This window comes from Salmo salar, chromosome 03, assembly GCF_965601325.2.
Source record: "Salmo salar chromosome 03, fSalSal1, whole genome shotgun sequence".
NCBI classification, from domain to species: domain Eukaryota; kingdom Metazoa; phylum Chordata; class Actinopteri; order Salmoniformes; family Salmonidae; genus Salmo; species Salmo salar.
The window spans coordinates 47289374-47358497 of record NC_138293.1 but is presented as its reverse complement, the minus strand read 5'-3'; the positions used below and the strand labels follow the sequence as shown (position 1 = coordinate 47358497).

Here is a 69124-nt window from a genome sequence, read left to right as displayed (position 1 = left end):
ATCATTGTTAATTGGAAGAAGTTTGGAACTTCTTCCAATTAAGAAGAGAAGACTCCTCTTAGAGCTGGCCGCCCGGCCATACTGAGCAATCGGGGGAGAAGGGCCTTGGACAGGCAGGTGACCAAGAACCTGATGGTCACTCTGACGAAGCTCCAGAGTTCCTCTGTGGAGATGGGAGAACCTACCAGAAAGACAACCATCTCTGCAGCACTCCACCAATCAGGCCTTTATGGTAGAGTGGCCAGAGGGAAGCCACTCCTCTATAAAAAGGCACATGACAGCCTGCTTGGAGTTTGCCAAAAGGCACCTAAAGGACTCTCAGACCATGAGAAACTTGATTCTCTGGTCTGATGAAACCAAGCTTGAACTCTTTAGCCTGAATGCCCAGTGTCACGTCTGGAGGAAACCTGCCACCATCCCTACGGTGAAGCATGGTGGTGCCAGCATCATGGTGTTAGGATGTTTTCAGCGCCAGGGACTGGGAAAATAGTCAAGATCATGGGAAAGATTACTGGAGCAAATTACAGCGAGATCCTTGATGAAAACCTGCTCAGGATCTCAGACTGGGGTGAAGGTTTACCTTCCAACAGGAGAATGACCCTAAGCACACAGCCAAGACAACTCAGGAGTGGCTTCGGGACAAGTCTCTCAATGTCCTGGCCCAACCAGAGCCCGGACTTGAACCCGATCAAACATCTCTGGAGAGACCTGAAAACAGCTGTGCAGCGACGCTCCCCATCCAACCTGACAGAGCTTGAGAGGATCTGCAGAGAAGAATAAGAGAATCTCCCCAAATACAGGTGTGCCAAGCTTGTAGCGTCATACCCAAGAAGACTCGAGGTTGTAATCACTGCCAAAGGTGCTTCAATAAAGTACTGAGTAAAGGGTCTGAATACTCATGTAAATGTGATATTTAAGTTTTGTATTTTTAGTAAATGTGCAACTTTTTCTGAACAGTTTTTGCTTTGTCGGTATTTGTGTGGATTGAGGGAATAAAAACAAATTCTTTTAGAATAAGGCTGTATCATAACAATGTGGAAAAAGTCAAGGGGTCTGAATACTTTCCGAATGCACTGTACATATGACACTAGTAATGTAAAATCTGTCCCTCTTTGTTAAATTATGTTGCCACTCTGTTTACAGCCACCTGTCCAATGTCCCTGTTATTGAACTGTTCTCAAATCAAATCAAATGTATTTATATAGCCCTTCTTACATCAGCTGATATCTCAAAGTGCTGTACAGAAACCCAGCCTAAAACCCCAAACAGCAAGCAATGCATGTGTAGAAGCACGGTGGCTAGGAAAAACTCCCTAGAAAGGCCAAAACCTAGGAAGAAACCTAGAGAGGAACCAGGCTATGAGGGGTGGCCAGTCCTCTTCTGGCTGTGCCGGGTGGAGATTATAACAGCACATGGCCAAGATGTTCAAATGTTCATAAATGACCAGCATGGTCAAATAATAATAATCATAGTAGTTGTCGAGGGTGCAACAAGTCAGCAACTCAAGAGTAAGTGTCAGTTGGCTTTTTCATAGCGGATCTTTGAGAGTATCTGTACCGCTCCTGCTGTCTCTAGAGAGTTGAAAACAGCAGGTCTGGGACAGGTAGCACGTCCGGTGATGTCATCTGGATGAATACAGAAATCCTAGCGAGCTAATCCTTTGCTGCTGGAATATGTAATGCTTCACTTAGCTAATCATTCTGAATGTCCAGTTACTCTCACTCAGGTGAGGCTGGTGGGAGGAGCTATAGGAGGGCGGGCTCATTGTTACTGCTGAAATTGAATTAATGGACGGTGTCAAATGTAGAAACCACATGTTTGACTCCGTTCCGTTTGATTACAGCCATTATGACGAGCCCGTCCTCCTATAGCTCCTCCCACCAGCCTCCACTGCATTCACTATAGGGTGTGTAACCTGGTGTTATGCATTCCCATGTGTTGTGTCTTGTCCGTTTCATAACCACGTCTTTATAACTATTCAATAATGATGAGACCGTAGACAGGAATTATCTGAACATGCTCATCTCAACACACTTTACCCATGATGCTCTGCGTATACAACTACGGTAAGATTGGAGGTGCAAATGGTACAAACCTAATGCACAACAACTCCTCCCCTCCTACATGAACTGTCACGAGATTAAGTCAGTTTTCACAAGTCCAAGCATTTAGGTGTGCCCGCCTATCTCTCGTAGGGTAACGGCGATAACAATGTCTGTAGACTGTGATGTTGACACAGGCGTAGGCATGTGAGTAGCCTGTATTATAGTCTGGTCACACACTTGTGTGGGTGCAGCTGAGTCACTGTCCTTAGAACGTGACCGTGAGCCCCTAGGTGATGACTGCTGGGTCAGGATGTCATCCAGTGACAGTTAAGGGTCACTCACAACTGGTGATTCTGTCGATGTGGATTTACTCAACTAACTGATCTGTTTGCCTTTTCTATATATATTATGTCCTCTGTTGTCTGAAAGGTGTAGGACACAGGACCAGTCTGAGTAATGACTGTAGCAGGAACCCAGCTTGGTCCGTTGAGGTAGTTCCTAGCTAAGACTGTTCCTCCAGGATCAAAAGCTCCTGTGTTTGGCTCGCAGTTCACAACGTTTGAAGTGACGCTTCTGTTGGTGTCGTACTGCCTTCTTTGCAAGGTTTGAATAGGTTGAAGCTTGTACGTAGCTCTCTCTTTGTCACGATTCTCTAAGACAGAACCCAGAAGCAGACCAGGACAAGGTGAGTAAAATGAAGGTGAGTATTTATTGGTAGTCTTGATGTGTAATTTGAGTGATACAGGAGACAGAGCGGCAGCGGAGGTGAGTTGATGAGAGTAAATGGGTTGATCCAATGAAGTCACTGTATCCACCGACGGCCAGGCAAGGGAGTTGAATGTTCCGGGAGAATGACTGTAGACAGAGTAAACGGGAGTGAGTAACCAGTAACAAGCACAAAACAACAAAACTAGCTCAGGAAACATGAGGCTGATACGCTGGCACAACATACTGTTCGTTGCTAATGATCCGGCAGGGAATGGATGTCAGCTCAGGGTTTAAGAAGAGGTGAAGATCAGGACCAGGTGTGCAGAAGGTTGATGAGATGCAGGTGCGGGTAATAAATAGATCTCCCGCCTAACCTCGTTGCCTGGCAACCAGACAGGGTGCGTTCAGGAACCTTAGACAACACTCAAACAAAAACAGTCATCTCAGGCAGAAACAGACTCAGGAAGCGGGATTCCTGACACTCTTCATGAGTAGCGACACATGCGAAGACTTGGTGGCTGCATGCGGCGTGTTCCTGTAGGATAGCAGGAAGCTGTTCAAGCATTGGTGCAGTGTCCTTTGAACTTGAGGCGCTTTTAAGACCCGTTTCATGGTCTGTACGAACCTCTCCGCCAGCCCGTTGGTAGATGAATGATATGGTCTGGACCTGATGTTCTGTACTCCATTCACCTGTAGGGACTTGGCCATTTCTCTAGTTGCGGTCCGTTGTCGCTAACGAGTCGGATGTCCACTTGGAGTGACCTTGGCTTGACCACAGGTAGTGGTAACCTGGATAGTCCATCTGTGTTGCAGTGTCGTAGGGGTGTACTGACAACAACAAAGCCCACATTTTGCTTTCAGCAAGTGAAGGAATCAGAGTGTGCGGTCCAAAGATGCTCGTCAGCGGATGATCTGTAAGAAGGGTGAATTTGTTTTCATACAGATACTCGTGAAACTTGTGCACTCCAAAAACAATGTCTAGGGCTTCTCGTTGTATCTGTGTGTGTTTACTTTCTTCTTTGTTCAATGTCCTCGATGCAAAAGTGATCAGCTTCTCTTCACCGGAAGGCATGATACAGCTTGCAGCTAACATTCTAGTTGATAGTGTTATTTTGTGGATAGTGTATAGATGAACCACTGATCGCTCACAAATTGCTTGTATTTGTCTCTGTCCTTTGTCTATCTTCGATTATGTGTTATGTATGCACAGAGCCACAACCAATATTTCCTCCACGGGGATAATAAAGTAATTATCTTATAGGACACAACTGCTCCCACACCATAAGGATTAGCATCACAAGCTAGTTGGATGGGCGATGATGGCTTGAAGTGTGTCTGCTTCAGATCTCGCGAGTGTTTCCTTGGTTTTCACGAATGCCTCCTCGTATTGTTCTGTCCATTTCCATGTTTTGTCCTGATGAAGCAATGGATGCAGCGGCTTCAGCTTCGTTGTTAATCTTGGAATGAAGCATCAGTAGTAATTCAGTAACCCCAGGAAAGAACATAGTAGGCTGGAGTACTTTTGTCTCGGTGCTCTCAACGAATCATCTGAGGGTGATTCGTTGACCAGCCATCATTAACGTAGAGCACTGAATTGATTCACTTTATATGTGTGTGTTGTATTGACCTGCTCCCTTATTAATAAGTGAATAAAGATTTAGTTTAAGTATAACTCAGACTTGTGTGATAAGTTTGTCTCTCCTCATTTGATAGTAAAGAAATTAACCACCACACTTTCTCTTGCTCAACAGCATGAACATGTCTCTCTTTCATTGGAATGTCTCTTTCTTGTTTTCAGTCTTTGACGTTTTCTCGGAGCTCTTTGTGTCCCGCTGCGCCACGGTGGAAGCATGTGCCCTGATTTCTCTCTCTGATTTTGAGGTCAGACGACTTTCAGTCAATAGTCTCTCTTGTGTAGCTTCACTCTGTAGCCCACACAGACTAGTAGTCTGTCTTTTAATGGTGTCATTTATAACACCATTAAACTCAGTGCTCTGATGGTTTGTTTAGCAGAAACTATTGTCACTGATGCTCTTCTTCCTCATTTGTTCTGTGGAACCCAGATCTATCAGCAATAACTAGTGGTTTTGGTTTAACATTTAGAAAGTAACCTAGCCAACCCTGCGCGCACACATACCCACACTGACAAAGGCTGGGTTATCTTCCGACATGTTTTTTTTTTGTCCTTACGTTGGCTGCTGTGCGAGACGTCTCAGGAATGGAGTGAATGAGGACAGAGGAGAGGAGGAGGGGGATGAACTGAGCCAGTCTAGTCAACTGGACACACAGCCTCCCCCAGTTCTTCTGTTGTTTTTCTCTCTCCTTTTCCTTCTCTCTCCCTCTCTCTCTCTCTCTGTGCTGGCTGGCACATCATTAGATGTTATAACAGTATTCCCATCAGTCCGGTGTTTCAAAGCCTGTGCGCTGAACAAATAGTTTTTTCCTCAAACTGTTTGCTCCTCTAACAATAGACCTGTATGATTAGCTGGGTCAGTCTCTTACAAAGTCTGGGCCAATTTCTAATTTGTTCTGCCTGAACTGAGTGGGCAGATGTTGGCCATTTATATTGTTCTTATGCAAGCCAAGCTTATTGATCTACTGCAACTCAAACGAGACTTGGTTCAGCTAGGGAGAGTCTGGAACCAGGGCAGGCGTGACCTGCAGTCATGCATGTAGGGATATGAAGTGGGATGGATAACTACATTATGAAAGGGAGGAGTGGCATGCAGGCTTGGAATAAATCAATGAAACAGCCTGAAAGTGTTTGGACTTGCAGAGTTACAATACGTGTTTTTTTTAAATGTCATGTTAACCTAATTCAATAACGACATTTTGTTTTGAATGAATAAAGGAACTCCCAGACAGGTAAACGTTTTTGATCTCGTTAAATCTTGCATTTCCACCACCTCAGTCCTATGCGTTTGACTACTTATACATACATTGACTACATTGACTACTTATGCATAATGTACATGTTTTTTGTTTGTAGTCCTGCTTTCTGTCCGTCCATCTGTCTGTGCAGGGCCTGAAGCCCCAGACGCGGTCCGCTCCTCTCCAGGGCCTCAGCTGGAGCTCTGGCCACTAACTAAGATCATCTTCCAAGGTAGGCGGTCACACTTCTCACATGCTGAACAGTCAGCATTCAATTATTTATTTTTGTTATACATTTTTGTCTATTTATTTCCTTCATTATAGTGTCCTCAGCGAGATTCTCTGCCAAGGTGAGTTGTTTGACCTATGTATTGTATAAAATACCTTTTGATTCATGATTCACCTTTGTGATGATGATGATGATGACTATTAACCCCATGATATGTGCACTACCTCCAGGAGGCGTGCAGGTTGATCTACCGCCTCCGAAGGATGGATTCCTCAGCCTGTGGAGGGGCAACTCTGCCACCATGGTACGGGTCATCCCCTATGGTGCTATCCACTTCTGTGCCCATGACCAGTACAAGAGACTGCTGGGAGGATACTGCGGCTTCCAGGGCAAGGGAGTACCCATCCATATCTTAACTCATCTAGTCCAGAGCCTAGGTTTTTTCCTAGGTTCCTGCCTTCTTTGGAGTTTTTCCCCATCCACTGTGCTTCTGCCGCTGCATTGCTCTTTGGGGTTTTAGGCTGGGTATCCGTAAAGCACTTTGACAACCCCCCCCCCCCCCCAGCATGTAATATGTCTACTGTGTTCCAGAGCCCTGCCGCCTGTGCCAAGGTTACCTGCGGGTTCCATGGCCGGTACCACAGCTGCCATGCTCACCTACCCACTGGATATGGTATGAGCCAGGATGGCGTCACACCCAAGGAGATATAAGATAACTAGCCCTACCCCCTGAGAGCACACGCACGCACACACACAGTCTGTTTGTGGTGCTGGGAATAACTCTCACTTTACATCCCTCCCTCTTTCTCTTCTCAGGTACAGTAACATCATGCATGTGTTTGTGCGGATCTCTCGTGAGGAGGGTTTGAAGATGCTGTACCGTGGTTTTACCCCCAACATACTCGGAGTGGTGCCTTACGCTGGACTCAGCTTCTTCACCTACGAGACACTCCAGAAAATGCATGCAGGTACTGTACTTTCTCAGCTGATTTAGCTTGTCTATTCTAGTGCATGGCTACTGTACATTTAAATCTATGGTAGCCTACTATCATTCTGACATGAATCCTGTCCCTCTATCACCATTCCCTGTCTCTGTGTTTCTCAATATGCATACTACTTTGCTCCACATTCTCATGCTCCGATTTTGTTCTCTGAGGATTTTTTCTTCAGTACGTTCTTGAGGACGAGAGTGTGGAGAATGCATAAAACTTGAAATTTGAAAAGCGCTGCGCACTCCCCTGCTGCTGCATTACCTTTGACCAATCGAGACAAAACAATATAACGGTAGCTAAAAAACTTTTGTACATTGCGCTGTTCCGTACATTTGACCTTTATTTTAGCACCCCAAAAACGTAATACTTTCAGGTCAACTGTAATGTGAATACCATTGTAAAGCACAATTTCTCCCCTTTCTCATGCAAAATTAATGACAAGACCTTCATGCCCATCTCTGCATGGTTGAAGGCAGCAATGGAGCTCCGCCGGGTTTTAAAAAAAATGGTGGGTGGGGAAGCGAAAGCTACTGAGTGATAGTGAAAGGTTGGATTCGTGGTAAACTTTGAACATTGAGATATTAAAGACATGATAGATCAGACGCATAGCATATAAAGGAGTGAGAAGGTAATGGTTCTCTGTAGTAAGACAACTAAGCTTGGCATGTGCTGAGTGCAGGGAAAACAATAGCATTTGACAGTACTGATAAGGGGAGAAACCGTTGAAGGCTCATATCACTTAGTTCCCTGCTTAGCAAGAATGATGCAATGTTTAGAGATGAGGAGGAGTGGGTAATGAATACCACCATGGGGGAAGCCATGTCTTTTGTCTGAATACAGCTGTGTCGAACCTTTGGGAAGAATTCAACTTGGTTCAGCTTCTCTAGTGTCCGTGAGTTATTTACTCTGAAAAATAAGAACCTAACAGGGGAGATATGTTGTGTGGGGAAACAGCGAGGGAAAAAAGTATTTGATCCCCTGCTGATTTTGTACGTTTGCCCACTGACAAAGAAATGATCAGTCTATCATTTTAATGGTAGTTATATTTGAACAGTGAGAGACAGAATAACAACAAAAATATCCAGAAAAACGCATGTCAAAATTGCATTTTAATGAGGGAAATAAGTATTTGACCCCCTCTCAATCAGAAAGATTTCTGGCTCCCAGGTGTCTTTTATACAGGTAACGAGCTGAGATTAGGAGCACACTCTTAAAGGGAGTGTTCCTAATCTCAGCTTGTTACCTATATAAAAGACACCTGTCCACAGAAGCAATCAATCAATCAGATTTCAAACTCTCCACCATAGCAAAGACCAAAGAGCTCTCCAAGGATGTCAGGGACAAGATTGTAGACCTACACAAGGCTGTAATGGGCTACAAGACCATTGCCAAGCAGCTTGGTGAGAAGGTGACGACAGTTAGTGCGATTATTCGCAAATGGAAGAAACACAAAAGAACTGTCAATCTCCCTCGGCCTGGGGCTCCATGCAAGATCTCACCTCGTGGAGTTACAATGATCACGAGAACGGTGAGGAATCAGCCCAGAACTACACGGGAGGATCTTGTCAATGATCTCAAGGCAGCTGGGACCATAGTCACCAAGAAAACAATTGGTAACACACTACGCAGTGAAGGACTGAAATCCTGCAGCACCCGCAAGAAAGCACATATACATGCCCATCTGAAGTTTGCCAATGAACATCTGAATGATTCAAAGGACAACTGTGTGAAAGTTTTGTGGTCAGATGAGACTAAAATTGAGCTCTTTGGCATCAACTCAACTCACCGTGTTTGGAGGAGGCGGAATGCTGCCTATGACCCCAAGAACACCATCCCCACCGTCAAACATGGAGGTGGAAACATTATGCTTTGGGGGTGTTTTTCTGCTAAGGGACAGGACAAGTTCACCGCATCAAAGGGACGATGGATGGGGCCATGTACCGTCAAATCTTGGGTGAGAACCTCCTTCCCTCAGCCAGGGCATTGAAAATGGGTTGTGGATGGGTATTCCAGCATGGCAATGACCCAAAACACACGGCCAAGGCAACAAAGGAGTGGCTCAAGAAGAAGCACATTAAGGTCCTGGAGTGGCCTAGCCAGTCTCCAGACCTTAATCCCATAGAAAATCTGTGGAGGGAGCTGAAGGTTCGAGTTGCCAAACGCCAGCCTCGAAACCTTAATGACTTGGAGAAGATCTGCAAAGAGGAGTGGGACAAAATCCCTCCTGAGATGTGTTCAAGCCTGGTGGCCAACTACAAGAAACGTCTGACCTCTGTGATTGCCAACAAGGGTTTTGCCACCAAGTACTAAGTCATGTTTTGCAGAGGGGTCAAATACTTATTTCCCTCATTAAAATGCAAATCATTTTATAACATTTTTGACATGCGTTTTTCTGGATTTTTGTTGTTGTTATTCTGTCTCGCACTGTTCAAATAAACCTACCATTAAAATTATCGACTGATCATTTCTTTGTCAGTGGGCAAACGTACAAAATCAGCAGGGGATCAAATACTTTTTTCCCTCACTGTAAATAAAACACTTTAAAGCCTCTCTCGGGTATTTTGGACGAAATCGTCCCACCCAGTCAACAGCCAGTGGAATCGAGTGGCGTGAAATACAAAAACCTTAAATGCTATAACTTCAATTTCTCAAACATATGACTATTTTACACCATTTTAAAGACAAGACTCTCGTTAATCTAACCACATTGTCTGATTTCAAAAAGGCTTTACTGCGAAAGCAAAACATTAGATTGTTAGGAGAGTACCCAGCCAGAAATAATCACACAGCCATTTTCCAAGCTAGCATATATGTCACATAAACCCAAACCACAGCTAAATGCAGCACTAACCTTTGATGATCTTCATCAGATGACACTCCTAGGACATTATGTTATACAATTCATGCATGTTTTGTTCAATCAAGTTCATATTTATATCAAAAACCAGCTTTTTACATTAGCATGTGACGTTCAGAACTAGCAAACACACCGAAAAATACCGGTGAATTTACTAAATTACTCTTGATAATCGTTTACAAAAAACACAACAATTATTTAAAGAATTATAGATACAGAACTCCTTTATGCAATCGCGGTGTCAGATTTTAAAATAGCTTTTCGGTGAAAGCACATTTTGCAATATTCTGAGTAGATAGCTCGCCATCACGGGCTAGCTAATTTGACACCCACCAAGTTTGGCGTTCACTAAACTCAGAATTAATATAAGAAAAATTGGATTACCTTTGCTGTTCTTCGTCAGAATGCACTCCCAGGACTTCTACTTCAACCACAAATGTTGTTTTGGTTCAAAATAATCCATAGTTATGTTCAAATATCGTCTGTTTTGACGCATGTCGCGCGCGTCATCATTAAACTTAATTTAACGGCTGTCACGGCTTTTGAGAGTCATTATGGCTCGCAGTGATTATGTAAAAAATTTACAATTGATTTGAATTTAACAATCGATGAACTTACGAGTAATTCACTTTACGCTCCCCATTACACTCACCATTGATCATTTATTATTTTTAAACTGCGTGAGAAGCGCTACACCAGGTGGAGAGAGGCTGTACGACACAGAATGAGTTGAATAATGCGTGCCGTACATTACGTAGTGACACGTCACCATTTAACGTACAGTGTCAGGGTCCGTTTTTTCAACTTTTCTCTAATACTGTTGGGCCATTACCATGTCAATCAACGCTTGAATATAACAGTTCACACCCCGGATTTTGATATATAGCAAGTGTACAAAACATTTGGGATACCTGCTCTTTCCATGACATAGACTGACCAGATGAAAACGATGATCCCTTATTAATGTCACGTATTAAATGCACGTCAATCAGTGTAGATAGAGGGGAGGAGACCGGTTAAAGAAGGATTTTTAAGCCTTTAGACAATTCAAAATCAAATCAAATGTTATTTGTCACATGTGCCTAATATAACAGGTGTAGACCTTTCAGTCAAATGCTTACTTACAAGCCCTTAACCAACAATGCTTTAAGAAGTTCAGAAAAAAAAGGGTTAAGTAAAAAATAGAAAATAAAAAGTAACAAATAATTAAACAGCAGCAGTAAAATAACAATAGCAAGGCTATATACAGGGGGTACCGGTACAGAGTCTGTGCGGGCGCAATGGTTAGGACCGAGCACGCCCCCATTTTTTGTAGACGGCTACGAAAAATACAGGAACATTGATTGTGCATGTGTGTCATTCAGTGGGTGAATGTGCGAGACGAAAGATGTAAGTGCCTTTGAACGGGGTATGGTAGTAGGTGCCAGGCGCACCGGTTTGAGTGTGTCAAGAACTGCAACGCTGCTGGGTTTTTCACACTCAACAGTTTCCCGTGTGTATCAAGAATGGTCCACCACCCAAAGCACATTCAGCCGACTTGGCACAACTGTGGGAAGCGTTGGAATCAACATGGACCAGCATCCCTGTGGAACGCTTTCAAAACCTTGTAGTCCATGCCCCGATGAATCGAAGCACTTCTGAGCGCAAAAGGGGGTGCAACGCAATATTAGGAAGGTGTTCCTAATGTTTTGTATACTCAGTGGACAATGAATACAGCAACTGACCATACGCAGCTGTCGCTGTTTGATGTTTTTTCACTAACCTACTAACATGGAATTATGCACACCTGTAGAATGAGTTTTGCTAACAGACACACAGTCATGGGTTAACCTAACACCCAATATGTTTCTCAGTGTTGAGTCCTTATAGTGCATTCAGAAGTATTCAGACCCCTTGACTTTCCACATTTTGTTACGTTACAGCCTTATTTTAAAATGTATTAAATTATTTTCTCATCTACACACAATAACCCATATTGACAAAGCAAAAACAGTTTTTTTGAATTTTTTGCTAATTTATTAAAAATAAAACACTGATATCGCATTTACATAAGTATTCAGAGTTTACCTTTAGGCAAACTCCAAGTGGGCTGTCATGTGCCTCCCTGACCAAGGCCCTTCTGCTTGGTCAGGGAGGCATTGCTCAGTTTGGCCAGGTGGCCAGCTCTAGCAAGAGTCTTGGTTGTTCCAAACTTTTTCCATTTAAGAATGATGGAGGACACTGTGTTCTTGGGGACCTTCAATGCTGCAGAAATGTTTTGGTACCCTTCCCCAGATCTGTGCCTCAACACCATCCTGTCTCAGAGCTCTTTGGACAATTCTTCCAACCTCATGGCTTGGTTTTTGCTCTGACATGCACTGTCAACTGTGGGACCTTATATAGACAGGTGTGTGCCTTTCCAAATCATGTCCAATCAATTGAATTTACCACAGGTGGACTCCAATCAAGTTGTAGAAACGTCTGAAGGATGATACATGGAAACAGGATGCACCTGAGCTCAACTTCAAGTCTCATAGAATAGGTATTTCTGTCTTTAATAAAGCCATTTTGTGGGGAAAAACTCATTCTGATTGGCTGGGCTTGGCTCCCCAGCCATGGCTGCACCTGCCCAGTCATATGAAATCCATCAATTAGGGCCTAATGAATTTATTTGAATTGACTGATATGAACTGTAACTCAGTAAAATCTTTGACGTTGTTGCATGTTGCATTTATATTTTTGTTCAGTATAGATAAAGAAGGTTGGAGCTGCTGGAATCTATTTCAACAGTTGGCTCCTCATGAGTATCCCTAGGCCCCAGCACTTCCTCGTTCTGATTCTGTAGGAGCACTATGCATGCTGGCAGTCATTAATGTTCAGAACTATGAATGTATTTGTATATTATTTATCAGGCTTGACATTTGCAGTTGATCAATTGTTTCAGCACTATTAGGAAGCACACCTGATAAGGTTCAGGTGATATCATTCAGTGCAAGCTGGGATTTAAGCACAACCTTCCTTCCGAGCAGTTCACTTGGAGACCAGTTTGAGGTTGAGGCCAGCATGCACAGTGGCCTTTCAGGACCAGGATTGGGGAGCATAACATCACAGGGAAGCTATAAAAGTCAACACCTCACAGAAAAGGCAACAGACTTCCTTCCTTGACTTCAGCGATGTCGTTTACAAAATAGCCCCCAACACTCTACTCAGCAAACTGGATGCAGTCTATCACAGTGCCATCCATTTTATCACCAAAGCCCCATATACTACCCACCACTGCGACCTGTATGCTCTCGTTGGATGGCCCTCACTACATATCCGTCTCCAAGCCCACTGGCTCCAGGTCGTCTATAAGTCTTTGCTAGGTAAAACCCCACCTTATCTCAGCTCACTAGTCACCATAGCAACACCCACCCGTAGGCGCTCCAGCAGGTATATTGCACTGGTCATCCCCAAAGCCAACACTTCCTTTGGCCGCCTTCCCTTCCAGTTCTCTACTGCCAATGACTGGAACGAATTGCAAAAATCTCTGAAGCTGGAGACTCATATCTCCCTCTCTAATTTTAAGCACCAGCTGTCAGAGCAGCTTATTGATCACTGTACCTGTACACAGCCAATCTGTAAATAGCACACCCGACTACATCATCCCCATATTATTACTTACTCTCTTGCTTTTTTACACCCCAGTATCTCTACTTGCACATTCATCATCTGCACATCTATCACTCCAGTATTAATGCTATATTTTTATTATTTCGCCTCTAGGGCCTATTTATTGCTTACCCCCTACTCTTCTACATTTGCACACACTGTACATATATGTTTCTATTGTGTTATTGATTGTATGTTTGTTTGTGTAACTCTGTTGTTTTTGTCGCACTGCTTTGCTTTATCTTGGCCAGGTCGCAGTTGTAAATGAGAACTTGTTCTCAACTGGCCTACCTGGTTAAATAAAGGTGAAATAAAATAAATACAAAATAAAGTGTTCTTGGTTGCAAAAGTGACGTGAATAAGTCCAATTGCTCTTGCGACTCATTATTTGAAGTGCCTAGAGAGGAATAGTAACTTTTTTACTATGTTTGGTAAACATATACTACTTCACTAACCTTTTGTTGACTGCTTCCATTTTCTAGCCTGGCCTGTTTTTCATATATCCTATGGGGCTCCCATGTGGCGAAGCGGTCTAAGGCAGTGCATTTCAGTGCTATAGGTGTCACTACAGTCCCTGGTTCGAATCCAGGCTGTATCACATCTGGCTGTGATCGGGAGTCCCATAGGGCTGTGCACAATTGGCTCAACATCATCCGGGTTAGGGGAGGGTTTGGCCGGGGTAGGCCGTCATTGTAAATAAGAATTTGTTCGTAACTGACTTGCCTAGTTAAATGAAGGATAAACACAATTAGAATATTATTGAGGAAAACTGATGACAACCTTTGAAGTTCAAGGGACAAACTTCTGAATAGGAGTCTAGAGTTTCTGGCCCTGTTCCAATACGAAGGAGGTGTTCGACCAGGGTCAATGTCTTCCGTTGAACCCATATTTCTCAATGATGAGGGTCAGAATTGAGTACCTGACACAATTCCAAACAATCTTGCGAATCCCTTTTCCTTCTTACTTGTGCACTACACATTGCAGCTATATGGGAGTCTGCAATGGTAAAGGATAGGGGTGAGGGATCGATTTTGAATTAGTACCGAAAAGTGCACTAATGGTTGCTATTAGGATAAGTCGCCTTCAAAACAGATGCTTTTAAGAAATGGTCAAAGAACCAAAACCCTTTAGACAATCAGGCACTTCCAAAGCATAATTTGTTTGGTTTGTTTTCTGAGTCAATATTTTATAAAACAAAGACTCAAGTTGTTTTTGTGATAGTTTGATGTGGCCTATACCAAGACTGAATAATCCATCAGATTCTCAATTCAAGTGAAACTCAATTCTGAAAGAGGTGTGTGATTTTTATGACTCAGAAGAGATTTCTATGTGCCTAATGAAAAACTAAAGCAAAAATATTTGTTCCACTTTATCAGACCTGCAAACAGTATTCATACATGTGACTACACAGACATAACCCTTAGCTGTTGTTTTTAGTGCATTGATGAACTTAACAGTTTTATGAATGTTCATGATTTGTGCCAACATAATTTACGAAACTATACATAGAATCTGTGTACAGTCTTGGTTGACGGTGTTCTTCTGAAGAGAATTGTGAAATCTCTGAAATAAAGCTGGATGGTGACGTACACACTAATGCTACAGCTGTCTTTTATTTCTCTTATCTTTGTACCGTGACAGTGGGGTTCATTTCTCATTTCCAATCCTGAAAATCAAATGGATGGAAAGGAAAAAACGGATCCCCCCACCTCAGTCGAAAGAAAATCATCTCAGCCACCTGATTTACTAAGCAAATACCAACAAAAATCCATCTTATTTATTATTGAAAAAAGGTGACATTAAAATGATCTAAACATCATGTACAATCTTTTAAGCAGCAAGAAAGACAAACTGGGGTGGCCACAAGAGAGCGCTATGTGACTGCTAAACTGGTGGGATCCCGTATCTTGGTTTCATCATACCCAGAGTAATCAAGTTCAAAATGGAACCTTCTGTAGATGGCTAGTAGATGGCAGTGCAACACTATTATAGCAAATATGTTTTAGCATGGTGATGGCCTTGTGCTTCCTTGGTCCTGCCCTGAACTTGACCTTGACAAAGCTACCATGCCTCAACTCACTACCACTAATCACACCTGGGTCCTTATAGTCTCAAGTAGCCTCTCCTTCTATATAAGGATTCTGAAAGGTGTACTAGTGTGGTGAAAACCTACCCAGTCCCTTTCAAGTAATATTGGAGAGGATCACAGAGAGGAGGGTGTTTTGAGAGTATTGATCAATCATGTCTTAATTTCATAATTTCTTAATTCAAACCCATACCGTGCACTGTGTCTTATGAATGGATGTTGTGTCATTTTAGTTTGGTAAACACCAGCCTTGATTCCAGGTCAAAACACAACCTGAATCTGGGTTGTGTACAGGTGAAGGCAATATGGTCGATGCGGCCTACACCAGATTTATCCTGTTTCACATCAGTGCAGATGACACAAGGCAACGAAGCCACATTAGACTGAGACACCTGTTCCTTCCTCTTGAACTTAATAGTGGGGTGGCAGGTAGCCTAGTGGTTAGAGCGTTGGACTAGTAACCGAAAGGTTGCAAGAACCAATCCCCGAGCTGACAAGGTAAAAATCTGTTGTTCTGCCACTGTTCCTGGGCTGTCATTGAAAATAAACATTTGTTCTTAATTGACTTGGCTAGTTAAATAAAATAAATAAATAGTGAGTGGTGGGCCACCTTGGCCTCCAACCAATCTTAAGTCTCCATTGAGCACCCGTCTTCCTAACAGAAGATTTGATTTATTAGGATCCCCATTAGCGGACGCCAATGGCGATAGCTAGTCTTACTGGGGTCCGACACATAACGAAAAACACTTTACAATTTACATGCGTTTAAAAACATTAACGTGTGTGTGTATAACGGAAGTGGAAGTGGGCTGTTGTGGGGAGAAAGGAGATGGGTATGGAAAGAAAGGGATACAAGATGTGGTTGCCATAGGTACATGGCGGAGTGCCAGGTAGAGGAAAAAACAATTAGCATTTATTCAAATAACTCACACTGTTGAACCATTCTGCCTGTTTAACCATTCCATGGCACAGTGCTTACTAAAACCCATAGAAACAACTGCAGTAGAATTCATTGGGAGCGTCCACAACCATACTCACCTCTGTAAGAGGTGAGAAAATAAATTAATTTGCCCTAGCTGTCATTAAAGGATGCGTTTCAGTATATACAGTGCATTCGGACAGCCTTATTCTGAAATTGATTAAATAAAACAATTTCCTCATCAATCTACACACAACACCCCATAATGACACAGTTTTAGTTTTTTTTTTGCAAATGTATTAAAAATGAAAAACGGATACCTTATTTACATAAGTATTCAGACCCTTTGCCAAAATTGAGCTCCGGTGCATCCTGTTTCCATTGATCATCCCTGAGATGTTTCTACAACTTGATTAGCGTCCACCTGTGTTAAATTCGGTTGATTGGACATGATTTGGAATATATAAGGTCCCACAGTTGGCAGTGCATGTCAGAGCAAAAACCAAGCCCTGAGGCTGAAGGAATTGTCCATAGAGCTCTGAGACAGGATTGTGTCGAGGCACAGATCTGGGGAAGGGTACCAACACATTTCTGCAGCATTGAAGGAACCCAAGAACACCGGGTCTCCGTCATTCTTTAATGGAAGAATTTTGGAACCCCCAAGATTCTTACTAGTGCTGGCCGCCCTGCCAAACTGAGCAATCGGGGAAGAAGGGCCATGGTCAGGGAGGTGACCAAGAACCCGATGGTCACTCTGACAGAGCTCCAGAGTTCCTCTGTGGAGATGGGAGAAGCTTCCAGAAGGACAACCATCTCTGCAGCACTCCACCAATCAGGACTTTATGGTAGAGTGGCCAGACGGAAGCCACTCCTCAGTAAAAGGCACATGACCGCCCGCTTGGAGTTTGCCAAAAGGCACCTAAATGACTCTCAGACCATGAGAAACAAGATTTTCTGGTCTGATGAAACCAAGATTGAACTCATCGGCCTCAATGCCAAACTTCACGAGAGATCCTTGATGAAAACCTGCTCCAGAGTGCTCAGGACCTCAGACTGGGGCGAAGGTACACCTTCCAACAGGAGTAAGGCCATAAGCACACAGCCAAGACAATGCAGGAGTGGCTTCAGGACAAGTCTCAGAATGTCCTTGAGTGGCCCAGCCAGAGCCCAGACTTGAACCTGATCGAACATCTCTGGAGAGACCTGAAAATAGCTGTGCAGCAACGCTCCCCATCCAACCTGACAGAGCTTGAGAGGATCTGCAGAGAAGAATGGGAGAAACTCCCCAGATACAGGTGTGCCAAGCTTGTAGCGTCATACCCAAGAAGACTCGAGGCTGTTTTAGAATAAGGCTGTAAAGTAACAAAATGTGGAAGAAAGTCTAGGGGTCTGAATACTTCCAAAATGCACTGTAGAGGTAGGTTACAACAAGCAAATGATAGAATTGTATCGGAATTTGTCAGCTGCATCTGACAGTTTATGATACACTACAAGGCAACAGGACTTTATTTATCCCTTGAGGGGCTATCATCAGGAGCAATAACTTATACACTGAACAAACATGTAAACACAAAATAAAACAATTTCAAAGATGTTACTGAGCTACAGTTTTTATAATGAAATCAGTCATTTGAAATAAACTCATTAGGCCCTAATCTATGGATTCCACATGACTGGCAATACAGATATGCATCTGTTGGTCACAGATACCTTAAAAAAAGGTAGGGGAGTAGATCAGAAAACCAGTCAGTATTCATTCGTGAAGAGCACACTTCTCCAGTGGGCCAGTTGCCATCAAAGGTGAGCATTTGCCCGCTGATGTTGGTTTCTATGCCGAACTGCAGTCAGGTCAAGACGCTGTTGAGGACGACGAGCATGCAGATGAGTTTCCCTCAGACGGTTTCTGACAGTTTGTGCAGAAATTCTTCGGTTTTACAAACCCACAGTTTCATCAACTGTCCAGGTGGCTGGTCTCAGGCCATCCCACAGGTGAAGAAGACGGATGCGGAGGTCCTGGGCTGGCGTGGTTACACATGGTCTTCGGTTGTGAGGCTGGTTGTACGTACTGCCAAATTCTTTAAAATGACATTATGGTAAAGAAATAAAATTCTCTGGCAACAGCTCTGGTGGACATTCCTGCAGTTGTCTTGCCAATTGCACGCTCCCTTAAAACTTGAGACGTCTGTGGCATTGTGTTGTGTGACAACTGCACATTTTAGTGGCCTTTTATTGTCCCCAGCACAAGGTGCACCTGGGTAATGATCATGCTGTTTAACGAGGTTCTTGATATGGCACACCTGTCAGGTGGGTGAATTATCTTGGCAAAGGAGAAATGCTCACTAACAGGAATGTAAACAAATTTGTGCAATAAACTTGAGAGAAATACACTTTTTGTGTATATGGAACATTTCTGGGATCTTTTATTTCAGCTCATGAAACATGGGACCAGCACTTTACATGTTGCATTTATATTTTTGTTCAGTGTATATGCAATACTGTATATGAATATTCCTACAGAACCATCACTGTGCACAGAATACTGCGTTGGATGTAAGATGTTTTATGCATAGTCACTCCACCTTATCACTCCAAGTTAAAAGACCCGTTACTATCGTTGTTATGGTGATTATGTTAATTAGACACACCAAGGAAAGCTAAGACACACAAGGCTCCCCATTGGCTTCCTGATGTAGCGAAACTGAGCTCATACATAACGGAACTGATGCAGCGATGGAAGAGTCCAGCTCTGTGGATTCCAACAGTGGGAGAGCCCAAGTCCAATGGGAGGATTTTTGGGGGGGTGTATTTTATAAATCTGCAGTTCATGTGGCTGTGTGCGCTTTCTGTATCACATGTAGACTAAGGTAAACCTTTAACAATACAGTTAGAAGGAAGAAGGTTAATTTTTCATGTATACATCCAGGCCAAATTATTAATTTGTCTTATGCGCACTATGTGTTTTTATTTGATGTACTTGCATTTCTGAGAACAACATTTGTAGTCTATTCGAGGATTTTAATTTACTAAAATATAAACATGCCTTCTTTACCAGCCTGCAACGTATAGGCTAATAGGCCACACTAGTTCGTAGGTTATTGAGGTGGGCAAGCTCAGTGTTTGGTGTTGAGCTGTCTTATAATAATGAGGTTAACTAATTAGTTGGATGTTTGTGTCAGACAACAGTACTGGGGAGGATTTATTCATGTACAGTATGTGTATGGTCAACACTATTGTCAGTGGCGACAGAACTACATTAAGGTATGGAATATGACTTTTGCTTTCAGTAAACGCCAAGATGATATAAATTACCTTACATTTAGCATTTGTTTCTTGCCCCAATCGAAATGTATTTAGTCATTTAGACAATAATAACCATACTCTCAGATATTTCTCTTATCGTTCTCATGATTCGTTTTTAATAAGCGTCTTCGTTTAGCCTACACGATAAAACGTTTTGTTTGATATGCTACTATTTGATTGACTATGTCACAAATTATTACAATGTTAAAATAAATGTGATCCTTTATGGGAGCATAATTTTGCCAGCCTATGAAAACAATTTCAGCACTGTTTAAGATAAAACTTTGATGCTTAAATATTTTCAAGAGCTTGAATTTTTTTTTACTGCTAAATGTATTACTTTTTCTATACATATATATCAAACAATATTTTGAATTCACAAAGTTGATATTACAAAATAATTGACGCCAGTTGTAGCGATAACATCAACGAGCTATAAAAACGTAGTACAATAGTTAGTACAATATTATTCTAATGTTTTTATACACATTTGACAGATTATATAATAATACGAATTAGTTTATTTTTACGCCAAAATGGCGTAAATTGTAGGCCTGGCTTAAGTATATGAGTACAATGTTGGCATTTAAACTGGACAGTAGCCTAGGCCTACCCTTTTTGAAAGTTAGCCTTACCACAACAACAAAAAATACATTTTAAATGTACAGTGAATTACATGATTCCCCCTAAATCAACAATTGTATCGTTGGTAAATCAATTTGTAGCCTAAAGTCGTCAATTAGACTTTCCAAACCATATACCCCAATCGCAAATTGTGGTCATTTTATGACCATTGATTCTAGCACGTTATTTCCCTTACAGTAGCCTACAAATGAAATATCAGTAAAATAATCTTCATAGCTTTAAATAAACTTTAATTTCTGATTCCAATTAAAAACGTTCAGACCGTTTCAGTAGAATATATTCATGAACCATGCTTTGTTTTGGGTGTGCTTGTGCTCCATAGGTTTAAAAATATATATTTTTATTTAACTAGGCAAGTCAGTTAAGAACAAATTCTTCTTTACAATGACGGCCTACCCCGCCCGACGCTGGGCTAATTGTGCGCTGCCCTAATTGTGCGCTGCCCTAATTGTGCGCTGCCCTATGGGACACCCAATCACGTCCAGATGTGATACAACCTGGATTCGAACCAGGGACTGTAGTGACGCATCTTGCACTAAGATACAGTCCCTTAGCCCGCTGTGCCACTCGGGAGCCCTAGGTACCATGATAGTGTGCACTACTATAATAAGCTATAAAAATAGCCTAATATTAGCACTGGCAAGTATCAATGGGTATAGTTCTTGGCCAGAGACAGCATGTTCATCCCTGTTCTGTAGTGATGCCACCCTCGCTCAGCATGGACACTGTGTGGGCAGTCACCCAGCTCACTGAGGCTCCCCTGGGGGTGCCAGCAAAGCCTACTGGACTGCCAGAGCCAGTTCCAGAGAGATTATACTATTCCTTTCATTCATTGAGATTCTTTGTTCATTTCTATGATCTGCTCATTCTTCATGGCTTTGGAAAGAAGCTGGGTTCTATTGGATGTAGAAGTCAATGTTTCCTGGATTGGTTCTATTGTATATGATGTGTGAAGTCGAATTTGAATTTGAATCAGAAAGTGGTTTTCTTTGTATCACAATATTTGCATAATATGTACAGTGCCTTCAGAAAATATTCACACCCCTTGACCTTACACATTTTGTTGTGTTACAGCCTGAATTTGAAATGGATTACATTGAGATTTGTTGTCACTGGCCTACACACAATACCCCATAATGTCAAAGTGGAATTATGTTTTTAGAAATGTTTACAAATTAATTAAAAATGAAAAGCTGAAATGTCTTGAATCCATAAGTATTCAACCTCTTTGTTAACCCTAAATAAGTTCAGGAGTAAAATTTTGCCTAACAATTCATATAAATTGCATGGATTCGTTGTGTGCAATAATAGTGTTTAACAGGATTTTTGAATAACTACCCCATCTCTGTACAATTATCTGTAAGGTCCCTCAGTCGAGCAATGAATTTCAAGCACAGATTCAACCACAAAGACCAGGGAGGTTTTCCAATGGTTCGAAACAGTTAGAATTTAATGGCTGGGGTAGGAGAAAAGTCAGGATTGATCAACAACATTGTAGTTACTCCACAATACTAACATAAATTACAGGGAAAAGAGGGAAGCCTGTACAGAATACAAATATTCCAAAACATGCATCTTGTTTGCAATAAGGCACTAAAGTATCACTGCAAAAAATGTGGCAAAGAAGTTTACTTTTTGTCCTAATACAAAGTGTTATGTTTGGGGCAAATCCAACACAACACATCACTGAGTACCACTCTTCATATTTTCAAACAGGGTGGTGGATTCATCATGTTATGGGTATGCTTGTCATCGGCAAGGACAACAGAGGTTTTTTTTGTATAAAAAGAAGCGGAATAGAGCTAAACACAGGAAAAATCCTAGAGTAAAACTTGGTTCAGTCTACTTTCCAACAGACCCTAGGAGACAAATTCACCTTTCAGCAGCACAATTACCTAAAACACAAGGCAAAATATACTGAACACTGAAGTTGTTTACCAAGACTACATTGAATGTTGGCCAAGTTACAGTTTTGACTTAAATTGGTGTTAAAATCTATGGCAAGACTGGAAAATGGTTGTCTAGCATTGATCAGCAACCAACTTGACAGGGCTTGAAGAATTATTTTACAAATAATGGGAAAATATTGTACCATCCCGGTGTGCAAAGCTCTTAGAGACTTAACCAGAAAGACTCACAGTTGTAATCGCTGCTAAAGGTTACTCAGGGGTGTGAATACATATTCTTATGTGATTCAGGAATATTCTTACTCCTGAACCTATTTAGGGGTTGAATACTTATTGACACAAGACATTTCATTATTTGTAAAAAATTCTAAAAACAATTCCACTTTTACATTATGGGGTATTGTGTGTACGCCAGTGACACAAAAATCTCTATGTAATCCATTTGAAATGCAGGTTGTAACACAACAAAATGTGTAAAAAGTAAAGGGATGTGAATATTTTCTGAAGGCTCTGTATTTCTTGGGAGATGATAATCATATGATGACTATCAAATATAGTACCAGTCAAAACTAAACCAAATAGATACAAAATACTTTCAGAAAACAAACCACTTTTATTGATCTATTTCTGTTATATTATAACTGCACACAGCATAAATCATACATCATACACACCTCAGCAAAAGATCAGCTTAAAAGCAGAACAAATGATCTGTGATCATTGCTAATTGTTTTCCAAACTAGAATGGCTTCAGACAGCAACAGTCAGTTGTGAAGAAGTGAGGTAAGTGTACTAATTCAATGTCAATATTGTAGAAGCAATTTCTGTATTGTTATTTTGTCCAGTTTTGCATGGCCATCATAATCCACCTTCTATGAATCTTTATAGCAAGCTTGAAGTCAAAGGACTTCCACCCCCCCTTGTTTTCTTAGGTGAACCTATGGGAGCGCTCCACAAGGTCTCATGTGATCCGGTTGGTCCAAACAAGCAACCTTCGTTCTTTCACTCTCACATGTCGATCTGTGTGGACACAAAGACAATGGGTTAGATGATATGTGGCTCTTTCAATTGTTCAGTGCTGTTCTGTGGTTAAAATGATACTGAAACCGCACTTTGGACTGAACACATAAATGCAGTAAGATAGTATTGCTATCAGTCCAATATGCTAGTAAAGCAGGGACGATGACAGGGTGATGATGCAGTGTGTGTGTGTGCACGCGCAGTGGGTAATGATTGCGGGGATGTGCATAAGGCATGTGGTCACTATAGCTGCATGTGTGTTTCTCCCATCTCCTACCATCAGTCCTGTGGTTGGCGTGCGTGTGCGTTTGTGTGTATGGGGGGGGGGGGGGGGCACCAACGAACCCTTATCTCCCAGGGCAGTGATCCCCTCAGTCTGCACACAGACACAGGTCAGCACAAACAGCCTGTGTGTGTGTCTGTGCCTCACCCCACCCCCAACCCCTGACCTCTAGGTGTGGGATGGGGACGTCTAGAGGAAGGGCAGTCAGCTGGGACCCCCGAAATTACACCTCTGGGAAAACACAGACACACAATCCCAGACTCACTCAGAGACACACTTCTCTTGTCTGGCTTTTGCAACGTCATGGCCCTGTGACTCTACACTGTGACGTTCATAAGGCTAACATCAATTCCTGTTGTATAGGTGTGTTCCGTTCATTACGGATAAGGACTTGTCATAACAATTGGTCATAAAGGAGACAGGCATGGCCAGTTTAAAACAAGAACTAAATTCAGACCTATGCATTTTGATAATAAACCAATATCCAAATGCGATAATAAACTAGGGGATATATATACATATACAGTTGAAGTCGGAAGTTTACATACACCTTAGCCAAATACATTTAAACTCAGTTTTTCACAATTCCTGAAATTGAATCATAGTCAAAAATTCCTGTCTATGGTCAGTTAGGATCACCACTTTTTTTGAAGAATGTGAAATGTCAGAATAATAGTAGAGAGAATGATTTATTTCAGCTTTTATTTATTTCATCACATTCCCAGTGGGTCAGAAGTTTACATACACTCAATTAGTATTTGGTAACATTGCCTTTAAATTGTTTAACTTGGGTCAAACGTTTCTGGTAGCCTTCCACAAGCTTCCCACAATAAGTTGGGTGAATTTTGGCCCATTCCTCCTGACAGAGCTGGTGTAACTGAGTCAGGTTTGAAGGCCTCCTTGCTCGCACATGCTTTTTCAGTTCTGCCCACAAATTTTCTATAGGATTGAGGTCAGGGCTTTGTGATGGCCACTCCAATACCTTGACTTTGTTGTCCTTAAGCCATTTTGCCACAACTTTGGAAGTATGCTTGGGGTCATTGTCCATTTGGAAGACCCATTTCCGACCAAGCTTTAACTTCCTGACTGATGTCTTGAGGTGTTGCGTCAATATATCCACATAATTTTCCTCCCTGATGATGACATCTATTTTGTGAAGTGCACCAGTCCCTCCTGCAGCAAAGCACCCCCACAACATGATGCTGCCACCCCTGTGCTTCACGGTTGGGATGGTGTTCTTCGGCTTGCAAGCCTCCCCCCTTTTCCTCCAAACATAACAATGGTCATTATGGCCAAACAGTTCTATTTTGTTTTATCAGACCAGAGGACATTTCTCCAAAAAGTATGATCTTTGTCCCCATGTGCAGTTGCAAACCGTAGTCTGGCTTTTTTATGGAGGTTTTGGAGCAGTGGCTTCTTCCTTGCTGAGCAGCCTTTCAGGTTATGTTGATATAGGACTCATTTTACTGTGGATATAGATACTTTTGTACCTGTTTCCTCCAGCATCTTCACAAGGTCCTTTGCTGTTGTTCTGGGATTGAATTACACTTTTTGCACCAAAGTACGTTCATCTCTAGGAGACAAAACGTGTCTCCTTCCTGAGCGGTATGACAGCTGCGATGTCCCATGGTGTTTATACTTGCGTACTATTGTTTGTACAGATGAACGTGGTACCTTCAGGCTTTTGAAAATTGCGGAGGTCTACCATTTTTTATTTTTTTTATTTTCCCATGATGTCAAGCAAAGAGGCACTGAGTTTGAAGGTAGGCCTTGAAATACATCCACAGGTACACCTCCAATTGACTCAAATTATGTAAATTAGCCTATCAGAAGCTTCTAAAGCCATGACATAATTTTCTGGAATTTTCCAAGCTGTTTAAAGGCACAGTTAACTTAGTGTATGTAAACTTCCGACCCACTGGAATTGTGATACAGTGAATTATAAGTGAAATAATCCGTCTGTAAACAATTGTTGGAAAAATTACTTGTGCCATGCACAAAGTAGATGTCCTAACCGACTTACTAAAACGATAGTTTGTTAAGCCCATTTTTTGTCCATTAAAATAACATAAAATTGATCAGAAATACAGTGTAGACATTGTTAATGTTGTAAATGACTATTGTAGCTGGAAATGGCAGATTTTTTATGAAATATCTACATAGGCGAACAGAGGCCCATTATCAGCAAACATCATTCCTGTATTCCAATGGCACATTGTGTTAGCTAATCCAAGTTTATCATTTTAAAAGGCTAATTGATCATTAGAAAACCCTTTTACAATTATGTTAGCAAAGCTGAAAACTGTTGTGCTGATTTAAAGAAGCAATAAATCGGTCCTTCTTTAGACTAGTTGAGTATCTGAAGCATCAGCATTTGTGGGTTCGATTACAGGCTCAAAATGGCCAGAAGCAAAGTACTTTCTTCTGAAACTTGTCAGTCTATTCTTGTTCTGAGAAATGAAAGCTATTCCATGTGAGAAATTGCCAAGAAACTGAAGATTTGGTACAATTCTGTGTACTACTCCCTTCACAGAACAGCGCAAACTGTCTCTAACCAGAATAGAAAGAGGAGTGGGAGGCCCCGGTGCACAACTGAGCAAGAGGACAAGTACGTTAGAGTGTCTAGTTTGAGAAACAGCCGCCTCACAAGTCCTTAACTGGCAGCTTCATTAAATAGTACCCGCAATACACCAGTCTCAACGTCAACTGTGAAGAGGCAACTCCGGGATGCTGGCCTTCTAGGCAGAGTTCCTCTGTCCAGTGTCTGTGTTCTTTTGCCCATCTTAATCTTTGCTTTTTATTGGCTACTCTGAGATATGGCTTTTTCTTTGCAACTCTAATAGGGAATGGGAAAATGTCAATCTTCGTGGTCAATATTTGTGTAAATAAAAACATGTTTAGAAGAAAATCATGGTACCAATCACTGCTTCTAATACACCAGATATATGGCCTTGAACCGATTATTTTAAAAGATGGAGCAGCACTGAGCTAGCCTGCAACATCACTTCTCGGAGTAGCTCAAAGAGAGCAACGTATGTATTCATGAGACGCCATTTGGCTTCAATGTGCTATTGCGTCTTCACATAGTGACCGATGGCTTTGTCCATTCATATACAGTCATTGCTCTGACTCTAGGGCCCAATGCCTCTCGTACCCATGGAAGGTGGCCCCAACCAGCAGATTGGCCTAATATATTCAGAGGGGTACAGCCAGCCCCTCCTTTCCCCCTTCAACTCTCACACTGTTGAAAACTTAGACGAGGCTGCTCACACACACCCCACCAGACTGGGGTTGAGGGGACTGGGGGAGAGGGCTGATTTGGGGGTTATCCACCCCACCAGACTGGGGTTGAGGGGACTGGGGGAGAGGGCTGATTTGGGGGTTATCCACCCCACCAGACTGGGGTTGAGGGGACTGGGGGAGAGGGCTGATTTGGGGGTTATCCACCCCACCAGACTGGGTTTGAGGGGACTGGGGTAGAGGGCTGGTTAGGGGTTTGTCCACCCCACCAGACTGTAGGAGAGGGGTGGTTAGGGGGTTGTCCACCCCACCAGACTGGAGGAGAGGGGTGGTTAGGGGGTTGTCCACTCCACCAGACTGTAGGAGAGGGGTGGTTAGGGGGTTGTCCACCCCACCAGACTGTAGGAGAGGGGTGGTTAGGGGGTTATCCACCCCACCAGACTGTAGGAGAGGGGTGGTTAGGGGGTTGTCCACCCCACCAGACTGGAGGAGAGGGGTGGTTATGGGGTTGTCCACCCCACCAGACTGTAGGAGAGGGGTGGTTAGGGGGTTGTCCACTCACCAGACTGGAGGAGAGGGATGGTTAGGGGGTTGTCCACCCCACCAGACTGTAGGAGAGAGGTTGTTAGGGGGTTGTCCACCCCACCAGACTGTAAGAGAGGGGTTGTTAGGGGGTTGTCCACCCCACCAGACTGTAGGAGAGGGGTTGTTAGGGGGTTGTCCACCCCACCAGACTGTAGGAGATGGGTTGTTAGGGGGTTGTCCACCCCACCAGACTGTAGGAGAGGGGTTGTTAGGGGGTTGTCCACCCCACCAGACTGTAAGAGAGGGGTTGTTAGGGGGTTGTCCACCCCACCAGACTGGAGGAGAGGGGTGGTTATGGGGTTGTCCACCCCACCAGACTGTAGGAGAGAGGTTGTTAGGGGGTTTTCCACCCCACCAGACTGGAGGAGAGGGGTGGTTAGGGGGTTGTCCACCCCACCAGACTGTAGGAGAGGGGTTGTTAGGAGGTTGTCCACCCCACCAGACAGTAGGAGAGGGGTTGTTAGGGGGTTGTCCACCCCACCAGACTGTAGGAGAGGGGTGGTTAGGGGGTTGTCCACCCCACCAGACTGGGGTAGAGGGGTTGTTAGGGGGTTGTCCACCCCACCAGACTGGGGTAGTTGCGGTTAAAGGGAACTGTTCTATCAGTATTGCCAGATCCACTTGCGTCTGTAATATATAAAGGAAGTTTTCCATTATAATAGATGGATCCCCTTCCTTGTCCCAACACTGGTCTCTGGTGGTATTTTAGTATGAATAAATGATCACCGTGTGTGTGTGTGTGTGTGTGTGTGTGTGTGTGTGTGTGTGTGTGTGTGGTGTGTGTGTGTGTGTGTGTGTGTGTGTGTGTGTGTGTGTGTGTGTGTGTGTGTGTGAGAGAGAGACTTTCTTTCTGTTACTTCTCCTGATATTGTGTCTGTCCAACAAAGACTTCCCCGTGGCCCCCTCATTATAAATACATGTCATTGGATCACACCTCGTCTGAATCACTGAGTCTGCTGTGCTCTAAGTGGCCGTGACTGAGTCCTGAATGAGTGGCTGGAGGACAGTTATGCCAATAAAGCCAGTGTGTTTGTGTCTGTCTGTCTACGGCCCCCAGCCTATGGGAACCACAGCCTCACAGCAGGCTAGGGTCAAGGGTCGGGGGCTGTCTTTTAGATACACACACATATGCATGCACGCTCTTCTCAGACACACACACACTCCTGGAACGTCTTTATGTAAACTTCACGAAAGCAAACTTGGACTGAAAGATGAGAATGGAGGGAAATAGATGAGAGGAGAAATAAACACAAGGTCATTTTATACATTTCTCATCTACCGCTCTACTAATTGCTTTTACTCTTTACTTGGCAATGCCACTATTGTCTACATATCATTATACTGTATATCATGCATGTAAATCCTACAGGGTTGAAATCTAACCTTTACTCTTAAAGTGTGCCATAAATAGTAGGTTGGACTAACAATGCTATTTCTAATGTTTATGAGTTTGCCAAGAGAGTACCCAGCACTTCTGTCATTTGATCCTTGAATGCATAGATAATTAAGACACTGCAGCATAAATGCATGACTCTACAGCATGATACGGGCCTAGGTAAAATAGGAGAACGAGAGAGGCAGGTCAGCGTTCAATCTGGGGCACTGAGTTTTCTGCTGTCTCAACAGAGACCCACGCAGCCATCCCAGTCCTGACTCACGTATCTCCCTGTGGAAAATTAGAACCAGGCCGCAGAATTGTCCTCTCTCTTCCATCCCTCTCCCTTCCTCTCTCTCTCTCTCTCTCCTATGGCTGCAAATATCAAGGCGGCTATTTCTGACTCAATCCTCTCATCCCTTGTTCCCTCTTTGCTTCCCTGGACTGGATAGTTTCCGTCGCTTGACTTTCACTCGTCTTTTTAACTCGGGAGTGAGGTGTGACCTAGACTAAAGGACATGCAAAAGTCCCACTTCTTAGTAACAAATAAACAGTAACATAAACAAATACTAGAACCGAGTCCGTGCACGGAATCTGCCTGTGCTATTGTTACTCTGAATGTCAACAGGGGCTACACTGGAGTGCATCATATAGATTTACACTGGGCGCTACAACAACTCACACCAGATTGTTCTTTAACTTTTGAGTGATCCAGAGTGGACAATAGTAATGATATGAATGGGGCGGATGATCTTGACTGAGAAAGAGAGAGGGAGAGAACAACTTGAGATTCAGTCAAGAGAGGCTCAGACTTAGGGCACTAGCTAAAAAAACACATCTCATTGTCCCAGGTTTGTATGTGTGTGCATGGATGTGCATGTGCACATGTGGGTATTAGTAGATATGTTTGCGGGGGCATCGGTTAGAATAGCTCTGAATGTGTTTCTAGACTAATTAATGCAGTTTGGTTACAATGAACAGAACCAGAGATGGCGGCTGGCCATGCTAATCACTGCACTAGCCACTAGCCAAATATACACAGGCAGTTAGAAAAGCTAAGGCTAGCTTTTTCAAACAGAAATTTGCATCCTGTAGTACTAACTCAAATAAGTTCTGGGACACTGTAAAGTCCATGGAGAATAAGAGCACCTCCTCCCAGCTGCCCACTGCTCTGAGGCTAGGAAACACTGTTACCACCAATAAATCCACTATAATTGAGAATTTCAATAAGCATTTCTCTACGGCTGGCCATGCTTTTCACCTGGCTACCCCTACCTCGGTCAACTGCCCGGCACCCTCCACAGCAACCCGCCAAAGCCCCCACCATTTCTCCTTCACCCAAATCCAGATAGCTGATGTTCTGAAAGAGCTGCAAAATCTGGAACCATACAAATCAGCCGGGCTACACAATCTGGACCCTCTCTTTCTAAAATTATCTGCCGAAATTGTTGCAACCCCTATTACTAGCCTGTTCAACCTCTCTTTCATATCGTCTGAGATTCCCAAAGATTGGAAAGCTGCCGCGGTCATCCCCCTCTTCAAAGGGGGTGACACTCTAGACCCAAACTGCTACAGACCTATATCTATCCTACCCTGTCTTTCTAAGGTCTTCGAAAGCCAAGTTAACAAACAGATTACCGACCATTTCGAAACCCACTGTACCTTCTCCGCTATGCAATCTGGCATCAGAGCTGGTCATGGGTGCACCTCAGCCACGCTCAAGGTCCTAAACGATATCATAACCACCATCGATAAGAGACAATATTGTGCAGCTGTAGTCATCGACCTGGCCAAGGCTTTCGACTCTGTCAATCACCAGATTCTTATTGGCAGACTCGACAGCCTTGGTTTCTCAAATGATTGCCTCGCCTGGTTTACCAACTACTTCTCTGATAGAGTTCAGTGTGTCAAATCGGAGGGCCTGTTGTCCGGACCTCTGGCAGTCTCTATGGGTGTGCCACAGGGTTCAATTCTTGGGCCGACTCTCTTCTTTGTATACATCAATGATGTTGCTCTTGCTGCTGGGGATTCTCTGACCCACCTCTACGCAGAATACACCATTCTGTATACTTCTGGCCCCTCTTTGGACACTGTGTTAACTAACCTCCAGACGAGCTTCAATGCCATACAACTCTCCTTCCGTGGCCTTCAACTGCTCTTAAACGCAAGTAAAACTAAATGCATGCTATTCAATCGATCACTGCCCACACCTGCTCGCCCGTCCAGCATCACTACTCTGGACGGCTCTGACTTAGAATATGGGGACAACTACAAATACCTGGGTGTCTGGTTAGACTGTAAACTCTCCTTCCAGACTCACATTAAGCATCTCCAATCCAAAGCTAAATATAGAATCGGATTCCTGTATCGCAACAAAGCATCCTTCACTCATGCTGCCAAACACACCCTCATAAAACTGACCATCCTACCGATCCTCGACTTCGGTGATGTCATCTATAAAATAGCCTCCAACACTCTACTCAACCAACTGGATGCAGTCTATCCCAGTGCCATCCGTTTTGTCACCAAAGCCCCATACACTACCCACCATTGCGACCCGTACGCTCTTGTTGGTTGGCCCTCGCTTCATACTCATCGCCAAACCCACTGGCTACAGGTTATCTACAAGTCTCTGCTAGGTAAAGCCCCGCCTTATCTCAGCTCACTGATCACCATAGCAACACCCACTCGTAGCATGCGCTCCAGCAGGTATATCTCACTGGTCACCCCCAAAGCCAATTCATCCTTTGGTCGTCTTTCCTTCCAGTTCTCTGCTGCCAATGACTGGAACGAACTGCAAAAATCTCTGAAGCTGATGACTCATATCTCCCTCACTATCTTTAAGCACCAGCTGTCAGAGCAGCTCACAGATCACTGCACCTGTACATAGCTCATCTGTAAACAGCCCATCTATCTACCTACCTCATCCCCATACTGTATTTATTTATTTATCTTGCTCCTTTGCACTGCAGTATCTCTACTTGCACATTCATCTTCTGCACATCTACCATTCCAGTGTTTAATTGCTATATTGTAATTAATTTGCCACCATGGCCTATTTATTGTCTTAACTTACCTCATTTGCACTCACTGTATATAAGACTTTTTGTTTTATTTTGTTCTACTGTATTATTGACTGTATGTTTTGTTTATTCCATGTGTAACTCTGTGTTGTTGTATGTGTCGAATTGCTATGCTTTATCTTGGCCAGGTCGCAGTTGCAAATGAGAACTTGTTCTCAACTGACCTACCTGGTTAAATAAAGGTGAAATAAAAAATAAATTAAATTAAAAATACTAATCACTGCACTAGCCTGCCTCTTGCTTCCCAGGACCCTCTGCTGCACATGTCTCCTCCCACTCGCCAGACTAGGACCCAACATAGCCGTCTGCAGACAACTCCTGATGGGAAATGGAGGTGGCATAGAAGAGGGGGTGGAAGTGAAGGGGATGGGGGTCCCTCTCCACATTCTCTCTGTCACAATTGAATTATAGAATCCACTCTTCTTTGTCAGTGGGTTGATTCAGCCCAGCTGATGGTGTGTGTGTGTGTGTGTGTGTGTGTGTGTGTGTGGTGTGGTGTGTGTGTGTGTGTGTGTGTGTGTGTGTGTGTGTGTGTGTGTGTGTGTGTATATGTGTGTGTGAATTAGCTACGCTGGGCCGAGATCTTTCCTTAGGATCTGCCATTGTGCAAATAGAGAATTTGATGATGAAATGAGCAAATGGAGGAGTAAAGAAAAAGAAAGATGTGAATGTTTCAATACAACAAGGATTTTGGAGGCGAATAAGAGCAGATATAGCTACTACACACTACACAAACGGAGGTCTGGTGGCGTGTGAAAGTTGGGAGCCTACACGCACCCACTTCTCAAAACTCTGGGACAGGGAGACAGGGTCTATGGGTCTATTGAGCAGACAGAGAGGGAGTTGTCCCTTTAAGCAGAGCTAATGAAGCTTACACCCCAATGTATTAAAGAAGAGAAGCGAGAGTTAGAGCTGGCCTCCTTCACCCATTCACTCACTTCCTCCCTTTGGAGAGATCCTGGTGAGGTCATGATTTCCTCTCTTAAAGGCGTAGCACAGCTCATAATGCGGAGGTACAGCACTCTATGTGGCTATAGAGGTGCAGGGGAGAGCAAGGGAGAGCTAAAGTGAACGGTTTTGATGGGTGAGAGAGTAAGGGCTTGGGCTACACCTTTCTATAACGGCTTATCATAGAAACAAATCTGTTACAGGTTAATAGTGCATGTTTCAAAATGAATGAAATACCATGCGGTTAAAAGCCTTCTAAAAGCATAAACTAAGCAATGGTCTGACGGAACACACTGCATCACAAATGTTTAACATGTCATTTGTTTCCTAACATATCTTAGCTGGCAAAGAAGTTCCAGGAATGTCTGAAATCAGAATGTCAATCATAAAACAATCTCACTCTTTCAGTAGGGGAGGTCTAACTTGAGGGGGCCTGCCTGTCAGTTATTCCAGAGGGGCTGAGTGACATCCCTGCAGCAGCATCCAGTCTGACCCTCTCCTGGCCTGAAAGAGGCACTCTGAACTCCAAGGCAAACAAAAGATGGCTACTGCTTATTAAACAGGCCTGAACCTTCATTAGCATCCAGCTAGACCCAGACAGACCGAGTGGTGGCCCTACTAGCACGCGCACACTTACAACGAGAGAGGCCCCCGGTTTGGCCTTGACCCTTGAACTCTGGGGTTCTCTTTCACCTGCTGCAGAGGCATTCAGGCCTTGGTGGCCGTCTAGCCAGTGCCTGCCTGTTCTGCATGTATTTTCCTGACGTTCCCACGCTCCCAGTCCAGACATCCAGGACCAGCCTGTTCATCCCCCTCTCCAGCTCTCCATCACCAGCACACAGCAGTATTCGTATAGGACATTATGGAGATCCGCATCATGTCTCTCAGTCTGGCTGTCTGACTTCTTTGCCATCACAACCTTTGCACTCTCTAACCCCACCATTAGTATGGGCGAGCCCCCGAAACCCCACTTGAAATCATTGCCACTTCCTAATGAGCGATCGCTATAAATTCCAAAGGCGATATCCTCACTATATTCAGATTATTCTGTGACTGCGACTGTGACTGCGGAACTATCTCCCTTTGTCACACACCGAAACAACGAAATGTAATTTCTCTATAATGTTCGGTCTTCACTGCAGATACGGAACATCTCAGTTGAAATGCTGTCAGTTGATTTTTTCTATCTGTCTCTGAGGGTGTTCATTTAGTCGTGTTGTATTGTCTGTGAATTGCACAACCGCATGTTTCCATATTGCATATTGTTTCCATCTCGACCTGCCGTAGCGCCTTCGTATTTCACCAGTACCCCTCCCCTCTCCTCTTTCCTCTCTCTCTCCGAGCTTATAGTGTTGTTGATTTCTCTCTACTTCCCTCCTCGTTGCTTCCTCTTCCTGTTCCATTATCCATTTCTATTGGCTGTAATCTGCCTTCCATCCTCTCATTGGACAGAGTGAGGCAGAATATCAATAATGCATTCAACATGAGGCTAGAGCTCTTCACTGTAATGGTGGTGTGTACGTTCGGGTTGTGTATATGTCTGGGTCGTCGGACAGCAGATTGGTTCCCTCGCTGCGCTGAATATGTAAATGACTCACACACATGCATATATCCGCAGACCAAGACATGCCAAACCCCCCCTACTCCCCAAACCCCCTAAACTCTTACCCCTTCAAACACCTCACCCCGCCCAACCCCCAGGTCTAGACCCCCAAATCACCTCAGTCTCCTCCTCACCCAGACTCCCCAAAACCCCAAAATACAGACCCCCCCCCACCCCTCTCTCCTTCCTCGCTCCCACAACCATCGGACATACCCTATGATTCACGTGACCGCCATTTTGCACACATATAGCGAACTGTACAGGTCTGACTGCTGCAGCTGCCTGGCTGCATGGGCGAATGCAAATACGAAGACAGCCTTGTTGCTCAGCTGCTCAGACCATTCGCCTCAAATTTAACTATGGGAACAATGCGCCAGAGGATTTTTTTTTATGTACGTTTGAGAAATATTCCTCTCTATCCACCTAATTCCCAGACTTTAACATTTGAATTAATTGACAGTATCGGCTAGTTATTAGAAAACTCAGAATTCAGATGAGTAAATGTGCAGTGAAATGATGCCTCACCCAAGAGAGGTTTTTAAGATGTAGCATTTTCCCCGGTATTTCTCCCCGTCTGTCTGACCTGTCTGAAAGAAATGACACTGAGATACTTGAAAACAATAGTATCAGAGATTTCTTTCCGCAATAAGGAGAGCATCAGCTCAAAAGTGAATGACTCAATGCTATTTCCATCCCTCTCATTGTATATCTCTCATTTCATCTCCAATTTCAATTATATACTGAAATAGCAGAGTCGGTTACACCACAGCTTGGCGACTGGGTAGTATACATACACAGATGTGTCCAATGCCATGGAAACCAGACGACCTACTATGGAGAGACCAGTGTGCATGATAATGAGGCTATTATGGTCTGTCTGGAATTCGTTGGGCCTGGGCATCCCCTCTTAATTAGTCTGTGTGTGTGTCCTGCTTTTCATTTACGTGCGTCTGTACATGGGTGTCTGTATGCGTGTGTGTGCCAATAAACGAGTGTCTGTCTGTGTGTGTGATTAACAAAAGCCCCTGCCTCTCTGTACAGTGAGTGATTTGCATAGGGGCAGCATTTCCCAGACTCACACATCCCCCCATATGGCACCGCCAGATCGTTCCTTTGATTGTAGCCACATTACCTCTATAAAACAAAATATTACACACACACATCACAAGGGAAACAAACAGCGGTGACAAGCCTTTCTACTTAGTGTACGCACACTCACCAGCTCTATGGCATGATTATGATCAATTAGCTGTGTCAGCACACACGGTAACTAAATCAAGTGGATATGCAAATGCAATTAGCCTAGATTTGCATACGGCGGGTAAGGTAACAGATGGCGCTAGAACTGAGACGCCGATGGCCGCCATCTTTGTCAGAGGAACAGAGTGGTGGCCATTTTGTCTGAGGCTGTGCCCGTCTGGATGAAAACAACTGCGCTACGTCACCGTGACTAGGACGGTATCTTGGCACTAGCGCCCTATAACAGACAACTGCTTACAGTTGGCACATACACAGGAAAGGAAGGGGTGTGAGGGAGACCCTCCATTATAGGCTGGTCGTAGTACCTAACACTACCAGACAATTGCAGAGTACAGTGCATTTATAGGGAAAGAGATGCTGTTCGAGACCAATACAGATTTGTGGGTTGTGTGTGTTAGTTTTCTTCCCACAATACAGGTACCCCGCTACCATCTAGAAGGCGGAGACAGTACAGGTGCATCAAAGCTGGGACCGAGAGACTGAAAAACAGCTTCTATCCCCAGGCCATCAGACTTAAATAGTCACCACTAGCCGGCCTCTCCCCAATACCTTACCTTGAACCTTAGTTACTGTTACTAGCTGGGTACCACCCGGTACTCTACCTGCACTTTAGAGACTGCTGCCCTATGTACATAGTCATTGAACACTGGTCACTTTAAATGTTTATATACCGTTTTACCCACTTCATATGTACAAATACTGCTGCGCACATCTTTTCTATACATATACTGTCTATACACACAATTATATATATAAAACAAATTCCGGACTCTGACATTGCTCTAAATTGACATTTTTTAGATTTTTGTTTATTGGTTTGTATTGCTAGGTATTACTGCACTGTTGGAGCTAGAAACACAGCATTTTACTGCACCTGCGATAATATCTGCAAATATGTGTATGCGACTAATAAAATTTTATTTGAGGTATAATTTTGCTTTATATTAGATTGTAATTACAGGGAATTGCTCAGTGTTTGAAAGAAGAGGTATTGTCAGTGTGTGTAACAGTGGGAGAGTATGTTGTTACTGAGTAAGATACCTGTCTGCTGGTTCTGTGTTTTTCCAGGGAGTGTCCAGTCATCTGTACTGCTCCTGTTGTTGGCCTTGTGTTTTCCTGGGTCCTTTAGGTCCCTTTTATTCTAGCTGGTCAAAATTAATGAGCTATATCGATAGGAGATCTGACCTGGGTTTTACTTTTCATGGGTTGTAGTCTTTCGTTCTATGGTCTTTGATCATGCCAACTGAAAAATTATATTGGAATTGAACAATAAAGAGCCTGATAAAAAAAAATCTATTCAAGTGGTTGTTGTGGTTTGTATATCGCTGTGGAGGAAGCACGCCAGTGTAGAAAAGAAAAATAGAAGTGTAAAAATGAGACGTTACTGTCTCTTTGACAAATGTAAAAGTGTCCCCGGGAATAAGCAGTGAGTGGATCTGAAGTCTGAATCAAAAATCAGAACCCCCCCCACCAGCATTCACACACAGGGTGCAGGTGGGGGAGTACGTCAATCTTTTTTAAAGAAAACAGAAATAAAGAGAGAGGAAAATCCCCTTTAGCATTCTAAAAAAAAAAATAATGTGCATCATTTGGTGTTTGTTGGGAGGCCCCTTCCAGCAGAACCACACACACCCAGTGTGGTTAGGGACCCAGGCCCAGTCTGAGGAGCCTTGGCTGGGGCTGAGCGAGGTCAAGATGGGCCTCCTCTGGAGGTCTCCAGGCCCCTAGGCCGTGGGCTAACCTGGACAACCCCACTCTGTTCTCCACATTCTCTTTTCCATATTGATTTCTCTTGCCGTCATCTCCAGAGGTGCTGGTAACCAGCAGGGACTTATTCATGCCTCACCAGCCCACTCAGGAGCTCCTTTTTGGGGCCGCACTCGCTTCAAAGGGCCCTGGGATGGGAGGGTGGAGCAGGGGAGGAGAGACGAGGACAAGAGCCCATGGCGATGAATGGATGAACAGCCGCGTAGAGCCTCTCTCTCTCTGTTCAGTCGTCTACCCAGCCTTCATCCTTCACTCCATCCGCCCACTCTCTTTCTTTTTCACGTCCTCCATCTGTGAAAGGAAAATACAGAGAAAGTTTTTGTTTTTTACCTCACCTTTAGCATTCGACAACTCTCCGTTTTCATGCAAATGCAAATGTGTTACAGCAGCACTTTGATGATGGAGATGTGGGAAGCAAACACCAACTAGTGCTTTGGTAACGTTGCCTCAAGACTCTACTAAACACAAAGCAACGCTCCAGAAATGAAAAGACATGCGTTGGAGACGTTGACCTTATGCTCATAATAACACGTTTTATTGGCATATACAATGTATTACACAATGATAACAAAGCTTGCAAAGGAACCTTTTTTTTGTTTTAGTTTAAATGATGTGCTGCAATGCCATCTGATTTGTTATCGGGTTGATTTTGAATTCATAATTTCAGTAATCACACTAATATCTCTCTGATAACCTCCCCAAGGCTTCCCCAAAGTCTTCTGAAACTGCCTCCCTGACTGTCATCCCCAAGTGCATTGATGGGATATTATTCTGATGGTGTCTTGAGTCCTGTTCTGATGGTAATAGCAGAATGGACATTCCTTTATGTACCCATCGGCCCTTTGTCTTTTTTTCCCCTACACTGTGAAAGAGTTGGCCTGGGCCTCCCACCACAACCACACACCCAATGTACCCATTTATGCCTATAAGATCCAGGGGCCGGGCGATGTCCACCTATGGGGATGGTAAGAATGATGATGAACATAGCTATGGTTGTAAGAGACGTTTGGGAGACTTGAAAAGTAATGCAAATGTGCAGGACATTTAGGTTACAAAAAAAGCAAGGTTGGTAGTGGTATGCAAGTTTTTGTTGACCTTGTATTTCAGTGGGAAGCTGCAGTACAGAACGTGTGTGTATCCGTGCGTCCTTCACATATCAGTGCATTCTTATGTGGGAGTGTGTTTGCTTAAGACAGAAAATAGTAGGGACCAGAGAGGTCAGGGGTGCAGCCACGATGGCCTATGCAAAGGGGGGTTATGTGGAGGAAGATTCAGACACAATACTCCCATTGAGAGGGCTCAGACATGGGTGTTAACTCCCCATTCCCCCACACACAATAGTGCTCCCCACCAGAGGCGGGCTGGGGGACAATGTTAGTTCAAGGCAGCTCTCCACCAAGCACGGAATAAAGGCACTGCATTATAAAGACAGGAGCAGTGAGGGAGGGTTGAGAGGTGAAATGCAAAGGGGAGAGAGAGGGGGGGTTGGTGTTTGCATATGAGAGAAAGAGGGGTGTCTGTGTGTCAGCACTGAGGGGCGAGTAGCCCAGGCTTTGGACTTGAGGAAAAATAGGAATGGGAGCCTAGGAAGAGAGAGATACAGAGAAGGGGAGGCTAATAGGAGAGCTACAGGTTCAACTGAATAGGAGTATGCAGAGTATTAAGGAGTGTAGTAATATCATCTCATCAGAAAGCTCACAGGGTTCCTCCAAAAGTCTCAAAAAACAACAAATATATCACCAGCATTGCCAGTGGCAAAACAACATATTTATTGGTCTGTGGTTACAGGGGGAGCTAGTTAATAGGGGTAGAGACCCTCTCTCTCACTGGGGGGCTAATGGACCCCTGTGGTTGGAGGGGGGGGGGGGGGCAGCTTTGTCCTGCAGTAAAGGATTACACTTCTAAAACAGGGGAAAGACCCCACACCCTTCAACCTCCCGCGGACTGCAGTGAACCAAGAGGAACGAGAAAAGGAGAGCAAACAGTTACAGCTAATTCAACTGAAACATACTAAACACCACATAAAAGCAGGCAAGAAAGCAAGAGAAAGAGAGGAAATAACAAAAGGGGAACGTGAGAGATAGAGCGATAAATGAAGAGGGAATTGAGGTCAAATCTGGAAAGAAACAGATTTCTCTCCTTTTTGTCTGTCTCCATTTTGATTGACAGCTTGTAGGCTCAGACTAGACAGGCAGCTCTCTAACTCTAACCTTCTCTCGCCTCCCCTCTTCATTTCCCTACTTTCCTCTCCCCTCATGTCTCCTTTCCCCACATCCTTCCCCCCCATCTCTTCAGCTCTCCTTTCCTCTCCACACCCAGTATATTGCCTCATAGCTGCAGTGCAGAGGGAATGTCAGATTGTCAGAAACACACAGCACCCAGAATACCAAATATTTGTGACTATAAAAATCACATATATTTGTGTGTATACTCATGAAGCTACACTTTAAAGTGCCATTTGTAAGAAACCACACAACACAGCATATGACCTACTGTGAAAGCCTTGTCGGTCTCTCTCTTCTTCAAGGCTAGAGATGAGGGAGTGTATTCTACTCAAACAGCAGGGTATAAACTCCACTAACAAACCCAATAAACAGACTATACATCCCCTCACAATACTCCCACTGCCTGTGGCACAGATCCTCTCAATGTGCACATTGACTGTCACAATACGTCTTTACACAGAGCTAATTAGGAGGAGGGCCCCGTCTGAATACCAGGGCAGGAGGGAGGGGGGGAGAGAAGGAGAGAGGGATGAGTGCTTAGTCTCTGTTCACTCTGAGGACTGGCGGGTGTGTGTCTTTGATTTTTCGGGAATGTAAAGTTGGGGCCGGTAATCGAGTCAGGGGGGAGCGATATTAGTGTGACACATCCCCCGAGTAGCATGGATGCAGCGGAGGAGGGCAGCGGGGAGTGATTTGAGTGCGACACCATTCTGGGCAGTGTACAGGCAGTGAGAAAATGGAGGGGGAGAAAAATGTGTGTGACACACCGCTCTGGGCGTCGATGCCACTACAAGGATCAGTACAAAGAAAGTCACCATTTCTGCCATCTTTATCACGGCTCATCTCAAACAATGAAATCATGGTAGAATATTTGTGGACTGTATGAATCTGTCAACCCTATTAGGCATCTTTTAAAAGCCTAAAACATTTGAACATGTTACAAATCATGATTAACTAAATGAAATGTGATCTGATATAAGAGTGAATACGAAGAGGCAGCAACACCCTCGACACTGCAAAAATGCTCTCTCCCTCTCGCTTATATCACTATTGTTATCATAGAGCCTAGCCCAGCGATATAATTCTTCCATGAATCAAAGATGGTATTTAGTATTGTGTTTATAGCTGAATACTAAAATGTCCCCCTTCCCTCTCGCACCAATGCCCCCAATATTTGGACAGGGATTGAAGGTCACACTGAGAGTCCGCCTTCAAGACATTCCGCCAATGTTGCCATGTCTTCCACCAACACACACACACATATACAGTGTATACACACACACACACACACACACACACACACACACACACACACACACACACACACACACACACACACACACACACACACACACACACACACTGACCCCACCCTTCACTCCTTGTTTAAATTCGCTGTCTTTTGTGTTTCCCCAAACCACATTCTCTCTCTGTGTGTGTGTGTGTGTGTGTGTGTGTGTGTGTCAGTGTGTGTGTGTGTGTGTGTGTGTGTGTGTGTGTGTGTGTGTGTGTGTGTGTGTGTGTGTGTGTGTGTGTGTGTCACAACCAAGCTCACGGCTATGGGTCCCAGATCTAGCACAAGGCCAAGTTTGTCTGCAGGGGGTGAGAATGGACACCACAGCATACAACAGCTATCATCATAACAGAAATTAACTATCTCTCTGTAGTGCATCATAACATACTGTACCTAATAATAACTCAACAATTGAAAAATGTGTCTAAATAAATATATATATATGTGCATTACAAATGCATCATATAACAATATTTAAAACCAGAGACAGTACTGTACAGTACTGTACAGCTAAAATAAAAAAGAATCCACATTTACAGTGTTTTTGTTCTTCCAAGATAGTAAATTCAAGTTAAAATTAGGAATGATTTGTCTCCCCATCGAACCCAGTGGCCCTAAGTGAGCTGCAGTGTGTCCTGGGAGAATGGCAGGTGTCTCCATATCAGAGTGCCTCTCAGACAGCTCGTTAATTTGCACAACTTTCATACATACATTTTTTTCTCTCTGTGTGTGTGTGTGTGTGTGTGTGTGTGTGTGTGTGTGTGTGTGTGTGTGTGTGTGTGTGTGTGTGTGTGTGTGTGGGTGTGGGTGTGGGTGTGGGTGTGGGTGTGGGTGTGTGTGTGTGTGGGTGGGTGTGTGTGTGTGGGTGTGTGTGTGTGTGTGTGTGTATATATTAGCGATGGGACTTGACCCTAGCGAGCTGAACTACTGTTTTGCGTCTTGCTGGGCGTGGGAAAAAGACGAGACCCCTTTTCACAGCTGCTCTGGTGGATGGGCTGTACCAATGGGGCCCCTGCCACTACCCCCCCCCCCCCCCCCCCCGCCCCCTGTCCCCCCGTCTGTCTTCCCTCTCCCTCCCTCTCTACCATTCAGTCTGCAGCCTGCTGCCTTTCAAAAGCTGCTACAAATCCCCCTCCCTCCACCCTCCTACCCCCACACACTCTTCCTTTCGCTTCATAAATACATCTCATTATTCCAGTCCTAGCTTGCATAGAGATTCCAAAGAGCTCTCTCTTTCTTTCTCTCTCTCTCTCTCTCGCTTTTTCTCCCTCTCCCCCAATCTGTCTCTCTCCTCAACCACACCTCACATGTGCAAATTTGACTCAAACACATAACTTGTTGTGAGACAATTTGTTAATTTTCATAATATATTTTGTTGCGGTTGAAATGAGGAAAAAGCCGAAAAATTTGCTAAAGGTGTGCACGTTTTTCTGAAACGTATTAATGCACTAACTACACTAGTGCTCCTCTCATGACAAACACACACACACACACACCACCATACACCCTCCATTCGCCTCATTAATCTGCTGATATTTATCTCCCATCAGACTGCGTAATGCTCAGGGCATAATTTACATTTACTTTTGAGAACAGCAGCAGAGAGCAGTCCTTGTACACAGTAATATAAAAGCTAGAGAAAATCTTGGCACAGTCAAAGACCCTCTCGCCAAATTCAAATGGGCTAGCTTCCAATTGAGTGCCCCAAGGTCAGAAGCCATGATGATTTGACCTTGGGCCTGGTCTTGTTGTTAAGGTACTATTTGTAATTTCTTAAAGCACATCTTTACATATTTGAAAAGAACTGAAGCCTGATGGCTTAACGAGCTTTATGCCCACTGACCAACCGTAATAATAGGGGAAATGCTATACTATTTCTGATAAATGTGTTAATGTAGGTCTACTCTGATATACACATCAACAACAACACTGTCATATTCTGAAAATGACACTGAAGAATTAAACGTGTACTAGAAATTATGACTATTCCTTAACAAGTGAACAAAATATTAACAAATCAGGGTTATATGAATAGAAAAAGGAACAGAGGAAGAATGAGAAAAAGAGGACAGTATGAGGGGTTCTGAGGGGGGAGGATTAGGGGTGAAATGGAGAGAGCCACCTGAACAGCCTTTCCACATGAGCAGTCCCAAACCCAGGGTGAGCCCCTGTCACCCTACTCACTTAAAGGGATAAGGCACTGCAGCACAGGCTCTAAAATATGAATCACACACCCAACTCCCCTGCACCTTATCAGCCATAGCAAGCCACCTGACAAATTGGATCAGAGTATTTAAAAAGGATAAAAAGAAGTGTGTGGATTTCTCTCTGTGTGTGTGTGTGTGTGTGTGTGTGTGTGTGTGTGTGTGTGTGTGTGTGTGTGTGTGTGTGTGTGTGTGTGTGTGTGTGTGTGTGTGTGTGTGTGTGTGTGTGGGATATGTGTGTGATATGTGTGTGTGTGTGTGTGTGTGTGTGTGTGGTGTGTGTGTGTGTGTGTGTGTGTGTGTGTGTGTGTGTGTGTGTGTGTGTGTGAGAGAGAGAGAGAGAGTGAGTGAGTGAGAGAGCGAGATTTGAGGAGTTTGAGGAACAATCACTGTTGAACCTACTCCTGCAGCCTTCAAATTATAACTCAAATATCAGACAGCAAAATACTGGTACATTTGGGGTGGACAGCAAATACTCTATAGGCCTATATTAATTCCTGAGAATGTCTTTATTTTAACCATGTAAATAGTATTTTCCCATGAACTTGATCTCTGAATGTTTTGAAATGAAATCTTAAATAAAATAAATATAAAATATTTAAGTACCTTTAAAATTATATTATTATTATATACTGTGTGTGGAAAGCTACCATACTGCCAAATAGTGGTATAAAGTATCTATCCATCACCTTTGTCCTCAAAACAAACATACACACACACACTCACATGCCCTTACTAGCTCCCCACAAACACTCCCCCATCCACACACACAGCTTTGTGTTCTTACATAGCCTCTTCCCAAAACACAAGATGACCTATTAACTGAGACAACTATACGACCACTAGTTAAACAAGCTTATCTCAATAACGTAATGGACTAACTTTGACTCCATTTCTGCACAATCGAAAGATATTCTGTAGCAGAACTAGACACTGGCATGACCAGTGATTGCATTAGCAAGTAGCTACACCACAGTACCTAATGTACAAGCAAGAGCTTCATGTGCATAGCTCACAGACATCTCAATCAAAGTATATAGGCCTACTCTTAGGGCCAACGTTTTAAGTATTTGCACCTGCGCAAAGTCTGCACTTTTTCTTTCACACCATGAAAATAACACCTTAATATTATGGACCAAAATAGGAAGACCAAAAGGTAACTTGGGCAGGATCTCACCGGAGCTGAATACCAGCACATCAAATGTTCTACTGCTTGAGCTCCTGTTCCTGTTATAGGATATTAGCTCATAAGTATTGTGGCGCTCCTGCACCTAAATATACTGAACAAAAATATAAACGCAACATGCAACAATTTCAAAGAGTTATAGTTTTACTGAGTTATAGTTCATATTAGAAAATCAGCCAATAAAAATAAATTCATTAGGCCTAATCTATGGATTTTAAAAGTAGGGGCGTGGATCACAAAAAACGCCATTTGCCTCATGCAGCGCGTCACATCTCCTTCGCATAGATTGATCAGGCTGTTGATTGTGGCATGTGGAATGTTGTCCCAAACCTCTTCAATGGCTTTGCGAAGTTGCTGGATATTGGCAATCCAGAGCATCCCACACATGCTCAATGGGTGACAATTTGTAAGTCGCTCTGGATAAGAGTGTCTGCTAAATGACTTAAATGTAAATGTAAATGTCTGGTGAGTATGCAGGCCATCAAAGAACTGGGACATTTTCAGCTCCCAGGAATTGTGTACAGATCCTTGCGACATGGAGCCGTGCATTATCATGCTGAAACATGAGGTGATGGCGGCGGATGAATGGCACGACAATGGGCCTCAGGATCTCGTCACGGTTTCTCTGTGCATTCAAATTGCCATCGATAAAATGCACTTGTATTCGTTGCCTGTAGTTTATGCCTGCCCATACCATAATTCCACTGCCACCATGGGATACTGTTCACAAGGTTGACGTCTGCAGACCGCTCGCCCACACGACGCCATACATGTGGTCTGCGCTTGTGAGGCCGGTTGGACGTACTGCCAAAGTTGAAGGCAGCTTATGGGAAAGAAATTATTATTAAATTCTCTGGCAACAGCTCTGGTGGACATTCCTGCAGTCAGCATGCCAGTTGCACTCTCCCTAAAAGAATGACATCTGTGGCATTGTGTTGTGTGACAAAACTGCACATTTTATTGTCCCCAGCACAAGGTGCACCTGTGTAATGATCATGCTGCTTAATCAGCTTCTTGATATGCCACACCTGTCAGGTGGATGAATTATCTTGGCAAATGAGAAATGCTCACAAACAGGGATGTAAACAGATTTGTGCACAAAATTTTAAAGAAATACGCGTTTAGTGAGTATAAAACATTACTGAGATCTTTTATTTCAGCTCATGAAACATGGGACCAATACTTTACATGTTGCGTTTATATTTTTGTTCAGTGTATCAACAGTACCGGCACCTATTTCAGTTAAAGTCAAGCACTGAAAATATGACATATTTTATGTTTTTATCTATAGTATTGCTTACCTGTGAATTGATGGTTGTTCCTTGTAGGTTGTACTTGGGCCCTCTTCCCAGTCCCTGGTCTCTGAGACCCCCAAGTAACATGACCCACCATATTGTTTCCTGACAGGGTTGCACCTTCCAGTATGTACACTCATTTTTACTTCTTCCTGAAATAAAACATTATTGAGACTATTAGCCATTAAGCATATGGGGCGGCAGGTAGCCTAGTGGTTAGAGCGTTGGACTAGTAACCAGCAGGTAGCCTAGTGGTTAGAGCGTTGGACTAGTAACCAGCAGGTAGCCTAGTGGTTAGAGCATTGGACTAGTAGCCAGCAGGTAGCCTAGTGGTTAGAGTGTTGGACTAGTAACCGAAAGGTTGCAAGATCAAATCCCTGAGCTGACAAGGTACAAATCTGTCATTCTGCCCCTGAACAAGGCAGTTAACCCACTGTTCCTAGGCTGTCATTGAAAATAAGAATTTGTTCTTAACTGACTTGCCTAGTTAAATAAAGGTTAAAAAATATATATATATATGAAGGAAAAGGGAGGATTTGGATACAACAAGCATATGTAGGACTGAATAAATGAAATCATGTTGAATATTCACCTTAAAAATCATGTATTCTATCAGTATAGAACACTTCATGGATCAGCCTATGCAATACATCTGAAATATGGAGAGAATCTCACAAATATCTTCATGGATCAGCCATGTTAAGCTATGCTAACGGAAACCCATAGCATGCAGTCAGTCAGTATTGTAAATAAAATATTATTCCATGATAATTTTAAGAAATGTATGTATATAGGTCTTAATGAATAATAGGGTCAAATCTGAACCACACAGTTTGAAACACTCCTGCATAAAATTTTGCCAACTCACATGTGTCGAAGCTAGTTGCTAAGATACTGTACCAAAGCTTAAATTCAGATAATAATTCTGATAGTTTTCCACCAAATGTCTACTATGGCAAAGATAGGTGTCAGTAAGGCCCTGATTGTTAAATTGCATTTAAGTAGACCTAATGTAGCTTTTCTTGTGTATGTGTTCCACTTCTGAGGAACACATACACAGACTGAGGAAGAGTCAGTGTAGATCAGTCTTAATCCTCCATACATCGCCCAACGAGACTCCTGCTCTACTTCCTACATTCTCATTTCAATTCTACACCTAACATTCAACTACCCAGTAGCATATCTTATGTGGAGGATGTTCCTCATCCTCCAGATATAATATGGGTTATGATAGATCAGCCAAAGATAGATCATTATGATCATTCTAAGATTCAAATAAATAGACAAACTATTCTGTACTGTGCTACTTTGTTCTATTCTGTTCAGAAACTGTTGTATCATCTCCTCAGAATGACAGTACTCAAACTGAGAGAGTTTTCTGTCAATTTCACTTTGCACTTGGACTTGAATACTGAATGGTTTTGTTTGAAATGGCACACTATGCACTGTATAGTATACTACTTTTGACCAGGGCCCATATGGCTCTGGTCAAAATAGTGCACTATATTGCATTGGGTGCAATTTCAGATGCAGCTAGGGCTTAATAATTCTGGTAACTTCAATAAATTCCATGGCTTTTTTTGTATTTTTTATTTCACCTTTATTTAACCAGGTAGGCTAGTTCTCATTTGCAACTGCGACCTGGCCAAGGTGAAGCAAAGCAGTTCGACACATACAACAACACAGAGTTACACATGGAATAAACAAACATACAATCAATAATACAGTTGAAAAAGTCTATATACAGTGAGTGCAAATGAGGTAGGATAAGAGAGGTAAGGCAATAAATAGGCCATGGTGGTGAAGTAATTATAATATAGCAATTAAACACTGGAATGGTAGATGTGCAGAATATATATATATATGAATGTGCAAGTAGAGATATTGCGGTGCAAAGGAGCAAGATAACTAAATAAATACAGTATGGGGATGAGGTAGTTGGATGGGCTGTTTACAGATGGCCTATGTACAGGTGCAGTGATCTGTGAGCTGCTCTGAAAGCTGGTGCTTAAAGCTAGTGAGGGAGATATGAGTCTCCAGCTTCAGTGATTTTTGCAGTTCGTTCCAGTCATTGGCAGCAGAGAACTTGAAGGAAAGGCGGCCAAAGGAAGAATTGGCTTTGGGGGTGACCAGTGAGATATACCTGCTGGAGCGCGTGCTACGGGTGGGTGCTGCTATGGTGACCAGTGAGCTGAGATAAGGCGGGGCTTTACCTAGCAGAGACTTGTAGATCGAGCCAGTTGGTTTGGCGACGAGTATGAAGCGAGGGCCAGCCAACGAGAGCATACAGGTCGCAGTGGTGGATAGTATATGGGGCTTTGGTGACAAAATGGATGCCACTATGATAGACTGCATCCAATTTGTTGAGTTGAGTAGCTTTAACGAAATGCCAACCAGGATTTCTGGAAGACCAGGAAATGTATTGAAAGTTCCGGGAATTTTGCAACCCTAGACAAAGCCTTTGTTTATGTGCAATCAATGTCTACTTCAAGAACTTCAACACCTCCAGCAGTATGCTGTCACCAGTTATGTGTTCAGTGTTGGTGAATATTGAGCAGGAAGAAAACACTATAGGCTACATAACATGTTGAGAATCTGTCACTGACCAGCTATATACATTAATTTCACTACTTCTCCACACAAGGGCAACACAAACCTGGTACTGAGTTCAAAATAGTATTTTGCAGCTGAATAGGGGATATATCTCCATCTTTCATACAGTACAAAGTAGCCAATATACACCCTGTTCTTCTTGTGGAGAGAGTGATTTGCATACATCCTGTGCCTACAGTAAACAGTACAGGAACAACCCAGCTACAACATGTCAACGTTCAACCTCACATCTGGTTTGTGTGCATTCAAAATAACCCTCCTCATCACCCTACACAGAGGCCAGGCCTGTGTCTCTCTCTCCTGAAAACATGTTGGGCAAATTCGGAAAGAATGGGATATCATATAAACTGGGACACCTTAATCCTGACGTGTTCATTTCTTGGTCTGACTAGAGGAAATCAAAAGGACTGTTAGTAAAGCCGTCACGGAGATTTCACATGCTCAAAATCACATCACTTCATTGGTGTGACATCATAGAGCGGGCGGAGCAAGCTTCAAGCACTTGGTAAGATCAGGGACATAGCTCTTTATGGTTGTGATGTCAAGGTTATAAAATGGTCATAAACAATGCACTGGGCAGAATTGTCATGTAAATATGCATAGCGTATACTGGTGCATCAAAATACATTTAAAAAAAGTTGCCAATATTTTGTTTCAGTTTTGTAATTCAGTCTTTTTGTTGTTGTCCCGCTTTACCAACCATAGCTAGCTAAAGTAGGACAGCATGTAGTAGCTAAAGTAGGACAGCATGTAGTAGCTAAAGTAGGACAGCATGTAGTAGCTAAAGTAGAACAGCATGTAGTAGCTAAAGTAGAACAGCATGTAGTAGCTAAAGTGGGACAGCATGTAGTAGCTAAAGTAGAACAGCATGTAGTAGCTAAAGTAGGACAGCATGTAGTAGCTAAAGTAGGACAGCATGTAGTAGATAAAGTGGGACAGCATGTAGTAGCTAAAGTAGCACAGCATGTAGTAGATAAAGTAGGACAGCATGTAGTAGCTAAAGTAGGACAGCATGTAGTAGCTAAAGTAGGACAGCATGTAGTAGCTAAAGTAGGACAGCATGTAGTAGCTAAAGTAGGACAGCATGTAGTAGCTAAAGTAGCACAGCATGTAGTAGCTAAAGTGGCACAGCATGTAGTAGCTAAAGTAGGAGGGCATGTAGTAGCTAAAGTGGGACAGCATGTAGTAGCTAAAGTAGGACAGCATGTAGTAGCTAAAGTAGGACAGCATGTAGTAGCTAAAGTGGGACAGCATGTAGTAGCTAAAGTAGGACAGCATGTAGTAGCTAAAGTAGGAGAGCATGTAGTAGCTAAAGTAGGACAGCATGTAGTAGCTAAAGTGGGACAGTCTTAGGGTTTTCCAATGGAGGAAAGAGATCCAGTTTACATTAGGGACTCCCTGTACGTAGGCTTTGGGCCTGGTTGCATAAAACATCTTAAGTGTTTCCCTTAAGGGTTTACCTTAAGGAATAATTTTCCCTTATCCAAGGGAATTGTTTAAGGGTGTTGCATTGAACCCCTAAAATATTTCCTTAGGTAAGGGCATACATAGGGGATTTTGTGGTAGTTTGAAGGCATGTATGGAAGAAAGAGTATCTGGTTACCATGGAGATGGCCTGATTCATTGACTAAATGTCTCCTCAAAGAGATCCCTTTCATTTTGTGAGATAGAACTTCTTCAATCAAGACAGGATAACCAAATTGCTTCAGAAGATAATAAACCAAGTTTCTTGTAGTTATTTATTTCTGAACTTGTTATTATGACTTTCTTAAACGTCAAGCTATCATACAGAGTAGCTATAGCTAGCCAGCTAGCTGTGTAGCCATGGATTGTGCACCTTCCATTGTTTAGCTAAGTAGCTAGACACAGTGGCTGCTTGATGTTTTCCTTTTGTAACCAGAGCAGATGAAAGCAACATTCACCTCCACAGATGCTGTTTACATTGATATCCATACTGAATGATGCAGTTAAGGGACCTCATGGGCCCCCTTTACTATTTCACTTAATTTAAGGGAGAAATTCACCATTTAATGTTTTGTGCAACTGACTTAAAGTTAAGGAAACTTTAAGTGAAAAGATATGGGGAAAATGTACTAAAGGTGTTTTATGCGACCGGCCCCTGGTTCTTGTAGTAGTATATCCAGTAAAATTTTTTATTGTAGTATTGTTATTAGTAGCGTTATTTGAGTGAATTCAGAAAAAGTGGGACACCTTTTGGATTTCCATCATCTGTAACCCACTTTAGACATTTAGCTCAACACATGATACATTTCTAATTCACCCTACAGTAGACTGCTGTAGCCAACAACATTCATCTGTCACTCATTTCTTGACAGGTAGCATACAACCTGACGTTTGAAAATGACATGAAGACTATTGTTACTGCTATAATACACAAAATGCAATTGTAATATTCCATGACTGTTCTTAAAAAGATTAGGTAGCATAGGGAGTAAGCTATGCAACTTATTTTTTCCCATGTCCCCCCCCCCCCCCCCCCCCCATCATAGCCTACTTTTTGGCCCAAAATACATGTAGGCTATAGAAGGAAGATACATATATTGGTTTGAATATCAAGATTATTTTAAATATATTTAAACCCACTACTGAGGCTATACATTCCATAGAGAAATCTTATATCGCTGCTTCCAAAACCACGTGATACCTCGGAATTGACCAATCGGATGAAATGTGTGTTTTAACTATTTCTTCTTTTTCTCCAGATCTAACAGCAATAATACTATCATAAAAACGGTGTAACAAGTCATTTCTATATAGGCCTACCTCATTGACCTTTCCGCTTATACAGTAACTGAATGACCATTCAAATATTTACATTAGGCCCCTTCATCACGATCCTCGAGCGTTCGCTTCCCATTGACAGCGCATCCAGTGTATAGCTCGTATTGAAGATACATCAGGTTAAACTGATTCCTTTATGTAATTTCACACCTATTTGAAAGCACAACATTCAACGCTGTTTTTCGTATTTTAGCAGGCAGGAATCGACTTGCCTCCCCACGTCGGCATAGGCTTGCGCAGCATCCAGCGCCCGCGTATACCTTCTCCCCGCCCTGACATAGTCACCTCGCCGCAGCCCCGGCTTCTGAAGTCCTTGGAATTAGTTTATACTTTCGGTTCTCTAGCTTTATGAAATTATAACTCATACAGCTAGATAACCAAAGACACAAACTAACCCGTCCTCGCTTAAAGGGTCCGCTGCGTAGACGGAGCCGCTGTTCGTGGTCACATGGAGCAAGAGACTCGAGAGGCTCCCCCTCACCACCAACACACCGTATAGCGCCATAGACCACAACGCTGGGTTCCCAGCATATGTACGCATGCCATTTATATATTTATTTGTGTATTTATGTAGATATGTTATGGAATTTTCTCTACGTAGCCGACACACACACACACACACACACACACGCACTCAAACACACAGTCTGGTTATCGATCAAATTCAAAGACTTGAATCTTAAAAATATCACACATTTTTCAAACCATAAAATATAATCTTCAAAACAAGACAGAGTATCCTTTAGACTGGCTTAACCTTTTCGATAAAGTACATAGGCTTAACTCCAAACTATTGGATAGGCTATGCATGCACTGGATAACCTACATTGCAGAATAACAGCCTAATTGCCTCCAATCCCCAGAAACGAACATGTTTAGGATGTTGGTATTGCTAATATTGACAAGAAAGAGAGAAATTGCCGAGGGTATACGAAAAGCTGCGTACCCAAAACCATCAATAGGCAAAATGAACTTCTATGGGCTATCTCCGCTCATTCTCAAAATGCCATTTCACACAAGGCCTAATACAGTTCAGAATACTATCTATAGCGTATAACCTACTTTGACAATACAATAAAAAATAATACACATCTTAAAATAAAGACAGCATACTCACAGATGTACCAGTACAGTTCTTAGTTTCCGTTCATTCTCTTTCCAATGTCTAAAATGTGTTTTTAGTTAGAATGTGTAGATAGCCTATAAGGCAAATCAAAGTTTCAGTGTCAAGTTGAAGAAAGTAGAATAGACTATATGAGAATAGACCAAGGCATATATCCACAGGCTACAGAACGGTGTCTCCACCCTGACACACAGGCTGCAACTCACGAGCATGAGAGAGCTCACAATATGCTCGGTGGTTAACTCCCCAGCGCTCCCAGCCTACCAATCCCATACCGCCCTGACAACCACACACACACACACACACACACACACACACACACACACACACACACACACACACACACACACACACACACAGTAAAATGTAAATAGCCACCTCATGGTGCATTCCACTATGTAAATTCATTATTGTGGTGTAGTCGTATAATTGAAAGAGCCTATTATATTCTCCACAAGCGTATATAAAATTGATAGACACCTAACACACTCTCAGAATAGGCAAGTCAACCAGCAAGCCAAGGCTTATACAGCCCTGACATTTATAACAAGAGCATATGGATGGCAATCGGGAATATTGAGCCTTAGCTTGAGAATTCCATGCAACACTGCTAGTTTGTCAGAATGGTTTCACACCTTTACAGCTGTGGTTGACATAGGCTAAATAGGCCTATACATACCTATATAAAATGCTCAGTGGTCTATCTTGGAAATGTGCGCTGAATGAAATACATAAAACCAGGCATAGAGGCTTTATCAAAGATTTAAAATTCAAAACACACAATTATAGAAGATAGTGTTTCAATAACGTATACACGACACCATGAAGTGCAATTTCATTAAGTGGTTTTGGGGATGCCTGTGCCACCCACCGTTACGACAGTGGCCTATTTCCAGTAGAAAATAGGCCACTTTCTACTGAAAATAGGCCACTGTCGTAACGGTGGGTGGCACAGGCATCCCCAAAACCACTTAATGAAATTGCATTTCATGGTGTCGTGTATACGTTTTTACCGGCCAAAAATACAAATGTCTTTCTTAGATAATATATTTTTCAATCACTTAAATTGGCCTGCATGTGGTCTCCAATATTGTATTTTCAATACAAACGAATAGCCTACTATTTCGATGTATACACCCCATATATTTTAACATAGTAATCACAGTTTGGCAAAAGATTCAATGTTTTACAATATGAAAGGCATGAAAATAATCTGGGGAAGTCAAGTGGAAAATATGATAGACACGTCACAACTGTGAAAATGCCTAAATTACACTGTCCAAAATACAACAAATACATAGGCTACTCACGAAACAAGGGCTACGTTTAACCAAAATGCTTGTTATTTTTAACATTTCAATTGTGAGTTTTTCTGAGGTATAGGCCTATCTACGAATTATAATAAGAAAGAAAGAGACAGTGTTTGGTTTGGGCTTTTTCGTCAACTTCATATTGTCTTTGAAAAAGTCGCTAAGGCATAAGTAGCCTACGTTATTGAACAAAATACCAAAAATATGTAGGCCTATTCAAAGTAAAAAGAATGCTGTAAAAACGGAGCAATGTTTTTAGGCATAGGCTACTTATAGAACTGCAGAACATCTCTTTCATGTATACATATTCCAAACCTGTGCTTCAAAGATTCTATCCAATTAGCCTACTTGCGAAAACTTCCAAATATTCATTTCTGAGCTTCTCGTCTTCAGAGAGATCCAGCTAACAAGCTCTTGCTAATTCATGCCTCACATAAGCAGCAGTGAATTGGGTCAACTAGCTAGCTGGCTGGCCTACATTCTCTCTCACCTGTTGATCTCAGCAGCTAGTAATGTTCGTCACAGCTGCTCCTTCACTTTTCTCACTATAGGCATGCGAATGGGATTCTCATCCACATTATTCCCACCCTAGGATCCCCTAATTCAATGCCATCAATTTGTCATTTTACACCATGACTACTTGTCATAGGAAGGTGTGCATTAACTCAAATATTCACTCTACACGAATGATTACCAGAACATCCTTTCTCTCCGTACACATTATCGAACCACAGCCAAAAGCACATTTCATTACACCAACATGTACATAAGTAGCACTATGTTCATCTACATGAAAGCACCAGGAGGCCCTCACTGAAAAGCTTTGCAAAAGCAATGACTTAGAAATTGCCTCTAACTCATTTCGTTAAAACATATGAATTGACCTCATTCTTAGCCTCTATTCGCGCTCTCTGTCCACTGTGCAATACAGCTAGACCCATTCTATATACTTCCTCTGCAGTGTTTGCTGTAGGCATACTGCTTATAGTGTATTCAGTCCGGATGTACCTCGCTATCAAGCATGTTAGGGCGGACATTTTAGCCTAGAAAGAGATCATGAGATTGCATGATAATGAACAACCTACATCTTTTGATAAAGGGAACTGTCCGACGTACTGAAACGAGGCAGAAGAGAACTCACTGTACTCATATACCCTCTAGCGCACGCGCGTGTGTGTGTGTGCTCTACGATTCATGCAAAACTACCAATAGAGAAGAGGGAGATTGAAACAGAACGAAATATACATGCTTGATTCAGATAGCGCATCTGATTATTGCACATGAGTCAAATCGTTATAACGGAGATACACCTTGGGAGGCAGGTATATTGATGTGGAGTACACGTTTTGTATAGGGTCAGAATAATTATAAAGAAACGGGACTGCATCCTAAGGAATTCAAATAAAGGCATGGTATGGCTATAGTCGAGGGCTATCCTGCATGGGTTTTATAACATGAGAAAGGTTGCTTGTCAATGTCTGACATGCGTAGCTCCTTACAGCGTTCCTCGTATGCTTTGGCCTACTAAAATTCAGGGAAGACAAAGTACTTGTAACCATGTGAAGACAAAATTAGAATAACAGAGTATCACCCTATCACAAGACATCCGGTGATGGGAGCATATCAGCATGCAGCAATTTGATGAGTTGAGATCATCGTATCGAATTTTGATTGGATGAGCAAAGCCTGCAGCCCACTGAGCATGCGCTTTACTGTAATGCATAAGTGAGATTACCAGAACCAGCCTCTGAGCATGAGCATAAATATGAGAGCTCAAAGAATCAGTACGAGAGCTCAAGGTCTACTAAATTACGTAAACACAAATAATACAAAATCACTATATAAGCATAAAGCTAAATATGCATAGGCCTACTCTTTGTTGATCTAAATAGAATTTAGCATGTATATGGGGAAAACATGTATTCATTTTCTTAATTTCTATCCTCCAAATTCAAAATTTCACAAAACACAAGTTTATATATGGCAAATTGCATTCTATTTGTCAATAAAGAATTTGATATTCACGCATAGGCTAATGCCATACTGTAGCCTACAATACAAAGGCTAATGCCATACTGTAGCCTACAATACAAAGGCTCATGCCTGCACTATCCACACCTGTTGTCGCTAAACTACATAACTGGAAATAGCATTTAAATTCATTTGATTCATCCCATGCCACGTCATAAATGCGTTAAATTAAATTCAGATGCACATCTGCCTAACGCCGCGCTCAGAATAATCATAGGATATTAGCATAATAAATTCAACGATTATCAGCCAGGGAAATACAGTTTAACTTCCATATTCAAAATAAATCCCTGTTCATTTGAAATGAGTGAAAAAGTGACGAGACAATTTCAGGTTGAGAAATTACAATAACCTCATTCAAATTAGGGCTAGAAACAAGTGTGGAGGCCTAAATCAGTCTACAGGCCTACTCAAATCCTCCTTGGCATGGTGTGCATTGTATTGACAGCCTGCAGACCCCTTGAAGATTTTCCCACTAACAAGTGACCGAGAAAAATGAGCCGAAATGAAAGAAGTCAACATCAAGTTCAATGACGAGCTGGAAAACATTAGCATAACAATAACCTCTGGGAGACTCGAGGTCCCCGGAACAAGATGGTCTAGCGACAGCACGTCACTCCGTAGGCCCCGAAACAATCCCCCAACTGAACTCTGTAGCCTACCTCCAAACTGCTACATGGGGTGGCCTTTCTCATCCTTATTAGTAAGTTACATTTAGTTTAGAGAGGTAGTAGTAGGCCTATTGATCACAATAATAATCACAATAATAATAACACTTTGTGTTGCAAATAACAACTGGACATTTAAAAATATATATTGACCCAAAACTAACCAAATTATGCCAGATGAAATGCACGTAGAAATTCATCAATCACCAGGTGAACGAAACTCTTAGCCTAACAATCTAACAATATTACCATCAGAAAATAATCATACTTACAACAGGGCCTCTTTTGATAATCCAAAATAGTGCCAGAGATCCTTTTTGATAATATAGGCCTATTACAAAAGTTTCTATAGCTCATCAATCTCATCAATGACGTTTCTCCTACTAACATTTTCCTCAAAAATGGATTGCTTGTGCTTGAATGGCAAGAGAGAGAGACCCTATACATAGGGTTATTGTGCTATTGAGTCTAACACATTATTCTCCCCAGCCTAGATGAGAGAGAGCGGTTGGAAACTGTCGGTCCCCTCCTCTCACGCGTCAGTGGCGAACGTGGCCAGAAACCCAAACACTGGAGCTCCACTGTTTGGGCTTTTCACAACTGACGGCTTTTGTTCCTACTCTGCGTGATCGCCTATTCTCTGCGCCTCTCAAAATGTACGCTCCCTACCGTTTTTGTTCCACTAGACACAACCGACTAGAGCGTAGAGAGAGAGAGAGAGAGAGAGAGAGAGAGAGAGAGAGAGAGAGAGAGAGAGAGAGAGAGAGAGAGAGAGAGAGAGAGAGAGAGAGAGAGCAAAGGGTGCGTGAGGAAGACAGCGATAAAGAGGGAGAGTGCAGCAAACGAGATGGAGAGGGGAGAGGAGGGGATGGATGGAGAGGGGGGAGGGAGGAGCAAGGCGACGTATCACATTTGTCAAAAGATGACTGTTTGCAGAAATATGGAACAATACAAAGGATGTTGGTCTGAAAAGAATATCAGCACCTTCACATGCTCATATACCGGACCTAATTGCCTATGCCATAGCCTACCTTGCATTCACTACAAAACAGTTCCAATTATGTATTCTTTTGCTTTCCTTAGCTTCAAAACGATGTAGGACCGTTAAGATGGGAATAAACGCTTGCCGGTGCTGTTGTTTATTTCGATGTGATCCTCCTGGCACTCTGCCAGGATTTAGGGACGAGACAGAAACGCCAGCACAGCGACGGTGTTGATGCTCAAGTTCAATGTTAGTGTGATAGTTACTGCCCGGTGATGACACTTCTGCCTCTCTGCCTTCTGTTGCACAGTGAGGTGATAGGTGCAGCGCTTGTCGCGGGGAATTAGAAAACAACTAAGCTATAAATGCGCATTATGGTACACGCATGTTCAGGGGATGCTATCCGATGAGCTTACGTGTAGGGCATATACGAATTCTTCGGCCTTGCTTTATGGAATAATAATGCTCAGGGCCTATACTTCTACACACTCGGCTAGCCTTCCTACTCCTACCTACTAGCCCTACCTGAGACTCTTTCTGGATATATTAGTGTTATTTAAGATGGTTCAATGTGGGATGGAAACAATAAACAAAGGCAGTTTAAATATAACGGGACAAACGAGATGGACACACACACACACACACACACACACACACACACACACACACACACACACACACACACACACACACACACACACACACACACCACACACACACACACACACACACACACACACAGCTATGGAACTAATAACTGCGGAAACAGACATTTTTATTCTAATTATTATTCGTATATGCTTGTTACTCCTGTTAGAAAAAGGAAAAGTATAAATGGAATATAATGTTTCTGTACATATGCAGAATCTGATAGCAATAGCCTATAGAAACTTTAAGGATCCAAATTGTATTTGTTTACGAACGAGAAGTACAAAATATCCAGCAATGTTGTGCTATTAATCAAACCAAATACTCTAGAATGTCTCTATTCCATCAGCCTGGGACTATTTCTTCCAAAGGCTACTCATCTGAGCCTATAGGCCTACCGTAGTCTATTTATAGGTACAGTACGTTTCAATAATAAGGTATTAATGTAGGGCTAACCGTCTATATAGCCAACAAACTACTGAATGAATGTATTCAACATAAAAGGCTTTGTGAGCATCTGTTATTACAATATGAACGTACAATATGAATGTATCTAAAATAATGGATTTTATGCTAACCCTAATCCAAAGAAATTAGATACAGAACTCTCGGAATGAATGGAGGAAAAACGACAAGGTGTGACGTCATTGTCAAAGCTAACACATGGACAAAACACATTCATCCATCGAACACATTTGATTTGCATGCATTTGCAATAATTATCTCACGTAAAGGGACACAGGAATGCATCACTATGAAACTGCATCGTAGTTTAGGCTACTTTACACGAATGATAGAAACAGCGACACTCTCTGGTGAGAGAGGACATAAACACTGTCGTCTGGATTGGACTACATTGTAGTTTCAACCGTAAATCTGAATTCATTTCCTCATTACAGTATAATACAGCATGTAAACTTGTCAGTTATTTTGGTTACACGAGAAAACAATGTTAAACAGCTAGTGTTAATGAGAGACGGATATATTGTGAGTATTGGTGTGAGATACAGGCTAATGCCCCCTTCACACAAATCCTAATGTATCCTACTAGTCTGACGTATATTACACACTGTATCATCCATGAAAATATTTCATTTGCTTGCTTGCCTTCTCATTTGGAAAACGAAAGATAAGCAGCTTACATATGGTACATTTGTCAGATTACATTTCAAACACACACCTTCAAAAACTGGGTGGAGCACGGTCACAGAAATCTAAATGCGGCATTTTCTCTGTTCCCTACTTTATTCAGTGCTTCATTCTGAGTATTTAGTGAACACTACTACGCCTTTGTTATTAAGTAACGATATAAGCAAGACAAAATGTCAAAATGTCACCACAAAATGTCACCGGAGTCAAATAGATATTCGATTGTATTGGCTGAAGATCGTTTTAAGTGTTAGATTAGCACCAACTGAATTGATCCTAAGGAAAACTAACATGGTTAAAGAAATGCCCCAACTCAGTTGTGCAGATCATGCTGCAATTCAGTGGCAAATTAACAATACGTCTATAGAGTCAGCAGGAGCACAGAATCGTGGTGAGTTTACTTTCATTTCAATAGGCCGTTTAAATCCTGGGACCATATTAATAAGGATGATGTTTTGGTAACCTAATTTATAACAAAACTCGTTTAGTCTGAAACTTGCATCAAACGCTTCATTTGACATTTGAAATGGTAGGCTATTTATTTTTGGAGAAATAGACCTATTTGTTACATGACTCACAAAGTAACTAACCAGAAGGCCCGTTGGTTTTTGTTGTAAATTAACAGTTTTAACAACACATAAAAAAACATCCTGATGAAATAGAGACGATACGTTTTTTAAATGAAAGTTTATGCTCTACAAGGTTATAACCCTTTAGATAAAGAGAAGGTAACAAAAACGGAGACGTGTCTATTTTAAAGTGTATTTATATAAATGCATATCGAATAAAGTTAGAATTTATGTGATTTGATTTCAGAGTATAATTTACAGATGTGACACATTTTGGAAGTTCATAATATATCAATTCTATTTCACAAAGGGGAAGAAATACCACTTCCATTACGTTGCACAGGAGTGTGTTCTATGCATCAATGCTGTTCAAATAACGTAGCGCTTGTTTTGGGGGATTATGCCACTTGTATCATGACCAGTATGATGGAATAAATTGTATAGTTAGACTGTAAAGGTATTCTGTAGGTACATGACAACGCTATCGATTCAAAAAGACGTAAAAGATAAAAGGTCATAGCCTCGACAGAGTTAAGTCTGCCTTTTCAAAAAATAACAGATTATATGATAAGTTATATGTTCAAAATAAAAACTGACAGTATACCAGAAAATTCCACATTTATTACAATGAAGTTCAGTGATTTTGCAGTTCAACTGCAAAATGTAGTTTAAATGTGTCCAAAATAATTAGTTCACCGTAGAATAACTGCAAATTGTTTAACATGATCAATGCAGCTATTTTATTTAGTTATAAGAGCATGTAAAATGTATTTATACATCATGCTGTGAAGCCTTAAAACTGTTGTCTCTCACACCTTTACTCGACAAGATTAACAGGTTAGGCTACTGTAATCAAAAAATTTTTTCTATTGAGGTAGAATTGATCACAATACAAGTACAAGTGTTCTTAAATAGTGTACAGAATTGAAATCTTGTACAGAGAGCTAATTGATTATTATGTCTATTTTGCATGTAATAATTTGATGTGGGAAAACAGTGAAAACAATATAACAAAAACTATGATCTATCTAGAGACAAAAAGTGTAAAGATCAAAACTAGCCCTCCACAGCAAGTTCCTCTGTCTGACTGTATAATTTAACTTACCGCAATACATGTATTCTCTTGATGGATGATAAAATGTAGACCACCAAGTGAAGAGAGAAACTACACCATGTCTATTCAATAACAGTCGTGGAGGGGGAGGGCCAAACACTTTTGATTTTAATTCTCTAAATCGGGGAATTCAGACCAGGGACAACAGATGAGTGAAGTCTCTGGCCAATCACTGAAATTAATTAATTGCCAGGAAGAAAATAAAAACAGCAGCATTTTGGCTCCTGAGGGCATGTAGTAATTGAATAGCCCTGCACTACAATATTTGCATGTTGCATTGGACTACAGCAGCCAAGCACATTATGGCAGAAGCCATTTCATGGTTTACCAAACTATCCTCCCTGTTGATAGAAAACATTCCACAATAATCTTCTGATTAAGAAGTAAGAATGTGTTGTTACTTCTGGTGCCAGCATGGTGCCATCAAAGTTCAAAATATCGAGACAGAGTTAGCCAAACTCGGTCTATGCTTCTGGTGGTCAACAAGTCCTGATGAATTCAAGTGAGCATGTCAGGGCCTTCAATTGGTGCACCCTTATTGGTAGTAACAGCAGGCCTCAACACAGCCTCAGTTTAGGGCCACATTAGGGCCACATTAGGGCTACTGTAACCTACCTGTTATTAACCCAGCGAAGCTTACACCTGCTATTTTCAGAGGGGAATACAATAAATACCTAGTAGAACTGAAATGTAAAAGTATTTCTAAGACAGGTTCATGTTTAAGCATTGGTGCCAACTTTGCTGCAGGTGTAACACTAGTTATCTGGCTGTATAATGTAGACTGGGCTACTGTTTATCAACAATGTTGACAGAAAAATGACTCAGTGAAGCTACAGATTGCTAATCTCAGTATGCTCATGATTATTTATATACAGTTTATATGCAGGTATTTTAGCACTGATTTACAAGCCAAAAAGAACGTTTGATATGCAGTTTTATGATAATGATATTGACTGGATAATAATAATTTTAACGATCCTGATAAGAATTCGACCACTCGTGGACTAAACGTAGCAAGATATGTGTCAAACATTTTTTGGGAGCTAATTAACAGAGGTTTATGAAGTGTATAAGGCAAATACATTATTGTCTACTTTACTGTATTTTGAAATGTATACATTGAATAATTTATGTGTTGAAGATGATTAACTAATAACAACCTACTGCAAAATATGGAATATGTTCCCCTGTTTTTAAAAAAAAGAACTACCTATATTGCAAAGAATGAATGCTTGTTTTAATTACCTGTTGTTACGCCTGAAAGTCATCTGCAAGGAAATAAGAAAATATGTTAACGAAATTTTCTAAAAGAAGATGAATAGTCGAAACGAATTTCGTCCGAATAGGCCTAGCCTACTTTTGTAAAAGTTTTTAGGAGACATGCAAGCCGAACGTCACACTCTTGCAAATCTTAATGATGCTCTATAAAAGTTGTCAAACTGACTATGATAGGCTAATATTTAGCATAGGCCTACTTGGATATTCATACAATATGTTTTATAAAATACATATCTCGTTTAACGTTTCACAAGTAGGCTTGGTCAAAATATTAAGCCTCAAGTAAAAATGTCTGTAAAATAAACTTACCCAAGGGCTTCTTCACGGAGAGAGCTGTTAATTCCTCCCCTGCCTTGAGTGCGAGAGAGACTAGCTCCCCAGCACCTCTTGTCCCTTCATTTGAAGCGGGATGGATTGTATGATAATAAGAGTTGACACCAACTTGTGCATCATAAAAGGACGGGGCAAACTCGCGCATGCGTTCCCACGACGCACATTTCGACGGTCAAGTTCAAGCTCAAAGCTCAAGCATCCATTACAGGCGTGTCGCGCAGCTCATTATACAAGAAAAACGCGCTCTCTGTCGTGGGAGAGCTCTTTTGAGATTCAGGCATTGAGGAGCTCGTCATCATGTCAGTCGTTGCGGATGTCTAAAATGATCAAACAAAAATAGCTTAAATATGAAGTAGTCATAGACTAGCCTAGGCTGGAATTTGGAGAATATTTGTATTAGGCCTAGGCCTACTCTTACCATCATAAAACTGTAAGTATCCTAGGTTAAAGGCGTAGGCCATAACTTCACACAAGGAAGCCAATTTGGACTAGACGTATTACAATACAATATGCCTATTTTGTGTAGAAAAATAGGATAATTGATTTCAGAAGTCATTTTCGTCACAAAGGAGACACTAGGACTAGGCCTGTACTCACCATCCCTATGGAAACTTAAATTAGTATTTTTTGTAGCCTACAGAAATTAAATGGGTTCATCGAAAAAATTATTGGTTTTTACGAAAATTAACATGACGTCTACAAAAGCGGACTCAAGGCAAATATCACAAATAATATGAGCCCATGGAAATCTATAGCCGTACTTTACTTTCTGAATCGCACCAAACTGGACTTGTACAGTAAAGCCCATGAACGAGCTGAAGTTCAAAATATTGGTTCACTTTTTAATATGAAAATGATGACTGAACTATTTGCTCCCATGGGTAGAATTGGGGCAGGTGCAAATCTATGGGCATGATCATTTCTAAGGCATATAGAAGAGCCCACATTTGTTGGTATTTTTTATGCTCATGATGATCCGCTGATTTGTTTTGGTACTGCAGAGATACAGTCCGCTAATTTTAAACCTGCAACTCACCGAATGGAAAGCTATGCTATACAGCCAACCAATGAGGACGGGGCATTGGAGTTCACACTCGTCTGTGTTTAAACCATGTACCAGGTGAAGGGTAGGTGTGATGGAGGGCAGGCTCATTGAACAGGGAAATAAGACTTTGATGAACTGACATGTAAATGCTCAATGTGTGTCGTGTATATTTTTCTCCTTTTACTGTAAAATCAAGCGCCAAAGACACATTTTCATTCTGTGTAAATTTAACGGACAATATGTTTTCTAATCTAATCTGTAATAAACCATAATTAATCAGATTTTTGTGTTTGATTTATTAGGACATTTGCATGAAAGTTTATGATCAGCACTCTGTATCAGACGTTTATGCCCTGTATCCTTACATCTTTACCCAACCCTAACCCTATCCATAGTTTCCTCTCATTCTATTAATGAAGTCTCTGTTATTCTACCATGAATTATTTTTCTCTTATCATGGATCACGTCATCGGTGCCCAGGGAACAGTGGGTTAACTGCCTTGCTCAGGGGCAGAACGACAGATTTTTTACCTTGTACGATGTCGATTATGGCAGCCCCCCGCACCTCTCTGATTCAGAGGGGTTGGGTTAAATATGGAAGACACATTTCAGTTGAAGGCATTCAGTTGTACAACTGACTAGGTATCCCCCTTTCCCCCCTTTCTCCACTCACTTTATTTCTCACAACCCCTCCTCTCAATTCATTCAGCCTCGACATTTATTCCATCCTAATAACTTACAAATTGTTTATACTTTTTTATAATCCCATTGAGATAAAGAACCCAACCAAGAAGAAAGCTACAGAATAAATTACAGGACAATCATACATTCAGGACATAGAATAAAAAGATACATAATAGGTTTAGATTTTCCTTTAAATCCATCTGTCACATATTTCAAACCTATTTTATCCGATGAACTTCAGCCCTTTTCCCCAAAACCAAGTTCAGGTTTCGGGTTTATTGCGCATTATTAAGCACATACGTAAAATGTGATATCATACCAAAACAAATGCCTATTATGGACCATACTTCAGGATCTGAAGTACTAGCCCAAAACAGTCACATGAAAAATGAACAAATAAGTATGCCTGAATACATAAGCCAACACTGACTTCACATTCACATGTTCAAGACCATAGGATGACTTCAGTGTTAACATGAGAAACACCATAGAGAAGTGGAGCTTGACAGTGGTGTCTAGCCACCCTATAATTGGCCTCCCACAGACACCCCATGGCCCCCCTCCTCTCTGTATTTGAGGTCCCATAAAATGGTGTCTGGCTCTTTGACCCCCAACCCCAAAGTGAATAAATCCCATTGAGCGAGCGCTCTGAAACAGTGGTCTTCAAACATAGTGACGTGCACATTTATGTTCCAGCCCCAGGACTAATGGACCCAAAGCACATACTATGTTAGAGCTGGGCTAGAACAAATATGTGCAACTCTGTGGGTCCTCAGGATCATGATTGGAGAAAACTGCTTTACAGACACTCTAAAGGTGCTAGGGTGCTGTGGACCAGAATAAGGCAATAAGGGTTGTAGTGTTTTAGAAAATATGTACAGATGTAGGATCTTAATCTGATCACTCTTTTGTTGCTGATCATTTTTCTGCACCTCAGAAAATGCAGATAAGCTTTGGGATTGACATTAATTCATTGAAAACCCACAATAACACGCTGTTATATTAACAGTGTTGCGCTTTTTGTGTAGCCTACTTTTGACCAGTTAATAGCCCAATAGCCTAACTACTGATCACGTAACATTACTGACTAAATGTTGCAGGATTATTTTGCTGTGACAATAGGTCAAATGAAGATCACACATCTGTATTACACATCCATTTATTTCCTTTCTTCACATTTTGTGTGTAGCCTGTGCATTTTTGTATAATGTCTTTTTATGATGACCAGTTACTATTGGGTGGCCCATTTGAGATACAATCCACAAGGCAAAAACATATAAAACAACTGAGCCATACACACCACTGACTAGATCCCCAAATGGCCACTATGTTGTTCATCCTTTACAAACCTCGCCTACCTTTTCACTGGCTCCCTTAGTCCCTTTTTACAGACCGCCTGCCTGGCTGGAGTCCTTGCTACAGATGCTTGAGACTCACTGTGGTCCTGTAGAACACAACAGAACTGAATAGACCCTTGTAATGACAGGTTGTGGTCAAACAGCTTATTACGTTACACAGACAAGTGGGACTGGCTAGGGGCAGAGGGTCAAATGACCCTTTGACCTTTAGGGTCGGTGAGTGTGTCAGTGACCAGGGAGAGTGTTGATGAACTCCAGGACAGTGCATTGGGGGACCTCTGATGTGCCGGACAGCAGATGGATGGATCTTTGACCCAACCAGGGTCGATAAGATCGATCTGGTTAGGGCTGGACCTGTAGAAAACCCAGAGGTTATGACATCTTAATCGTTGTATTGACTTAAATGGTCTAAATCTGAGTGGTTCTTAATTGGTCTTCTGAAGTGTGCTGCTATCCAACCCAAAATGGTTAATAGGTTATTCTGGAGATCTCGTGAGGGTACAATACTCATGCTATTTCTACGCTTTTCTTTTGGACATTGTATGTGCGTTTTGTCACATATTTTTCTTGGGAAGCCAATGGATCACCTGTACAAAAAGATAGCTATAAAGATACAATTAAAAATCAAGCATCGCTACGGTTAATAGTCCATATTTAATCATGCAATTACAAATGCACTGCCTGTCAAAGGTCAACTTAAGCGTAACTCGAGCTTCACCATATCAGCATTGTTAGATACGGTATGTCTATGTAAGATTCATGCTGTAAGATGCAACGTGGGATGGTGGCTCTACAACCCAACAGTCAGCGTCAGTCAACCTTGTAGAGCAGACTCACACAGCCAGTCAGTGTCCTGACAGGACTACAGCCAGCCACCATGACCCCAATACTCTATTACACTAGCTCTAGACGCAGAACCATCATTACAGCTCAAAGCACTACAGCACATTTAACGCTGTATTGTAGTCCACTAACCCAATGAGTAGCCCTAAATCACAACAACTCTATCCCCTGTAACTTAGGTTGATGTGTTATATTGTGGTGCTGCTCTGGACACACAGACAAAAGGCACAATTGATTCTGCAGAATGCTCCATAATGAAATATGCCAATTTGTACCCCTTAAAGCAGTGTTCCCTAAATGGTGGGTCGGGCCCCATTGGTGTGTAGGTGGTGTCCATTTCCTACTGGGTTGTGACTCAGGACTGGGTTATGGCTAGAGTCATTATTAAGACTATCTGGTGGGTGACATGAAAAATTGAAAGGTTGTAAGCGGATCACAGTACTAAAAAGGTAAAATGGTTTTGGAACCATTGCCCTGAAGCATTACTATCATAACCGCTGCAGCTACTCCATGCATGTTCTATAGTAGTGTCGCCCCAGGCAGTGAGGCACTGGACAGTCATTTTTCACACCCCCCACCCTCCGCTGGCCGGTCATTTTTCACCCAGCCGTACAGGGTCCTGACAGGTCTGGGAGAGTGTCTGCTTCTATGGAAAGGAAACTGGCAGGGCTGGCTGACACCTCCGTATAATAGCATTAATTATGGGCATCTGGTCGGACGCCCCAGTCTGGGGCCTTCTCCCTGCCTTGGCTGTTGCTATAGGGACCATAGAGAGCCGTTGGAGAGTCGGGGGGGTGGGATGGACGGCAGACAGAGACCCTGCTATTCTCCTGGGGGGTGCCCAGACATGACCTCTAGTGACTCCCCCCTTTTGATTTGGGTGGGAAAGGGTGCGCAGCCATGGATGAGACAGGTCATTTGGGATTCATTTTAGGGGGACATCATTTTGGGGTGCCAGTGAGATAGAAATAGAGGGATATAAGGCTCAGAAACACGTTTTCCATTTGCTATTGGGGACATAGAAAAGCTTTATGACTATTGCTTTCCTCAATATTTAATGTGAAACCAATCTGTGTCACATATACTATATCCGGAGTTGTATTCTGTAAATAGAGAAAATAGGGCATGAACATGAAATAGAATAGCTGTATAGCTGTCCGGTTTTACAGTTACATCGCCCTGAAGGGATTTCATGGGTCATTTGGAGTTTGGGTTACTGTCATGTAGTGAAGGAGGAAAAAGCACAGGGTAAATGACTTACACACACACACTCACACACACACACACACACACACACACACACACACACACACACCCCCCCTTACACTTGCTTAATTCTGCCTTTGCATATATTAGCAAGTGACTGGGCCCTGAAATGCATTGTTGCTTTTTCCCATGCCTCTTCATTTGATGTCTCTTTTGTCAACGTGAATAAAAGGAGTTTGATGAATGGGAGGCGAACTTCCTCTATAGGCAAATTCCCTCTATACTTGGGATGACATTGGTGCTGTGTTATTGATATGGGAAAGTCTGACCCCTTGTGGGAAAAATGTGAACAGCTCGTAAGTAGAAATTGTTTAGGCCCTTCCCTGTTTCAGCATGATAATGCCCCTGGGCACAAAGCGAGTTGCATACAGAAATGGTTTGTCGAGATCGGTGTGGAAGAAGGTGACTTGCCTGCACAGAGCCCTGACCTAAACCTCATCGAACACCTTTAAGATGAATTGGAGCTTGGACTGCAAGCCAGGCCTAATTGCCCAACATCAGTGCCCGACATCACTATGCTCTTGTAGCTGAATGGAAGCAAGTCCATGCAGCAATGTTCCAACATCTAGTGGAAAGCCTTCCCAGAAGAGTGGAGGCTGTTATAGCAGCAAAGGAGGGACCAACTCCATATTAATGCCTGTGATTTGGAATGAAATGGTTGATGAGTAGGTGTCCAAATACTTTTGGTCATGAAGTATAAGTGGTTAAAGGGGCAATCTGTAGTTGCTAAATAAATGTTTGGACTGTTAAATGAATGACTGGCCTGTATAGCCATTGATTCTAGAATAATATAACTTGTACATGATTCATGAGCTTTGTTCAACTGTCATACCCAAATGCTTGTAAACAAAGTCAATGTCAACAAAGACTGAAATGCTTCAAAACATGATTCAAACTAATATTTTGATCTTATGGATGGTCGGTCCTTGCATCCATAGCTCTGTCTATGAATTGTTTATAGTTCTCAAGCCCCATCCTTCTGCAGATTGGCCCTTTAATGCTTTCTCATTGCAGTTGCTGTAGTCCTACTAAGCAAGAAGATAAACATATTTTGCAGGAGACAGCTCGGTTAAAGAACTGTCTTCGGAAGCTATCGGAAGATGAGAACAAGTCAAATATAGGAAAGGATACAACAGTGTCTCTGCCACCAGTGGTTGAATTGAATTACAATTCTTATGCTGAAACTATTTTCTTTAAGTTACCTTTCTCCAATTGAGGGCCTTTCCTTGTTCTGCACTGAATGTACAAGTAATTCCAGTGTTTTCCTGTAGATGGCACTGTCAGTGACTGCCCAGTTAGGGATATGTGAAAGACAATACAGGAATAAGGTGGAATCCTACTACACCGGCTCCGACGCTTGTCGCATGTGGCAAGGAGTACAGTCTATTACGGATTCGAACAGAGCACCTAACCATTAGCTACCCAACGATGCTTCTCTGCCAGGCGATTTGAATGCCTTTTATGCACGCTTCGACAAAACACAGAACCCTGCATGAGGGCCCCTGCTGATCCGGAAAACCGGATGATCTCGCTCTCTGAGGCTGATGTAAGGTTTTTAAACGGGTCAACACTCGTAAGACCACAGGGTCAGACGGTATTCCAAGGCGTGTCCTCGGGGCATGGGCAGACCAGCTGGCAGGCCTCATTCACTGACATCTTCAGCCTCTCCTTGTCCCAGTCTGTAATCCCCTGGTTTCAAGCTGACTACCGTCATTACTGTTTTAAAAACTCTAATGCATCCTGCCACAATG

The 69124-nt window shown here is 42.4% G+C and overlaps 1 long non-coding RNA gene across 5 annotated transcripts; it reads right to left on the bottom strand.

Moving 5' to 3' along the window:
- Positions 1 to 21714: 21714 nt before the first annotated feature.
- LOC106600558 (uncharacterized) lies at positions 21715 to 62267 on the bottom strand. Of its 5 annotated transcripts, XR_001327838.3 has the most exons (5): positions 62154 to 62267; positions 61812 to 61834; positions 45564 to 45709; positions 36628 to 37644; positions 21715 to 23209 (listed from the first exon to the last, which is right to left on the bottom strand). It is a non-coding gene; the product is annotated as an uncharacterized LOC106600558 (long non-coding RNA). The 5 variants fall into 5 exon arrangements; XR_014391908.1 differs by lacking the exon at positions 45564 to 45709; XR_001327842.3 differs by lacking the exons at positions 61812 to 61834; positions 62154 to 62267 and adding an exon at positions 56377 to 56799.
- Positions 62268 to 69124: the final 6857 nt, after the last annotated feature.